Source organism: Drosophila nasuta, chromosome 2R, assembly GCF_023558535.2.
Source record: "Drosophila nasuta strain 15112-1781.00 chromosome 2R, ASM2355853v1, whole genome shotgun sequence".
Classification (NCBI taxonomy): domain Eukaryota; kingdom Metazoa; phylum Arthropoda; class Insecta; order Diptera; family Drosophilidae; genus Drosophila; species Drosophila nasuta.
In genome coordinates, this window is record NC_083456.1 from 143,834 (window position 1) to 215,356 (window position 71,523).

A 71,523-nucleotide genomic window follows, 5' to 3' on the forward strand; every position below is an offset into this window, starting at 1 on the left:
TTTTGTCAGAGTTAATAGGTCCTAGTGAGGATCTGGCTGCATTCGAGAAGAAGACTTCAGGGTTTGATCTGGAGACTTTCAATGTTTTATTTTGGGTGTGTGCGGTAATTCCTTTATGATGGATGCGGCTTTTCAGATCCTTATAAACTGGGTAACCTCTATAGTTAGCAGTGTGATTGCCACCGCAGTTGCCGCACTTTTTCGAGTTGCAGTCATCTTTGCTCGCTGGGCAGTGTGCGGAGTCATGAAGCTCTCCACAAACTACACACACCGGGCGCAGTTTACAGTATGACCATATTCTTGGCAGTTCGCACATTGTACCGGACCATTGCGTTTGTGCGGTTCCTCAACTGTAATTCGGCAGTGCAGCAGGAACTGAAGATTATATATAGGGTGCACTTCGTATTTCTTCAGGGGCCTATTTTCTGGCTCGAGCTCAACCTTAAATAGTGGCTGCGGCTTTCTATCCCTGTTAAGGATATTGAAGACTGTCTTTGCGCTAAATCCCTTCTCTTGTAGTGCCTTTGTTATCTCTGCAGGCGTTACTTCGGATTCTATACCCTTAAGTACGACTTGCAAGCCCTTGCTGCTTTTAAGCTGATACGTGTAAAAGTTATTTTTATTATCGGTAAGATATTTCGATAATACTCTGTAATTGTCTTCAGATTTCATTTGAACTTTTGTTTCGTGAATGTTGCCCTTTACAAGGGGTATAATGTGGAAGTTATCCTTGCCAGTAAGCTCAATAATTTTGTTGACGAGAACATTGGAACTTTTTTCTCGTATATAAATAGGCGGAGGCTTTGGCTTCCTCTTCTCGACTTGAGTAGATTCGGCCGCCTCAACCTCATAGGCGTCTGCCAAGATTTTGAATCGGATCGATTTCATGTCCGTTTCTATTGCAGCTAGGCTAGCATTGCCACGGGTTATTTTGCGTTGAGAATTTAGAGGGCTCATCTTCCTTTTAATTTGAATGTAGCGATCCATACCAGTCTGCACAGCCGGCTTGGTAAGTTCATTGTTTTTGTTCTGTTTTTCGGGCAGCGCAGCGACAGACGTAGTAATGTTTGCGCTAATAGCTGATGATGTCGTTAAACGCGCTCTCAATACAGTTGCGGTTGTTGTTGTTATTACGGTTGACGTTGTCAGCGAAATTGCGGTTCTGGTTACTGCGCTCTTAGGCTGCAGAGACGATGTTAGCGAGGGAGAGCATGAGCGCGCTCTATTGCTCTCTACGTTTAAGAGGTCGGTTGAGTTGGGGGTAATTGACCGCACTTGATCAGAGCTTGCATTATTTTCGGTTGCTTTAAAAGATTTTTCCATGTTGTATTATTTATTAAATTTTTATTTTTACCACAACTTTTTTGATCAATAACTTCAAATTTCATAAAAAACAAACGGATTTAACTCAATTTAATGTGTCTAATAACATTTAAAGCAAAAAAAATAAATGTTTATTAAATATGAAATGTGTACTGAAATTTATTAATAGCAAGAAAAATATGTAATAAGTAATAACTAACAAGTAATAAGTAACTGCAAACGACATAGTTTTTTCAAAAACAAAAACAAAAAAAAAATTTTTTTTTTTAAATCCATGCGACGCTGGTAAAAAACGACATATGCTTATAGGTAAGGTCGCGAACGTACGCTACTTTGGCAATTAATAAAAAAAAGATTGGTTAGAGTAACCCCAACGATTTTTTATATTTAAAATATATATACCAAAATCACTTAACACGCGAAGTTTCATTCACCTGCTTGCACTTATTGCGGAGCAATTACAATAAAATAATGTTTTTGGTCGCGAACGTACGATTTGAACATAGATAAGAAGCAAAATAAAAATAAACAGGTAATTGAACATTTTTTCGCTCACTTTGCATTTTTTATCTTATTATTGGATTGCTATTAAGAGATTTGGTAGAAAAAATGCAAACATATCTTATGTTTTCCTTGTGAAATAATTAAACAAAAAAATGCATATAAAAGTAGCTAAAAGTGAAAAAATTACATTTTTTCAGTTTGCAGACAATTTTTTTTTATAAAAACAACGGAGATATGCTAAGAAGCCATTGTATTATGAAAATTTGGATATTTCTTTATGACATTATACAAAAAAATACGATGAATGTGAAGATTTTTTTTTTGGTCGTGGTTTACCATTTTCAAGAATTGCCCATATGTATGTAGCTCTCTGGTTCGTGTTATTCTTTCTGAAATCCCTAGTATAAGATTTATCAAGGCAGTATTGAGTGACGAAACAATTTTTTACTTTTGTTCTTCGCATTTTAAATTTGAACTCTAATATTCGATTACCACTTTATTACTAAACCTTCCTTCTCTTACTGACCGTAGAACCAAGAACCATATTGTTATTATACAGATACTAATTAATGGTGAAATTGATTCCTCAGAGCTATTAAGCCAAATAAATTTTGAGTTTCCGGTCAGGTCCGCTAGAAATTTCCTTCCTCTTCAATTCTATTAGAATATTTAAGTATTGTGGAAAGTCTTACCAGTTACTTTAAAACTTTCCGTAACTTATGTACAACTTCTAAAATTACGTTTATGCGATTCAAAATGTTAACCTTAACAACTTTATGTCACTGACTACCACCACCAATACAGTTGTATTAGCCTTGACCTAAAGAATAAGTTTACAAATTGCTCCTCGTTATTGCGTAAAATTTGCCTTATGAAAATCTCGCCGCCAGCTGCTTGCCTTTTGTGTGTACACGTTCGCCTCAGCTTCCAAATTTATTTTCGTAGTTGCTCTTGTTGTGCTGACTTCCAGTCTTAGTGAATTCTGTGTTCTTCGTCAGTTCGTTATACTGCATGCTGAATCTGAATTTTTCCTTTGCTTCATTCAAACTTGTTGTCAAACCTATTTTTTTAATTCTCATTCGGAATTTTAATCAATCCACAAATAATGCGCAACTGCAAGGATAGCGGCAACATTTCCAGGAAACACAAGACTAAACCAAAGATGGCTAAGAGATAGGGGAAAACTTACAACGCGAACAATAGAAAATTTAACTCAAAAGAAAGATCTCCAAATTACGCACACAATATGTATTTTTGGAATGAAAACATCAACAAATTAACAATTAAAATGCTAAATAATGGATTACGATGTAAGTTTTAGTTTCAGGAGTCGTCACTGAATAATAATTGCTTCACATCAGCGTACCAAATCCTCAGGATTAAACATGCCCTAAAAATATATTTACATTACTTTTAAGAGATTATAACAAAAAAAAAAACAAGTTACCCGTGCACGTCGCAAAATAGAATCCTTGCTAGCATCATACGGATGGTCTTTTGAGGGTATTTCAAGAACCGCTGGCACTGGGGAAGTGTGCGCATCGATAACATGTCGAATTAATTCGGCATATGTTTGGTTTATCAAGATAATGTCGATATCGTCACGCTTTAGGAAGCGCTTAAAGCAGTCCTCAATTTCACTGACAGCAGTATCTGAATTATATAAATAAATATTAAAGACTCATTTATACCCCAAATAGAAGAAAACTTAAGTCTGTAGTGTGAGCCTTATATTATGTATTTCCAACTACGATCGAGTTTGTTTTAGAATTTATCATCTAATCTTAAACTGTAAAAAATTAGAGTTGGCGGGGCAGTGGCTACATCATTTATTTGTATGAATGTATATTTTTTTTTTTACTTTAGTATACATTTATTGCGAATTTCGCTTTAATATCCAAAATAGGTTGCAGAAACTTATTTAAATTATGTAAAGAATGCATATTATTTGTATTTGCTTTTTGAAAACTTACTTTTATCCACCACCATAAAATTTGGATGGCGATTTTTATTTATTTCACCAACACCTCCAAGAAGAAATCCAACACAGGTATCCTAAAATCAATATAATATTTACTAAATATATTTATATTCATATTTATATATTCAATTTGTTATATACATAGTAGTGCAAATATAGAAAAAACAATATAATCAATCAATTATTTGTAATAATGTAAATGGATAGATTCGCTTTTAAGAAAATTCTCCATGCGGTATTAATTTTAAAATCTACCAAATTAATACATATACCGGAAAAATCAATGTTAAGATCAATATTAATAGAAGCTGCGAGTGCAAGATATACCAGATAGCGACCCTAAGCAACTAAAAAACGCAACAAAAAAATTATAAAGACTATTGTTATTATTATATGGACCAAAATAGCTTATAGCTTCAAAAATACTCTTGTTATTCGATTTTATCGAATTGCGTGGTAAAATATTGGAGTTCATGGAATTGGTTTTTCCTTCTGCGCTCATGAACTTCTGAATTTTGCAGCAGCAAAAGTTTAAAAAATCGTAAAATATGCTCATGCAAATTATAGAGCAGAAGCACAAAGACAGTCTGCTTGTGATAGACACGAACTGCAGATCCACTCTATAGGCGTCAAATATCGAAATAGGCTTTTGTAAGATATACTAAACCCCATTGGATTCAATTATTCTAAGTAAAATTTGCGCTACTGTTTGAATTGGTAGGCTGCAACAACAGTAAAGCTTATCTAATACAAACGAGCTTTAACAATATTTCGATGGTGTAAAGAATTTTTAGAATTTGTATATCCGCACATTAAGGCTTTAAGGTAATTGCTAACAGTGTATTCATAAATTAGACGAGTATTTTGAAACAATATTCATGTGAACACCCCTAAACTACATATGTATATGGGTAATTCCATGGCGAAATTTGTCCCGTGCGAGACTTTTTACAGTGCACTGCAGTGAAAATAACATAAACTGAAACAATTTTAAAAATAAGTGAATGTTATTCTTAAAGCTCTAGATAAGCACTATATTTAGAGCTAAGATTGATTTTTGGAACTTGATCTTTTCCGATAAAATATATAATTAAGTTCATTTTTTGGTTTTGCGCACGAATTGGTTAATTTTTGCAATTATCACAACAGAAAACAAAACAGAAAAAAACCAACCAAAACCATTCTTAGCTCTAATTAAAGTACTTATCTAGAGCTATAAAAATAAACTCTTCTTATTTTGAAAATTGTTTCAGTTTATGTTATTTTCAATGTAAAGAGTCTCGCACGGGACAAATTCCGTTTTGGAATTACCCATATGCAAAAAAGTGCAATCGCATGTCCAAATAGAATTAGTTTCTCGATTGCTATATTGCATTCGTTTCTATATTATTTAATCCTTTTACGTGGAATATTTCCGTATGAGGATGGAGATTCGTTTTTTATCTTCATTTCCTTTTATGAAATATTGAACTGTAAACTTAATGATCTGTATTTATACATAAACTCCGAAAATTCTTAAAAATATTGAATAAATGTAGTGCACTGTTTATCATACATAGCCTGTTATTAATTAATGCCAAAAAAAAAGTCATACAAAATTAAACAAGCACATTTTTCGTCATTTTAATTATGTATACAAAAGTGTATTTGTATGATATTATTTGGAGTTGGTCGACGACTTACTGGGCTCTTTTGTTGGAGCTCTCCCAGTAAACCAGAATACCTGAAACAGTAAATATATCGGAAGACAGCTATTGTATATACATATAAGGTTGGCAAAAAAGTCTTGCGGTATTTCCGATAGGTGTCTTTGCAAGCGCGTAGTTCTAGTTCTATTCGTCGCATCGGTTCATGCTATACCTTTTTGGAAAGCTCTTTTCGTGCGTTAACACGTGTTTGTTTATTGTTGTTTGTTTTGAGTCGTTCGTGAGTTATAGCGTCACAAACATGGAGCAAAATAAAGAGAAAATACGGCATATTTTACAGTACTACTACGATAAAGGCAAAAAATGCAACTCATGCTGCCAATAAAATTTGTGCAGTTTATGGATTCGATACAGTTTCCATTTCCACCGCACAACGATGGTTTCAACGTTTTCGTTCTGGTGTGGAGGTGGTCGAAGATGCGCCACGGTCCGGAAGGCCTGTCGTCGAAAATTGCGATAAAATCGCTGAATTGATCGAAAAAGATAGGCATTGTAGCGCCGTAGCATCGGCCAAGAGCTGGACATGAGTCATCAAACCGTTTTAAACCATTTGAAGAAGTTTGGATTAAAAAAAAAGCTCGATGTATGGGTGCCACACGACTTGACGCAAAAAAAAAACATTTTTGACCGTATGGATGCATGCGAATCGCTTCTGAATCGCAACAAAATCGACCCGTTTTTGAAGCGGATGGTGTCTGGCGATGAAAAGTGGATCACTTACGACAACGTGAAGCGCAAACGCTTGTGGTCGAAAAGCGGTGAAGCTTCCCAGACGGTGGCCAAGCCTGGATTGACGGCCAGGAAGGTTCTTCTGTGTGTTTGGTGGGATTAGCAGGGAATCATCAACTATGAGCTGCTCCCCTATGGCCAAACGCTCAATTCGGACCTGTACTGGACCGCTTGAATGCAGCACACATGCAGAAGAGTCCATATTTGATCAACAGAGGCCGAATTGTCTTCCATCAGGACATCGTCAGGCCACACACATCTTTGGTGACGCGCCAGAAGCTGCGGAAGCTCGGATGGGAGGTTCTTTTCCATCCACCGTATAGTCTGGATCTCGCACCAAGTGATTACCACCTATTTCTGTCCATGGCGAACGAGCTTGGTAGTCGGAAGTTGGACACACGAGCGTCCTGTGAAAATTGGCTCTCCGAGTTTTTTGCCAATAGGGAAGCGAGCTTCTATAATAGGGGCATTGTGAAGTTGGCATCTCGTTGGGAACTCGTCATCGAATAAAACGGCGCATATTTGACTTAATTCGCATTATTATAACCAATTTTATGAACAATTGAAAATTCAATAAAAATACCGCAAGACTTTTTTGCTAACCTTATATTTGGCATGAAGAAGTTCTGATCAAAATGCCTGGCGTGTTTGACCATATTTGAAAAAATAATTTGTCGATGATTTTAAAATTACATTTGTTTTCGAATCTAAAGTATGTAATTATCTCAAAAAGGCCGTTGAAAATTTACCTCGAGAGAAGATGAAATGGAGGTAATTTTAAATACATTAAAATCGTTCGATAGTGTGCTATTGAAAAATTAAAGGGTTGTAATTTTATTGCTCTTTCAAAAGATTTTATTAATAAATTTAACAATTTTTTTGTAAATACATATATTACCATACCTAAATGCAAATATAGCATAAGGAAACGGAAGAGCCCCATAATTTTGATTACAACATAAAAATTGTTGTTTTACATATGTACATATGAAACAAATGAAACATTTTCAAAAAATTAAACTACAACGAAACGGACAGCTTGCAACTTTAACTTTGAGCCATGCTGTGCAAAATCAGTTTTCTATCATTGCCGTTTTAGGATGTCCGTTTTAATCTAAGCGCATGAATGAAAGCGCAGAGAATATACACATGTTTCCCCATATTTATCTTGACTGCAACATATACTTATTGTAGTTAAAAAAATGTGAGTAATTCTGGACATTTGTGAAATTTTTTCGTGATATCACAATTCGTTCACTTACAGATCTTATTCAACTTAAATGTTGAAGGTGTACATACACTAACCAGAAAACTTTAATGTTAAATAAAAATAGTTGTTAAATTAACGACATATCTATTATGAAAAAATATAACCAGTCTTCACTTATTTCCATCAACTTATTTAATTAAAATAAAAAAGTACATCAGTTTTTGGGCCAGAAAAAGTCGGCGTACTTAAATTAGTTAAAAAAAAACATTTATTGATAAACAAGTAAGAAAGCTATAGTCGAATTTGATCGACTGTGAGATACCCGCTACCCATTTTGAATAAAATCAAAATATTGCGGTGTTATTTTCAAAATATACCGAAAATACTACAAAATACTAAAAATATATTAAATAGCATATTTGGTATATCGATATAGTACCATATTCAAAATATACCATAGACGGCAAAATATACCAGATTGTCGGCCAAAGCAACCAAGACCCCTAGAAAGTAGGCGTTTTTGCCCATACAAAAGTATTTCTTTATAACTTCCACAATTTCTATCTGATCGCAACCAAATTTTCAGGAATCATAAATACTATTGTTATTATTGTATACACCATTCGCAGCTCTAGCTTATTCTCTCCTGTTATTAGATTTTTTTGATTTGTGATCTGTGTGCAAGCATAACCAATGATGTTGAACAAAAATTATTGCTCTATCTCTTAGTCTCTGAGATCCAGCTAGATCATCTAGGCTGTTGATGCTGATGAAGAATATATATACTTTATAGGGTCGGAGATGCCTCCTTCTACCTGTTACATTCATTTCTTGCCAGCACAAAGTTATAATACCCTTCTACCCTATGGGTAGCGGGTATAAAAACATTTCAGAAATTAGTATGAAGTAGGATATATATATCTCAATCAAGTATTTTGGCATTGAACAAACCAATTTTTTTGGTGAATTCAGGTGGTATTTGGCTCCACTCATCCAAAATCCAACTCCTTTAACGTATCCTTCGACGTTATCGTTCGAAGACTATTCCTGCGCTCCCATAGATGTTCTATGGGCTTTTAATTCGGCGACTGAGGTGGTGAATGCAGCTGATGTTTGGTATTACAAAGTAACCATTTTACTTCATACTAATTTCAGTAATGTTTTTTATCAATAAATCAATTTTTTAACTAATTTAAGTTTGTACACAGATTTTCTTGCCAAATAATTGGTGAACCTTTTGTTTTTTTAATGTTAATTAAATAAGTTGTTGATGGAAATAAATGAAGACTGGTTATAATTTTTGATAATAGATGTGTCGTAAATTTAGAAAACAAATGAAGGCAATATCTTAAAATACAAATATTTTTTTTACCATCAAAGTTGCGCATTAAGTGTGTACGCAGACTTTTTCTGGTTGGTGTACGTACATACATATAATTTATCAGGTCAGATATACATATGTACATACCTCTTTACAACTGTTGCATACAAAAAAAACTACATACTAAAACCTATATTACCGTCTTTGTCAATTTTCAATGGTCAAGTAAATAGAAATGCAACATCTAAAGGTAATTTTAGTTTACAATTTCGATATAATTGAATCTATTTACGAACATTTATTCACTTATATAAATCATCGTATTCTACTTACCTCATCGCCTATAACAGATATTAATTTTCCTTTAATCGCCGAATGTAAAGCCATTTTATGATGCTTAGCTTTAAAATTACGAATAAGTATTATTAACAAGCGAAAGATGTCAGCTGACCAGAGTCACGAGTCAGTTTAATAAATACACATAAAAAACCTCCAACAATTGAGTATTTATGGTCACCCAAAACTATTAATTTTTTATTAAATTTATCGATAAACTGTCCGTATATTCCTATTTCTGCAGTAGCACTATATCTACAACGTATTCTTACCAAGGGCATAAAATTGAATGCCGAGATTCTATAATGGCAGCGTGCTTCCACCAAAATTAAAATAAACTAACAAGTTGTCGGCTTCAAAATGTAGAATAATAATTATGCTAATGTATGTTATGTATTGTATATATTTTATGAAACTAATATCCTATTTAGAATAAGCTGATGTGATTCTATGATGCAAGTCGTAACACGAAAATCGCATCATTCAAGCAGTTGTTTAGGCGTGCAAACGTTAAGAAACTCAAGCAGAAAGAAGTTTATTAAAGGCAAAAAATAATCAACCTGACATGAACAATTTATGAAATTATGAGACACTGATTGCATTCAAAAATTATAAATAAGTCTACATTTCATATTATTTATTATTTGACTTTATGTATTTCCGATTCGCTTGATATATATACAACTTATTCTGAACAGATGCACTTGATCTATATAAAGTATTAAACAGCAACCACTTTACTTGTAAGAGCTGTTCCCAGATTAGCGAAAAACCGTTTTTTTCCGCGCAATTCCATGTAAATAATACGCGGATATTGGAACGCAGGTGGATGTCAAATCGGGTGCTACACAGATGGAAAAGAGTCACTATGGAAAACTATGATAAATTTAAAAACAATAAAAAGAAAACTCGTGAAAAGAAAAAGCATTAAGTAAAGCTGTGGATTCGCTGGACTGTATATGACATTTGAAATACAAAAAATTGCGAAGTTACAATAAAATTTGTGTGGGACATTGTCGCTCTAAAAATAGGCAAAGAATATGAGTTCATCTGTTTCTTTTCACACATAGTATCGGAGTATTAATATGCATAAAAAATTGTTATGTGCGTCAAGATAGCTCCGCAACTTTAGCGTCAGATATTGAGAAAAAAAAATATCGTATAAAAATCGTTTTATTTTCGTCTTTTTACGTGATATTTAATCTTAAATTAAAAAAGTTTAATTGCAAAGCAATAGAAAACTAAATTATCTTTCTATTAAATCCATGTTTGTCGAATTGCATTCAGTATTTATGCACTATTATCGTGAATGAAAAATTTGGGGTGGCAACATTTTTGCCAATATCTCGGTTTTGACGAGTTGTCGGACAAAACGGCTTTCAACAAGTTATAGAGTATTATATCTTAGGCCGTTTTCGAAATATATCGGGAAAAGTACAAAACTCTCAGCTCCAGCCCCATACAAAATGAGCACAAAAAATCAATGTTGCCGATTAATAACCATAACTTTTTTTGTCTTTCTTGTCGGTCATAGCACACATTATACTTTCGTAGATACAAGGTAAGGAAGATATGTAGCAATTTTGGTTGAAATCCTTTTGACCGTTTTTGAAAAAAATTGACCTTTTGTTAACCCGCAAAAACAAGTTCATTTCGCATGTGCATCAAGTAACTGGAACCAGCGTGGAACCAGTCAGGCCGGAGCCGACTCAAATCGGAAGACTTTAGTGTTAAATAACACCCTTTGGAATTTCGCGGGACTTTAAATACTTGCTGAAAATAACTAAATGAAACAACTATAACTATAATTTATATATTTATTTATTATAATTAATAAATATACGCAATTTTATATTCTTATTTAAGTCGTAATTTTGTAGATTACTTGAAAACTATTAGTTAGCGTAGAATTTTTGCTTTGCCGATTTTTCATCATTTTGATTATGTACATAATTGCTCAATACCTTAACAAATAGATAAAAAACATATGTATAATTTCCCAATATAAACTACATAGCAAATTATCATAGTTTCCGAGAAAAATCAAAATACCCCTACATTTTTCGATTATACGCTCGCTTAGACTTTGTCAGAGAAGGCGCGCAATGCTATAATATAAACATAAAAAATTCGAATGCGTTGCAATTTGTGTTATTCAAATTGTTTAAGCCGTTTTTGAGAGAATCGCATTTTAGTAGAATAGTACAATTTTTTGAATTTTTGCGCGTTAACTAAAGTAGTTAAAACGTTGCCAATTTTCCAAAATGGCGATCACGCACAAGCCTATAGTATTTATCATATTTATTTCCCATATATCCCCAACTTATCGGCCATGTCGCGCTATTTCATTCTATTCGAATCAAATAGACAAATATTTTGCTTTTTGTTTGATTCAAATCGGTAATGCCGTTTTCGAGAAAATTCAATTTTATTTACAATTATAAATCAATTGAATTTGGCATGGCAACGCTTAACATCCGCGAAGCTAGTACAAAGTTAGCGTCGAATTTTTGTTTTGCAGATTTTTCAACATTTTGACTATGTACATAATTGCTATGTATCATTTTCCAACACGTAATGGCCACGCTTTATGAAGATTGGTGGCAACTCTGTAACATAATGGAAAAATGTTGTATCACAATACAATGGATGCGTCATCCCATACAAAATATTGTATCATTAAAAACTGAATTATGGTGACCCCAGTCGGGCCCATGATACAATAACACAAGGCAGTCTCGTCGTGTGCCTTTTCGTTCGGTTTCAGTCCGGTAACGTTCAGTGCGCTCGTGCACTCGGAAAAAAGTTTTCGTCAGTGCGTTTTTGTTTTTCGATGCAAGAGGTTGTCTGCGGACGATTTTTTTTCGCGTTTATACAAAACGACTTATACAAAACGACTTTTTGCAATGTATGCCGTAGACACGGATAGAATTAAAACATTTAGAGAATTAGAGAAATCTCATATATATTATTAATATTGTTCATAAACAACTCACATTTAAAAAATATGTCAATTAGACATTAATATTAGCTTCTAAATATGTAAATATTAATTGCATCGTCTAAGGGTTAATGCACATTTCATTGTCGTCTCGGTAACACTACTGTGCTGAGATTCTTTCACTCGCACTCATTGTTATGATTATAGAGGGAGTTGTTTTGCCGACGAGACTACCTTGTATCATGATAAAATTATAGAAGGTAGTCTCGTCGGCAAAAACTTTCGTCAGTGCGTTTTCGTTTTTCGACGCAAGAGGTTGTCTGCGGACGAATTTTTTTCTGCAATTAACCCTTGTGCAAAATGACATTTTGCAATGTATGCCGTAGACACGGATAGAATTAAAACATTTAGAGAATTAGAGAATTCTCATATATATTATTAATATTGTTCATAAACAATTTCCATTTTAAAGATATGTCAAGGAGACATTAATATCAGCTTCAAAATATCTAAACATTAATATCATCGTCTAAGGGTTAATGCGCATTTCATTGTCGTCTCGCTCACACTGCTGTGCTGAGATTCTTTCACTCGCACTCATTGTTATGATTATAGAGGGAGTGCTTTTTCCGCCGAGACTACCTTGTATAATTGTATCATGCCAGAGCCTCTTCGGCTCATTCGAAAATTCGAAGTTCTAATGCAGCGCGCAGCGTTCAGTTGAGTCGCAGATCAAATGCGGAGCGATGACCGTATTTCGTTACGCTCGGCTTCCGTTTCTATGTATGCGTGTATGTATCTACATGCTCGCCTATATCAGTATGTGTATACATGTGAAGTTTTGCAACGCGCAGTTGCCACGCAAACAAGCAGCTAGCGCACGCCAATTTTGTTTTGCCGCGACGAAAGTCTTGAAGATGAAGACAACAACAATTGCTCGCGTTCTATATGTTTGCAGTTAACTGGCGCCTGCACAAGGACCGCGTTGGCTCTGCTGGTATTTTGCAAGCCCAACATGTTGTTGTAGACTCTGACCAATATATGGAAGCTGCAGCAAAATCCCTAAAGTGGGATGGTAAGGATATTCAGGGGAGGATATTGGAAAGGTTCTCGATAGAGTACAAAAATCTGCGTCTAAAACAAAAATGAGGTCTAGAGACCTGTTTAAACAATGTGGAATATCATTAATCTGAGACAATGATGCTCCAAAAAGACTATCAATAAAAACATGGGATGTAGAGGGGCACAGTGCATTAAAATTTTTAATCGGAATATCATGAGATACTAGATGTATTAAAATTTAGGAATTTAGGAGTGAATTGTTTGATAAACTTCTGCGGTATAAATTCTCTAGATGATTTTTGTTTACACTGCTGTGCTAACCAGAAACCACCTTCCGCCACCACAGAGTATTTTTTATGATCGACCTACATATGTATATGGAATAGAACATATTGTTTGTCCGCTAAGTCAATATATATGTAAATAGAATATTAAAATGTACTATTAAATTATGTTTATAGCTTAGTTGTTTAATTTAGTTATTTTCAGCAACTATTTAAAGTCCCGCCAAAGTCCAAAGGGTGTTATTTAACACTAAAGTCTTCCACTTTGAGTTGGCTCTGACCTGACAGGCTCCGCGCTGGTTCCAGTTACTTAATGCACCTGCGAAATGAACTTGTTTTGGCGGTTTAACAAAAGGTCAACGGTTCTAGAAAATTTATGATTTTTAAATGCATGTTCATAAAACTATGCTCTATAACTTGTCATAAGACTATTTGGCGACAACTCGTCAAAACCGAGATATTGGTAAAAAATAATGCTATCCAAATTTTTGGTTCACGTTCATTTTAGTGCATATACATATACTGCATGCAATTTGGCAAATACAGATTTTAAAGAAAGGTAATTTAGTTTTCTATTGTTGTTGCATTTAAACTTTTTTAATTTTATCATGTAAAAGAGCAAAAATATAAAGGTTTTTATCTGATATTTTATTTATCGATATATGACGCTAAAGTTGTGGAGCTATCTTGCCGTACATACATATTATTGATATAAAATTGAGGAAAATAGACATTGCTTTTAACTATCGATAATAAAAATCGTTTTAGCACATGTTTTGAAAACAACAATTTTGGTGCAGGATGTTTAATAATACAAATATGATTCAAGCACTATCGAAGTCAAATAGAGTAAATATTAATGTGTATCTCAATACTGACGATGTCCATCACACTGTAAGTCATGACTGATGTTAATAAATAAAATTGTTGACAAGTATTTGTATATATTTGCACATACATATATATGTATGTGTGTTGTATGTATTTACAGATCGACATGGTGTCTCATACCCAGTATTTAAATGCGCTACTTTCCGAAGCGAAAACAAGGGCAATTGGATTGCGTTTCCTTATTGAATGCTTGAATAAATATCCACAAAATGTTCCGCAAAATAAAGCGAATTTTTGGATAAATATTATTTTAAGAGCATGCAATAAAAAAGAAATTAATTTATATGGAGAGCTTATTTATGAAGCTTTGGGTAAGTAACAATATTCAAATGTAACGGCAAGACAGGAGTTCCATCATCTAATTGATAACTTTTTACAAAATAAAAATTTATTTAATTTATTTTTTTCTTTGAGAAAATTTTTTTTCGCTCATCTAAGAATCCGACAGCAGAAAACAAAGATGGAAAATTTGTTATAATTTACATTATATATATAATTAGTTGAAAACATGCCTATTACTAATATTCCACCAAATGTAACCCATTTTAAGATCAAACCAGGACTGGAAAAAAACAATCAATGCAAGAAAAAGATCCCAAAATTAGAATACTCGTAGGGTTGAACGGTATTATAATATTGTGCCGCCTGGAAATGTGTGTAACTGGTGGCATCTCCAAGCCCATAAAGCCGAGACGATATTGCCATGTCTGCGTATTCTTCCATCCTTATGACCACTGTGATCTCAAAGACTATAAGAAATAGAGCGATTATTGTTGTATGCATATGTACATATGCTTCTATATGTTTGCTTCGCCCACTTCTGCCCCAGAAAATCAATTAGCAAGCCCAATAACTACTGTTTTTATGATTCCTAATATAAATGACAAGCACATGTTGATATGTATGTATGTATGTACATGTTTATCACTTCTGACTTCAATTTGTTATACAATTCGAAAAAATAATCGTTGTGGGCTTTTTCATGTTTTTTAATCTTTTCTTTTTAAACTTTTAAATATTGTTTAGTGTTGTGTTGCATTGTGTTAAACCTACCTACTGAAAGTGAAAACGAGCAATGTGAGCTGCAAGTCAGCAGGAAGATCACTAAATCTTTGAGTATTTGTAACCGAACAGTTTTCTATGTCAGAAAAAAAGCCGTAAAGTGACCTCAGCTGAAACGATTAAATTTTGATCACGCCGCCTAACAGGTAGGGATGGATGAGTCACAGACAAAAGTAAATAGCTTTCAGTCCGATGGTAAGGAATACTACTGACACCGGTCATACGGAAACCATTAAGTTGATGGTGTGGGCTGCTTTTCGTGGTGGAACTTGCGGCTCATTGGTGAAAAGCTATGGAATTACGAAGAAGGAACATTATCTTGAAATGTTGGCGACCAATCGCCAAGATTTTGTTGAATAATGTTCTTACCTAATTTTGTGCTAAGATTTTTTATTTGATCGCACGAACTAAAAATCGAGACTATAGTTTGGGAACTACTATAATATTAATGTGGATTTCTACATGCGCAAGAAATATTGTTAAGTTTACAATATTTTTCAACCTTCAGAGGTGTTTTCGCCTAAACATCTTATGGTAAAGAATAATTTCCATTCCGAGCGAATACCATTACCACTTAAGATTTTTTTTTTTGGTATTTAATATTTTTTATTTCATCTTAACTTTTGCAAATCTAGCCAATGTGTAATTCATAAATTTTTTTTTTTTTCTACAGCATTGCTCGTCAGGAATTTCCAAAATGAGGCCGACACGTCGAAATGGTTTGGATCTACGCATCTATTAAAATTGTATGGGACTTTGAGTCTTATTACTGAAAACTCAAGAATATGCTGTACTATCTCCGCATTAAAAGCAATAAAAGAATGTGTAAAACATTATCCTGTACATAGTAAAGCTGCGAGAAACTTAGTAATGCAATATTTAATTGGCATATTAGACATCAGCAACCAAGATGTGGTTTATCTTAGCGGTTGTTGTTGGTTAATGTTACAACAAGAACGGACAAATGCCAACACCGCTGGAAATTTGCATGAAAGAATGCAATGGCAAAACTACCAAATGGGAATACTGAACAATTTAAACATTCTTTTAAATCAAGTATTCCCCACGTATACAAATGCTTATTCAACTTTTTCGACTTCTGAAACGCACAAATTCGAGTACTTTATGGTTAAATTACACGCAGACCCCATTGAAAGAGCATCACAAGTGTGCAGGCGCTTTAGTAATTTGATTGATTTTCTTAAAATAGCGTTAAGGTGTGTAAACCGAAACTAAATTTATGATATAAATAATGATTGACTCATATTTTTTTCCAGTTATCCCTATCCTTCAAATAAACTAATAAATTCAACGAAAATATTGCATCTGGTTCAAAGAGGATTAGGATTGAGTTACATAAATTGTTTTGACAATTCATTCTTTGGATACCTTCTACCTCATATTCATACTAAGTTGATAGAACTTTTGGAAGTACTAGTTGCTATGTAAGTAATAAATATATTTATGTATATTTATAAAAAGTCAGTTGCGCCCATAGTTTAATATTATATATACGAACAAAACAAACAGAAAAATATTTAAAAATAATTATTTGTGCTGACTTAACTCAAGGCAATGTGTTGGCGCATTTGATAGTTATTAGTTAAGAGCATGAAATACCAAATGAAGTTATTAGAATTAGGGCGAAGCGAGAGCGCAATAAAGCTTTCGTTTGTTGCTCTCTGAGCGAATTCGCCTCGCTTCGCCGCTCTAGTTAAGTTAGGCTTAATGTCACTTAGCATAGATTTATAAACACAGTTGAAATTGAGAACTCTACAGCGCGTCATCATTTACTCCGTTTTCGTTTTCGTCGTTTGTAACAACAACAATTAGGTCCATACTTTGTTCGCGAATAAAGCGGAAAATTAATAATTGCAAAAACTCTTGTAATTTTTCATGGCGCCCCCCGGGTGGACACTAATTGTTGTTGAACGCGAGTGATTGAAAAAAACAGAAAACAAAAACAAAACAAATTCGCGCCGGTCGCTAAATAAAATAAAACATAAACAAACAATTGACTTTGTGCCAGTGCTGTGATCCACTTGTGTTTGTGTCATCGGTGGACTTTTCTGCATCATCGCTGGAGGATACCCTGCACCAAGCAGAACACACAGAGGAAAGTGGCTGGGATCATTAAAGATCGCCAATTCCAGGTACTGTGCGAAAAATTGGAAGCGAAAAACTGAATTGGTTGCCAAGTTGCAAAATTCTAGTGACGCTTTCAATTCTTGGCACATACGTAATAGTAGAGCATTTGTTTTAAATTTTATATTTTAATTTAAAAAGTGAACCGCTTAGGAAGAATATTGTTTTGTTTTCTAAGTGAAAGTGACTAGGGAAATTCTTATTTCCATTGCATCGAACTTCTTCTCTCAGTTCGTTGCAATTTTCGCTTTCGTCGCCCCTTTGTCACCAGATTCGTAGCCGCTGTAAGTTGTGTGCTGTTGCTAAGCGCACATACGTATATACATACATATATACCCGCAAGCCAACACTGCACCGGTGCATTTCGGCTCCGTGTTGTTGTTGCTTGCATTTTCGTTTTCGTTTCGCGCGCTTAGAAACAGCGCACATACACACATACGTACGTTAGCAAGCCAGCATCTGCACAGTGCATTGCGCTCTGTAGTCTGTGTTGTTGCTTGCACTTTTCGTTGTCGCGCGCTTTGCAGCGCTTAGAACTCGCTCCCCTACATTCGTTGGTTGAGCATATCAGTGCGATATCTTGTTTGCTCCCTCGAATTGTGTACTCCCCTATTATTGTCCGAGAAAGCTTAGTGGTTAGCTTAGGACAATTTAAAAATAATAATAATAAAAAAAAAAAATAAAAAAAAAATTTAAGTAAAAATAAAAGAATAGTTCAAAATAATAATTCAAAAAAAAAAAAAAATAATACATTTTTTTTTAAGTTTCTTTTTCGTTGTTGTTGTTGGAAGCAACAAGTTTTATTTTGTATTTTATTTTTATATATATTTTTTTTTTTTTTGTCGTCTCCTCTAATAAGTTAAACAAAAATGAATTCGAAAGAAACTCTTGAAGGCTCTAAAAAGAAACTTGCTATTTGCGTGAAGAGCATTTGCAGAGTTAATAATCAAATTCTCGATGACACGATCGGTCGAGATTTGACAGAGCTAGAGTGCAGGCTTGAGATGTTGTCGTCGCATATTGAGAATGCTCTCAAATATCAAAGCAGAATTGAGACATTTGACGAATATGACGATTACCGGTGCGAGTTAGAAGAGATTTGCATTACTGCAAAGGCAAGGCTGAAGGCGATGGTGAAATCGTTGACCGATACTTCATCCGCCAATATATCGATTCAGCCGATTGCCGCTCCTCGTACCCGTCTACCTAAACTCTCATTGCCAAAGTTCAGCGGAAAGTATTCCGAATTTAAAAATTTCATAAGCTTGTTTGAGACTCTTGTTGACAATGACCATTCAATTCCGCGCATTGAGAAATTCAATCATCTCATTTCTTGTCTCTCTGGTGAGGCTCTTGGAACGGTGAGAGCGTTTCAAGTCACCGAGGACAACTATGAGAAAGCAATGGCAAGTTTGAAAAGAGTATATGACAATGATTGTCTGATATTTAATGAAAATATCACTGCTCTTTTCAATTTGCCAAAGATTTCGCAGCCCTCCGCTTCAGCGTTGCGAAACTTGATTGACACTGTCTCTGCGATATACGGATCTTTGTTGTCGATAGGTGATGATAAGAAGATTGCAAATGCAATCCTTATTCACCTGGTCATGCACAAAGTTGATGCAATAACAAAGAAGAAGTGGGATGAGCAGCTAGATTACACGAAAATTCCATTATGGAGTGAGTGTGAAACTGTGCTTAATCGTCGATATCAGCACTTGTCAGCTGAGAATTCGACAAAGTCCGATAGTCAAGCCGTTTCCACTAAACAGCTTAATAAAAGCTCGTTTTCGTGTACGACGCTCAAAGATAAGATTGATCAAAAGACCCAAATATGCGAATATTGCAATTCCGAAGATCATTCCATCGTGAGTTGCTCGATGTTTGCTGCCTTGGCAGTTAAACAGAGATTCGACTACGCGAAAACAACTGCATTATGCATAAATTGTCTTCGGAAGGGTCACACTGTCGCCAAATGTAAGGCAAAAGTGTCGTGTGTGCAGCCGTTCACATCATACGTTGCTGCACATATATTCTGCGACTACAAATAGTAGAGCGTTACCACCCCGAGTCTCTCCGCTGTTGAGCCTGATCGTCCATCCACTTCACATGCGATGCATGCGACCGTGTCGGATAAAGTGATCCTGGCCACAGCAGTCATCAAAATAAAGACGAATTCAGGCGATTTCGTCTTAGCCCGAGCTTTGCTGGACTCTGGGTCACAAATTAATTTTGTGACTGAGGAACTAGCTCAGCGGCTGCATTTGCGTAGAGAAGACTCGTGCATCAGCTTGCTTGGCATTGGTGAATCCAATTCTCAAGTTAAGAAAAAGATACACACTGTGGTGAAGTCGCGAGTTGGCTGCAATGAATACGCGATCGATTTATGGATCCTCAAATCGATCTCAGGTTATCAGCCAGATCACACTGTAAATGTCAGTGGCTGGAAGATACCTGACAATATTCAGCTAGCGGATCCCTATTTCTTCAAACCGCAGAAAATTGATCTTCTTATCGGCGCTGAAACATTCTTTTGACCTATTGTCCGTTGGCCAAATCAAGCAAGGTCCAGAGTGTCCAATCCTCCAAAAGACAAGCCTTGGGTGGATTGTCTCGGGGCGGTACACTCCTGGTGAAAAATCTCACCAGAAGATGACTGTCAATCTGAGCTATCAGGAAGAAAGTTTGAGCTCGATTGACAAAACCTTGCTGAAGTTTTGGACTGTCGAAGATGTGCGCTCTCCCTCCAAAGTCCTTTCCGCTGAACAACAAAGTTGTGAAGATCATTTCACAAATAATGTGAGAAGATTGCCGTCTGGTCGTTTCGAAGTAAGACTGCCGTTCAAATCAGATTCGCACCAGCTTGGGTGCTCATTTGAAGTTGCTAAACGGCGGTTTTTGTCGCTTGAAAAACGCTTAACTCGAGATCCCGAGTTAAAGCGAATGTACTTGGAATTTATGGAAGAATATGTAGAGATGGGCCACATGTCCGAAGTGAGTCACATCCTTCCAAGTACACCACACTATGTTATTCCGCACCAATGTGTACTACGGCCCCAAAGCACTTCGACAAAGCTGAGGGTCGTATTTGATGCTTCGTGTCGCACTTCGACACATAAGGCGTTGAATGACATTCTTATGGTCGGGCCGACCATTCAAGAAGAGCTGTTTTCGACTCTGCTTCGTTTTCGATTGCATAAATACGCATTAACGGCCGACATCAAAAAGATGTACCGCCAAGTTATGGTGCACGAGGCAGATCGAAACTATCAGCTCATAGTGTGGAGAAAAGATCCATCAGACTCGTTGAGATTATTCAGATTAAATACTGTAACATATGGCACTGCGCCAGCGCCATTCTTGGCCATACGGTGTTTGATCCAGCTGAGCGAGATTGCGAAATCCTCGCACCCCATGGCAGCTGAGGTTATCAGGCAAGATTTCTACGTTGACGATATGTTGACTGGTGCCGCATGCGTCGAGGACCTGAAGACAATTAAGTCTGAAGTGTCGCAGATACTGCTAGGAGCAGGTTTTGAACTTGCGAAGTGGTTCTCGAATGCTCCTGGGTTCTCCGCATCAAACAGTACACCAAAGCCGATAACGATCTCCGAGACTGACGCAACCAAGACTCTAGGTGTGATTTGGTTGCCAAATGAAGACGTGTTCCAATTCCGGATCGACGATTCATTCATGGGTCTTAAAGCGACAAAACGGAACATTCTCTCGGTGACATCGCGGTTATTCGATCCGCTTGGCCTATTGAGTCCCTTAATTATAAAAGCAAAGATACTGCTTCAAGAGCTCTGGCTTCAAAAGTTGGAGTGGGACGAATCCATACCATTGAGTTTGGATACATCGTGGCAGCAATTGAAGTCAAATTTGACACAATTGCAAAATATAAAAGTGCCACGATATTTGTTCACAGAGCCTACGTCACCGATAGAGATACATGGCTTCGCCGACGCCTCAATAAGAGCGTATGGGGCGTGTATTTACGTTCGTACGCAAACTGCAGAAGGTTGTAAAGTATCATTACTAACCTCAAAATCAAAAGTAGCGCCCCTCAAGACTAAGACTCTTCCTAGACTTGAGTTGTGTGCAGCTCACCTTCTTGCAGAACTCTGCCACCGCATACGAAGATTGATCCGATCACCAATTGAACGGACGGTTCTTTGGTCAGATTCGGAAGTCACTCTTCATTGGATCCGGTCACATCCTTCCACTCTCGCGACATTCGTGTCGAATCGAGTGGCCGAGATTCAAGAGTGGTCAGAGAGCGTGGAATGGCGTCATGTTCCAACTAAGCAGAACCCCGCAGACATTGTATCGAGAGGTTGCGATGTGACTGAACTGTGCGCGTCAATGTGGTTTAGTGGTCCGTCATTCTTGATGGAACCACACGACGCATGGCCAGTTAACCACCATTTCGTCTCTGAAGAGACGCGCAATTTGAAGTGCGCAAAACAGCTGTTGGACTGACAGCTATAGTGGTAAAGTCAGATCTAGTGGACTCGATCGAAAGTTTTTCGTCGCACACAAGTCTGTTGAGAGTGTTCGCTTATGTGTTCCGCTTCATTCGAAGATGCAAAGACAAAACAGTTCAATTTGAACTGGTTCCAACGGCATCAGAACTGAAAGAAGCATTCAGTAAAATAGTAGAAGTAATGCAGGATTTCGAATTCAGAGACGATATAGAAAGGGTTCGTAAGAGTACACGTGTGAGCTCGAGTCTACAACGACTCAATCCTTTCATACATGAGTATGAAGGATCTTGGTGTTCGTTTTCGTTGTTGCGAGTCGGGGGGCGACTGGTAAATGCTCCTACTTCGTATGATGCTAAGTTTCCACTCCTCTTGTCGAAGCGCTCACAATTTGCTCGCAGCTATGTGAGATACCTTCACTTGACCAACTGTCACGCTGGCCCAAGAGCGCTCGTGAGCATTCTCAGAGAACGACTTTGGTTAGTTAATGCTCAAGAGCTTTGTCGTCAGACAGTACGATCATGCATCCGTTGCTTTAAATGCAAACCTCGGTTGCTTAAGCAAATAATGGGAAATTTGCCTGCTGATCGACTCCGAGCGCTCCGCCCATTTTCAATTTGTGGCGTAGATTTTTGTGGCCCGGTTGAGACAACCTATAGGATTCGCGGAAAGCCGCCGTACAAGTCGTACATAGCTTTGTTCGTCTGTTTTGCGTCAAAAGCGGTTCACTTAGAAATTGTATCCGATCTGTCAACTAATGCATTTCTAATGGCTTTCCAAAGGTTTGTTGGTCGAAGAGGATGTCCGAGCCGAGTCCATTGCGACAACGCGACGAACTTCGTCGGAGCAAGTCGCCATCTGGAGGAGCTAAGGAGGCGAGTCGAGGCCGAGGAGAACGCAGTTCGCGACTTCGCATCAAGAAGCGGGTGCGAATTTGCGTTCATACCGCCGAGGGCTCCTCACTTCGGAGGACTATGGGAGGCAGGTGTGAAGTCTGCAAAGCACCTACTCCTACGGACGGTGGGCAACGCCCTGCTCACGCTCGAGGAGCTGCAGACAGTGGTCGTGGCGGTCGAGGCGGTGCTCAACTCCCGCCCGCTAGGAGCCGTAAGCCAAGACCCCAACGACGGCGAGGCGCTAACCCCGGGCATCTACTGGTGGGCGGACCACTGGTGGCACCGGCAGCATCGCGGACCCCGGACCAGGAGGGTCTGAGTTGCTTAAGGCGATGGCGAGCTGTCTCGTCGCTCAAGCGAGCGTTCTGGCAGCGATGGTCCGGGAGTATGTGCTCGGCCTGCAGGCACGGGCCAAGTGGGACCAGTTGCAGCCGAATCTGCAAGTCGGAGAGCTCGTCGTCGTCGCAGAAGACAACCAGCCGCCGATGCAGTGGATGGTGGGTCGAGTCGTGGCGGTGTATCCAGGAGCGGACGGGGCGGTGCGCGTCGCAGACGTGCGAACCAGCACAGGAGGGCTGTTTAAACGGCCAATACACAAATTGGCGCCTCTGCCAATCGGATGAAGGCACAGCCGTTCATCGGGGCCGGTGTTGGCGCATTTGATAGTTATTAGTTAAGAGCATGAAATACCAAATGAAGTTATTAGAATTAGGGCGAAGCGAGAGCGCAATAAAGCTTTCGTTTGTTGCTCTCTGAGCGAATTCGCCTCGCTTCGCCGCTCTAGTTAAGTTAGGCTTAATGTCACTTAGCATAGATTTATAAACACATTTGAAATTGAGAACTCTACAGCGCGTCATCATTTACTCCGTTTTCGTTTTCGTCGTTTGTAACAACAACAATTAGGTCCATACTTTGTTCGCGAATAAAGCGGAAAATTAATAATTGCAAAAACTCTTGTAATTTTTCACAATGTTTATGTTTAGATTTCCCTTTTTCTGACTTTTTATACCCGCTACCCATAGGGTAGAAGAAGGGTTTTAGAACTTTGTGCCGGCAGGAAATGTATGTAACAGGTAGAAGGAGGCATCTCCGACCCTATAAAGTATATATATTCTTCATCAGCGTCAACAGCAGAGGCGATCTAGCCATGTCCGTCTGTCCGTCTGTGTGTCTGTCCGTATGAACACCTAGATCTCAGAGATTATAAGAGATAGAGCTATAATTTTTTTCGACAGCATTTGTTATGTTTGCACGCAAATCAAGTTTGTTTAAAATTTTTGCCACGCCCCCTTCCGCCACCGAAAATCAAAAAAATCGAATAGCAAGCGTTATTTTAAAGCTAGAGCTACGAATTTTGGTGTATATAATAACAACTATAGTATTTGTGATTCCTGAAAATTGATTGCGATCATATACAAATTGTGGAAGGTATTAAATAAATACTTTTGTATGGGCAAAAACGCCTTCTTACTGGGGGTCTGAGTTGCTTTATCCGACAATCTGGTATATTGTGCCGTCTATGGTATATCTTGAATATGGTACCATATTAATATACCACATATACCACTCGGTATATTTTTAGTATTTTTGTAGTATTTTCGGTATATTTTAAAAATAATACCGCAATATTTTGCTTTTATTCAAAATGGGCAGCTGGTATCTCACAGACGAGCACACTCGACTGTAACTTTCTTACTTGTTTAAATATTATTTTCGGATAGTTATTTTTTAAACTTTACTTTGGTATCTCAATAAAGTAATTCCATTTTGTTTTTAAGCTGCCACACTCAACTAAGGATGCATTTCCGATTGATAACAGAAGTTCTACAGGTGGCCTTGAAGAGCACAAGAGGGTCAACACATGATGGTTATCAACAAAAATTTTAGTAAGTTTATTTTTTAAAAAGTCAGGCGTTTAAGGGCCCAGCTCACATTTGTTATTTGGGTATATCAACCTTTTGCACATTATTATTTTTGTATATTGTATTCTAAAGTTACAGTCAAATCAAACCATAAAGACGTAGCTAGCATACGTCAAAAACATTAATCGTTTAATTAAATTGGGGTTTCCAAAATTTCCACTCTAATCGGACTATTTTGCATACTGCAACTTTCGAATAATAAAATAGCAAGCCAAATCTGCTCCGGAAGAGTTCAATATCAATAGCATTATTGCAACTCCAAAATAGTCGAACGTTAGATTAGATCCGTTCGGCTCATTTCTAAATTGTAAAGCAGCACGCAATATCCGGTACAGGCTCAATTCAGTTACAGATCGCATTCTAAAAAAAAAATATTTAAATCAATGGTTGAGATTTATCGCTTTCGTTTATCGTTTATTTATCGCTTTTGGCTATTTAAAATGCGAATTTTAGCGGAAGGAATGCGAATATGACCACTTGATCATTCAAGTCAAGTCCAGAAAGGTTACAGCAGGATTCAATATATTTTGTAAATAGATGAGAACTAATTACGATTATTTAATTTAAAAAGCTATTTATTTATTTATTTAAAAAAGCAAGATATTAAATTTGGTTTTTTCCTTATTATTTAATTGTAATCAAAACGATATATATTTATCAAAATCTAGTCAAATTTTCTACAAAAATATAATAATTTTTCTACAACAATATAAGTTTATAATAGTCAAAACTTTATAATATTGATTATTATTATTAATATTTATGTATTTATTTTAACGTATAATGTGAAGTATTAAAACAAATTTGTAAAAACGATATGTATATATATACATGTGTATATATATATCAACTTCAGCAAAAATAGTTATATCAAAACACAGCACAACAGAAGCTGTGGGAAAGCTTGATGCTAATAATATAGAATATAACTCATTTTAAAAATTGTTTTGCAATTTAAAAATTAAAGGTCAAATATATAAGCAAGAAATTTATGATCAATCAATTTCATAAAATATTGTATTCTTATTTGAGTTTTGCCTTCCTAATTCAAAACAACTGATTCCACGATGGATGTCTCTAAAAGTTAGTTGCCGCTAGTTGCTAGATTATTAATCGAATACTTGAATTCGATTAGCTATTAATTATGCATATACTTCCATTAAAAGTGCTATGAACGAGTACACAGTCTATAATTTTATTCGGATGTGTGCATGTACAACAAATGTGAACTGATTTCTTATAAACCTCATCTTATTTTTTTTTTTGTTACTTCTAGTTCTCTGAGAATAAAAGTTTATGGTGCCATTATCTTATGGCTTTCCATATTTGTTGAGGGAAGCGGATATGATTTAATGATAGATAACCTTATTGAAAATATACTTGAAGATATAACGATTAGTCAAACAAAAGTAAGTTTTGCCATATCTTTCCTATATGTATTACAATTTCTAATATTACAGTCCAAACTTATAATTAAAAACAACGGCACAGAGATCTATTCAACAAATTCTGCAAAAACTTTTCAAAAAGGGATGTACGTTAACACAAACAAAGCATTAGTTTGTCGACAAGCGTTACGTTGCTTACAAACGGTTCTTGTTTCATTTGGATATTTATTAAAACCTTCTTTATTAAAGGTGAGTTAAAAATTATACTGCCAAAGCACTATGTTAATGTTTTCACTTATAATAGGATTTATTCAACACACTATTGGAAATAGCTGTTGGTATTTTTGAGAATTCTACCATTCTACAACATCCTTATAATGACTGGCTCTGTCGTTTGGAAATATATAAATCTTTATTCACATTTACTAAATTGCGAAATCTTCCCTATCCTCCACCCATGGAAATATTTTTGCACATATTAAATGAATCGTACACAAAAGATCCATGCTTAAAATTACGCACCATTTCCAAACATATGATAAAGTCAATTGAAACAATTTTACATTCGCAAAAAAGAAAGCTTAATTTTTCAGCTCCATGTTGAAAACATGCCGAACTTAAAATTTCAATTGTTTGAACGACAAAGCAATGAAGATATAGAAAAAAATATTAGCGATAAAGAAACAATCGAAAGTTCTGAATCAAAAATCATTATTTCCAATAACGAAATCTGTACTGATTTTATACCGACACAGAAAATGCATAAATCAAGGGAAATAATTTTTGAAAATCAACATAATATTGATTGCCATAACAAGCTACATTTAATAGAACTTTTTTAATAGTAATCAACAAATCAAAACACCTTCGAATCAGAAAAGTAAGGACTCATACGACGGAGAGAGCTTTAAGATATGCGAAAGTAAATGTGATGATGATCAGTATATTGCTGAACTTGAAGCAGCATTTGTCGATGAACTTATATAGGTAATAATTTGTAATTTTTCAACTAAATAAATTTATTGCTAAAGACTTCTGAAATAAAAAATTCGAATTTTCTTTGCTTGGAATGAGTATATCCGATCTCAAGAGCCTGATGAGATCATCTGTGCCTGTTACTTAGTGCCAAAATTGCAAATAGTGGTAATCTAAAAATAAGCTGGACATTTTAAAATGTTGACAGAAATATTTTGTCTATATGACCACGACGAATTCGCCCGCTCTAACCGCTGACAGAGTTGTAACCCTCCATTATTTGGTTAACATCGCCATCGAAAGGTAGAACCTAAAAGTGTCCATTATCTCAAATTGGCCTTTTGGAATTATAAGAACGCGCATCGGACGTTGGAGATATTCAATCGTAGGATTTTGTGAGATGGCACACAAAAAATGTGTTTAAGCGCAATAGGGAATTGAAAAAATTAAAAACACCCGAGTATTTGATCAGAGACCCGAGTATTTTCGCAGACAATCCAGTCGTTGACACTCGCGGTTTGATTTTATGACTATCAGGCATGCTCCTCTATTCACTTTTCGCTTTCGTTTTGGGACCAAAACCGAGATTTTCGTTTTTAGGTGCTTCGGTTTTCACAAGTCATCGTTTCGCTATCGGAACGTTTCATATTTTACTGCTGAAACAGATGACTTGTGTTTTGGTCAGAAGTAAACAACGCGAACAAAATGCCATTCGTATGTCCAATTTCCTGCGTGGATAGAACTCACATAAGGATAATTTTATCTTGCATAGTTGATTTATGCTTTCCCTGAAAAAAATATATTTGCCTTTTGTCTTTTTTGGAAATAAAGATTTGAAACTTTTTTTTTTTTAAATCAGGTGAACGGAAATCAGCTGTTTCCCACAAAAAAAGAGCTGCCACCTTTTTAATGAATTTCATTCCGGTGATTTCAACAATTTTTTGGTTTTAAATTTTACCACTTAAGTAATTAAATTAAAGAAATTAATTTTTAAAAAACATATTTTACCCAACAAATTTATTGCCATCCGTTTCATTAACAAGTATTTTTCAGCCATGCTCCGGTTTTCACTTTTCGTTTTCGTTTTGGGACCAAAACCGAGATTTTCGTTTTTAGGTGCTCCGGTTTTCACAAGTTTTTAGTTATCGTTTTGCTATCGCAACGTTTCATTTTTTACTGCTAAAACAGCTGACTTGTGTTTTGGTTAAAAGTAAAAAAAAATTTGAGGTGGGGTCAGAAATTAGTCGTTTTAAAAATAATTACAAGCCTAATTTATCTGCTGACGGTCTTAAAAGAACGACAATAAACCAATGAGTCAACTATTTTTTTCCTTTTGCTAATAAGATCCGATTTAATGTCAAAAAAGGCATTTACTTTTCATTTCGGCATTTCATTTCGTTTTGCAATTCGAATTACAAATTACTTTAAAATATAATTTATATTAATTATATAAGTGGCTAACTGAATGTGTAAAAAACAAATTGCAAATTGCCGAGTGTGCCTATCCACTCCTTTTTTTGTATTAAACAAGTAAGAAAGTTACAGTCGAGTGTGCTCGACTTTGAGATACCCGCTACCCATTTTTAGTAAAGGCAAAATATTGCGGTATTTTTCTCAAAAATATACCGAAAATACTAAAAATATACCACACAGTATGTTTGGTATATCGATATCGATCGATAGTACACTATTCAAAATATACCATAGACGGCACAATGGACCAGATTGTCGGCCAAAGCAACTAAGAGCCCTGGTAAGTAGGCGTTATTGCCCATACAAAAGTATTTCTTTAATAACTTCCACAATTTTTATCTGATCGCAATCAAATTTTCAAAAATCATAAATACTATAGTTATTATTGTATACACCAGCTGTAGCTTGAAAATTACGCTTGTTATTCGATTTTATTGATTTGCGGGGGCGGAAATGGGCGTGCCAAAAATTTGAAACAAACTTGATCTGCGTGCAAACATAACAATTGCTGTCGAAAAATTATAGCTCTATCTCTTATAGTCTCTGAGATCCAGTGTTTCATACGGACGGTCATATGGGGGCGTGGGGAAGTACAAAATATACCAGATTATCCTTCTGGGACCGACACTGACATCATTGCAGTAGATTTACTATAGATCAAGTATGCGCTCCGTAGCTTTTCACTTCAAGAGAACTATGTTGTACGAGAATATTTTATATTGTGCTTGAGTCTTGCTTGTTGGTTAAATCAAAAAGTGAATACATAATTAAAATAAATAAATTTCAACTTTTACAATGGAAGAAAGAAAGAACAGAGCTCCTTTAAAACGAAAAGTCATTTCAATAGAAACAAAAATACAAATTCTAAACCGCTTAGATAATGGGCAAACTGCTACGGAAATAGCAAGAAGCCTTGATTTAAATGAGGCTACAGTTCGCACTATCAAAAAGAATGAAACTAAAATACGACATGCAGGAAGCATTGGGTCATCTATATCTACAAAATTTACCAGTAGAGCACGTGCACCAATTTTGGAGAAAATAGAAAGAGCACTTAGCATTTGGATCGAAAAAAGATCCCTTTAATCGAACGGATCTTTAAGGAAACGGCACTCAGGATTGGACTGCGCGAGCAAAATGAAGAGCCCTCTTCCAGCATAGATTCGTTGCTAGTAATGGATAATTCGCGAAATTTAAAAAAAGGTTCTCCATTCATAGCCTCAAATTTAAGGGTGAAGCGGCGTCGGCTGATGATGAAGCTGCTACCACATACCCAGAAGAAATTCAGGGGTTCATTAATGAAGAGGAATTCCTGCCCGATTAAGTTTTCAATGCTGATGAAACTGGACTTTGCTGGAAAAAAATGTCAAATCGAACTTTTATATCAAGGAATGTGAAAGTAGCCCCCGGCTTTAAGGCACAAAAAGATCGGTTTACACTTTTGCTGTGTAGTAATGCATCAGGCGACTTTCAAGTAAGGCCAATGCTTGTTTATAAATCGTTCAATCCCCGTGCGTTTAAAGGGATAGACAAGAGAAAATTACTCGTTTACTGGAAAGCAAGTTACAAAGCTTGGGTAACTGCAGAATTATTTAAGGACTGGTTCTTGAATGATTTTGTACCTGAGGCTGAAAAATATTTAAAAAACAGGTAAGAAAGTTACAGCCGAGTGTGCTCGACTGTGAGATACCCGCAACCCATTTTGAATAAAAGCAAAATATTGTGGTATTTTTTCAAAATATACCAAAAATAAAAATACTGAAAATATACCAAATTATATATTTGGTATATCGTTATAGTACTGCATTCAAAATATACCATAGACGGCACAATATACCAGATTGTCAGCCAAAGCAACTAAGACCCCTAGTAAGTAGCCGTTTTTGCCCATACAAAAGTATTTCTTTAATAACTTCGACAATTTTTATCGCAACTCTAGCTTTAAAATTACGCTTGTTATTAGATTTTTTTAATTTACGGGGGCGGAAGTGGGCGTGGCAAAAATTTGAAACAAACTTGATCTGCGTGCAATCATAACAAATGCTGTCGAAAAAAAATTATAGCTCTATCTCTTACAGTCTCTGAGATCCAGTGTTTCATACGGACGGTGCTGGTGCGCGCTGGCTTCTCCGGGCTTTGCTCTGTTAGAATGGGGTTCAAGAAAACGGCCAACTAATAAGACGCATCACTTATAATAATAATACATTAAGAATTCGCCTACATATGGGAAGACAGAGAAGAAGGAGTGTAATGGGAAGGTTGTATTAAACAATAGTGAAAGAGAAGGGGAAGGAGAGGAAGGTAAGTTAACAAAGAAAACGGAGCCACTCTTTAATGCAACACTGCTATTATTGTGTGCAGACGCCCACCCTACCGTGATCCTGCATTCTAATGCCAAAAATAACTGTTGGCAGGATCCCTAAAAGGAAGTGGTTCTGCTAACCTACTCCTGCTTGGTGATGCATGGTTCCAAATAAAATTATGCAATTAAGCGAACATACTTAATTTATTAACATACAACAAAAGGGATTTGAAGTTTAACAACATTACAAACGAAATGACAAACAAAAATAAATAAATAAATAATTTAACGGACCATAACATGTGTTTATGAGGCGGAAATTATTTAAATAAGGCAAAAAAAGAAAGAATAAAAAAATTAAAGACGAAAAATAATTAACCTATAAATATAAAATATATTCTAGCATAAATATAATATAAATAATAATTTTTGCATTTAAATATTGGAATAAATTAATAGAAAGAAAAAATTAGTTAAAATGAACTAGTTTGGTTCATTTAGAATGCAATGTTAGGCAATCACATAGAGTATAGTCAAATACTAGATTCAAGTAAAAATGAGGATCAGCTGATGGCTGTCACTCAATGAAATGTTTTGCTATTGCCAGTCTCGCAAGGTCATTGACCGCTGGGACTGCAGACAGCTGTAGCAGCGCTATGGTCAGATGGACCACAAGCAAAAGGAAAGCTTTAGCTCTAGCTCATATATTATTAATAAGTAAGAGTGAGACAGACTTACATACATTCGTGACTCCCACGCAGAAAGATCTTTCCTTGTGTTGGTGCCTGTCTGTGGGGAAAATAATAACTGGCGAGCTTTTGCGCATGCATGAAAGCTGGTTGCTATGACCGGATAGCGTCGATCAAAACAAACATGCATACATACAAATGTATGCAGGTATGGTTTTACCTGCTTTGCGGGTAATACAAAGTCATGAAATTTTATAACTAAATACAATTTTACAAAGCTATTTTGCCTATATGCGTTGCCTTATATGCATTCTTAAATGATTGCCGTTGTTATTTTATACAATAATACCGTAGTACTTGCATTATGAGTGCCCAAGAAAAGTTGTTGTTTCAACTTTCTCGCCACATCATACTACCCTTACAACACTGACTGACTCTCATTTATAAATGCATATTTGAACAAAACAACGTAAACTAACAATAATCAACAAACAAAAAAAAAAAGAAACATAAGCTGCTATTCAGCTGTTCGCCTTCCTCTTTTGTGTGTGGTGAATTTTCGATTGTAATGAATTTAAAATTCGACCACATACAAATTTGTTGTTTAAACACAGTTTTATTGCGGAGTTGATATAGATTATTACTGAGTTTTGTCACTGGGTTTATATAAATTATTACTGCACTAAATACCGAATCTAAAAAAATACACAAAACTAAACTTAGAACGACAAAGAAACTAAATATACTTATAAAAGATATTTACCCTAAAGAGGAAAACGGCACTTGATATTGGAGGATAAACTCCTGAAGTGGACAACCATCTATTGCAAGTGTTAAGTGGACGGCGAAGGTGCACTTTTGCGAAAAAAAAAACACAACGTATTAGTATAACAATTATACATTGCAGTACCATTGTATACTTACAAATACGATATATGCAGCAGCCACCAACCACTTCACTGAGGTATATTTTTTGTTTATATGCACTTTTTCACACTTTTTTTTCTCAGGTTTTTCACATTTTTGTTAGCAGGTTAACAATGGTCTTGCAAACAAAACCAACAAAAACCTCTTAACGGAATTTTGACAAATAATTCTACTCTAAAAGGTAACGCTAGGGTATTTTGGTGTAGACTTAACACGATCAGCTGATCTAGTAATTCATGCTTGCAATTATCGTAGTCCACCAATAGATGGCGCTATTTTGGAGCTTTCAGACTCATGGATAACTAAAGCTCCATTTCTCAAAACAAAACATGACAAGACATTTAGTACCATTTTCCCAGACTACAAATAATTTTCTACACTAAACAAATTAAATAATATAAATTAAATAGGACAATAAATATTTAATCACTAATATAATAAATAATATGTATAAATATGTGTGCAGAAAAAGAAGAAAAAAATATTGCATACTTTTAGGCTTAGTTCATTTCAACTACGACAAGCGGCCTATTACAGCTGTTGACGCTGATCAAGATATACTTTATAGGGTGGAGATGCCTCGTTCTACCTGTTACATACATTTCATGCCGGCACAAAGTTATAATACCCTTCTACCCTATGGCTAGCGCGTATAAAAATCAAATAGCCGAAATACAGCCAACGAGACTAAAAATATGAGGTACATCATAAGTTTCATATGACCATGATAGATGTAAAAGTTTTCTGTGTTCTGGCAGAATCATCATCTCCAGTGATGCCAATATTTTTTTCGAAAAAAAAAGACAGATTGAGAAAAAAAAACAGGAAAAATAGGATGAAAATATTATTAAAAGGATAGAAAAAGGGACAAAATGTTTGTTTACAATAATTTTGTTTTTTATTATTAAGATAATAGTTATGGCAGCTTTGATTATTTCTCCTTCGTCATTATTGCTGTCCTCATAAGTAGCCATGAAGCCAATTATTTGGAGATATTTTTCAGGCACAGGCAGTGTCTGTCAGACACTACATTTCTAATAAGGTTAGTGCACTTGGTTCAGTGCAATTTAACCTTCTTGGCGTCAAAATGTGTTTTTTACTAATTCACTTCTAATACTAATTCAGCTTCGTGGCGACAAGTTTCTGAAGATTTGACCGGCTCGAAACAAATTTTACTTTGTTTCACTAAACTTGATGTATTTTGCGTATGTTTTTTGTCGTCATGTGCACTCTTATTTGGTCAATTTTACAGTTAATACTGCATTTGCAGTATTTGAAATAAGCCTTGTTAATGTCTGAATTATGTCGGCTAATCCAATCTTTAAAATCGGGCTGCAGTAGTAAACAGTCCCGAAACTTTTGCTTATACATTTTTTTTGCATTTTTAACTTAATAATACAAATTTTGAAATTGTGTGTTCAGTACCGAAACAGAGAGTGCAAGTAAACCGTGAATAGAGTTTTTCGATTAATTTTTTACCAAACTGTCGATGGTATGGTAGCCGCGAAAAGTTGCCACCTGTTTCATATTTTACAGCTACTAATAAATTTAAATTGGAGCGCGAAAGCAACTATTTTAGAAAAATAAAGAATTTATATTAGATTTAAAAAAAAGGACAGATTTCCGGATGAAAAATCTAAAAAAAAAGACAGATTTCAGGTATGCGGATGATTTTCAATTTTTTTCGGATGAAACGTTAAAAACAGGACAGATCTGTCCGGAAAAAGGACAAATTGGAATCACTGATTAGTATGGCTTATCAAGTCTACACGCTTGGATTCGTTTTCTTGATTGCATTCTACATATTAACTATAGAATTATTCTTAAAAAATGGCATATTCGCAGTGCGGGAACAGCAGCTGTAGATGTTGAAAAAAGGGAAATACAAGATAATTTGGGAAAGAAAGTGGGCACGTTGCCCCAAGCCTGGTTCTGGTAATACCAATAACGACAACACAGCCAAAAGATTTTTCCAAGATCCAAAAAAGGGTGGCAAAATTACCGGAGTAAGCTATGTACTATATTAATTCATTGATTCAGCGTAATCTTCCGCACCTTTGCATGTGGATATGAAATTGATGCAGAAGCCTTTAAGCATTATGCATTGCAACCCACAATAATATTTGTGGACTTGTATCCATGGTTTTACGTGCCTATCCATAAAACATTTTGCCCTTCCGATAGGTATGATGTCAGAAGAAGCTCTTGAGGCCGGAAATAAAGATTTGCGAAAATATCGTTTACATCTCACTTGAAAAAACACTATGGATGACTTGGCCAATACACTTTTTATTTCATCGGATCCATTTATTACCATGCCATAAAAAAGCTCAGTTTCCCCTTCCAAAGGCAATGAAATAGTAGACAATGATTTATCTGCCTTATTTTAAATAAAGATGTAGAGGAAGACTTATCTAATGATTCATTAGCAGATACAGATTAGAGCAGTTAAATATTAAAAACGAAAAAAAAAAAAAAATTTAGCCAAAGTTTTTTGTATATTAATTTTGATTTGTAGTTTGAATCTCTACAAAAAAAATTATCCGTACAAAAATTTCATCATTATTGCAGAAGATATAAATCGCCACCAAATCAGCTGTTTCTCCCACTGTGCAGTGCCGACTTACACTTTTTCTAAAGCGGTCATCTTCAACAAGCCTCCTCTGTGCGATTTTGATTCAAATAGAAACTCTGCGCCACCACGACATTTTGGTCCTTCGAGCCGGATAATCACCATCATCATCACAGTCTACTATAAGGACCAAACCGTTTTTTTCTTTCCTCGCGCCTTACCCACGGTATTCCGCCCTTTACGTTCCGCCATTTTTTTTTTTGCATGGTGAAAATGTGTAATATTTGGAAATTCTCTTTTTTTTATATATATGTATGTACATATACATATAAGGTTGGCAAAAAAGTCTTGCGGTATTTCCGATAGGTGTCTTTGCAAGCGCGTAGTTCTAGTTCTATTCTTCGCATCGGTTCATGCTATACCTTTTTGGAAAGGTCTTTTCACGCGCTATCACGTGTTTGTTTTTGTTGTTTTTTTTGAGTCGTTCGTGAGTTATAGCTTCGAGAAGCTATAGATTATAGCATGGAGAAAAATAAAGAGAAAATACCACATATTTTACAGTACTACTACGATAAAGGCAAAAATGCAATTCATGCTGCCAATAAAATTTGTGCAGTTTATGGACCCGATACAGTTTCCATTTCCACCGCACGACGATGGTTTCAAAGTTTGCGTTCTGGTGCAGAGGTGGTCGAAGATGAGCCACCGTCCGGAAGGCCTGTCGTCAAAAATTGCGATAAATTAGCTGAATTGATCAAAAGAGATAGGCATAGTAGCATCGGCCAAGATCTGGGCATGAGTCATCAAACCGTTATAAACCATTTGAAGAAACTTGGATTCACAAAAAAGTTCGATGTATGGGTGCCACACGACTTGACTTATATGTATGTATGTATATGAACACATGTATGTCACATTAATCGCTGTGCTTGTAACATACACACACACACTTTCAATTTTTTCTTGCTCGCATGCGCACCGATTTTGCATCAGCTCATGCTCTCAAAAATACACATATACGTGCACTTCGCCTGCTCAAACGTTTGGCAGCGGTAGTCTCACTCGACATACCACCCTATCCTTTTTTCAAGTCATATACAATAGAATCCGGTTAAACGACTTCGCTAAGTGTCCGTCCGGTTATTGCGAAGAAAATTCGATGTCTTGGTTGGTCCCCATACAAATTTATATGAAAGAGCCTCCGCTTAGTATGTCCGCTTTTAGCGACTGTTGGCGCATTTGATAGTTATTAATTAAGAGCATGAAGTACCAATGGAATTGTTAGAATTAGGGCGAAGCGAGAGCGCTATAAAGCTTTCGTTTGTTGCTCTCTGAGCGAATTCGCCTCGCTTCGCCACTCTAGTTAAGTTAGGCTTAATGTAACTTAGCATAGAATTATAAACACAGTTGAAATTGAGAACTTATCAGCGCGTCATCATTTACTCCGTTTTCGTTTTCGTCGTCTACAACAACAATTAGGTCCAGTCTTTGTGTTCGCGAATAAAGCGGAATTATAATTGCAAAAACTCTTGTGATTTTTCATGGCGCCCCCGGGTGGACTCTAATTGTTGTTGAACGCGAGTGATTGAAAAAAGAGAAAACAAAAACAAAACAAATTCGCGCCGGTCGTTTTTAAAATATAATAAACATAAACAAACAATTGACTTTGTGCCAGTGCTGTGATCCACTTGTGTTTGTGTCATCGGTGGAATTTTCTGCATCATCGCTGGAGGATACCCTGCACCTGCAGAAAACACACAGAGGAAAGTGGCTGGGATCATTAAAGATCGCCAATTCCAGGTACTGTGCGAAAAATTGAAAGTAAATAACTGAATTGGTTGCCAAGTTGCAAGATTCTAGTGACGCTTTCAATTCTTGGCACATACGTAATAGTAGAGCATTTGGTTTTAAATTTTATATGTTTAATTTAAAAAGTGAACCGCTTAGGCAGAATATTGTTTTTGTTTTCTAAGTGAAAGTGACTAGGGGAAATTCTTATTTCCATTGCATCGAACTTCTTCTCTTAGTTCGTTGCAATTTTCGCTTTCGTCGCCCCCTTTGTCACCAGATTCGTAGCCGCTGTAAGCTGTGTGCTGTTGCTAAGCGCACATACGTATATACATACATATATACCCGCAAGCCAACACTGCACCGGTGCATATCGGCTCCGTGTTGTTGTTGCTTGCATTTTCGTTTTCATTTCGCGCGCTTAGAAACAGGGCACATACACACATACATACGCTAGCAAGCCAGCATCTGCACAGTGCATTGCGCTCTGTAGTCTGTGTTGTTGCTTGCACTTTTCGTTGTCGCGCGCTTTGCAGCGCTTAGAACTCGCTCCCCTACATTCGTTGGTTGAGCATATCAGTGCGATATCTCGTTTGCTCCCTCGAATTGTGTACTCCCCTATTATTGTCCGAGAAAGCTTAGTGGTTAGCTGAGGACAATTTAAAAATAATAATAATAAAAAAAAAAAATTAAATAAAAAAAAAAAAAAATAGTTCAAAATAATAATTAAAAAAAAATAAATTTTTTTTTTTGTTTTTAATTTTCTTTTTCGTTGTTGTTGGAAGCAACAAGATTTATTTTGTATTTTATTTTTATATTTTTTTGTCGTCTCCTCTAATAACCTAAATAAAAAATGAATTCGAAAGAAACTCTTGAAGGCTCTAAAAAGAAACTTGCTATTTGCGTGAAGAGCATTTGCAGAGTTAATAATCAAATTCTCGATGACACGATCGGTCGAGATTTGACAGAGCTAGAGTGCAGGCTTGAGATGTTGTCGTCGCATATTGAGAATGCTCTCAAATATCAAAGCAGAATTGAGACATTTGACGAATATGACGATTACCGGTGCGAGTTAGAAGAGATTTGCATTACTGCAAAGGCAAGGCTGAAGGCGATGGTGAAATCGTTGACCGATACTTCATCCGCCAATATATCGATTCAGCCGATTGCCGCTCCTCGTACCCGTCTGCCTAAACTCTCATTGCCAAAGTTCAGCGGAAAGTATTCCGAATTTAAAAATTTCATAAGCTTGTTTGAGACTCTTGTTGACAATGACCATTCAATTCCGCGCATTGAGAAATTCAATCATCTCATTTCTTGTCTCTCTGGTGAGGCTCTTGGAACGGTGAGAGCGTTTCAAGTCACCGAGGACAACTATGAGAAAGCAATGGCGAGTTTGAAAAGAGTATATGACAATGATTGTCTGATATTTAATGAAAATATCACTGCTCTTTTCAATTTGCCAAAGATTTCGCAGCCCTCCGCTTCAGCGTTGCGAAACTTGATTGACACTGTCTCTGCGATATACGGATCTTTGTTGTCGATAGGTGATGATAAGAAGATTGCAAATGCAATCCTTATTCACCTGGTCATGCACAAAGTTGATGCAATGACAAAGAAGAAGTGGGATGAGCAGCTAGATTACACGAAAATTCCATTATGGAGTGAGTGTGAAACTGTGCTTAATCGTCGATATCAGCACTTGTCAGCTGAGAATTCGACAAAGTCCGATAGTCAAGCCGTTTCCACTAAACAGCTTAATAAAAGCTCGTTTTCGTATACGACGCTCAAAGATAAGATTGATCAAAAGACCCAAATATGCGAATATTGCAATTCCGAAGAGCATTCCATCGTGAGTTGCTCGATGTTTGCTGCCTTGGCAGTTAAACAGAGATTCGACTACGCGAAAACAACTGCATTATGCATAAATTGTCTTCGGAAGGGTCACACTGTCGCCAAATTTAAGGGAAAAAAGTGTCGTGTGTGCAGCCGTTCACATCATACGTTGCTGCACATATATTCTGCGACTACAAATAGTAGAGCGTTACCACCCCCGAGTCTCTCCGCTGTTGAGCCTGATCGTCCATTCACTTCACATGCGATCCATGCGACCGTGTCGGATAAAGTGATCCTGGCCACAGCAGTCATCAAAATAAAGACGAATTCAGGCGATTTCGTCTTAGCCCGAGCTTTGCTGGACTCTGGGTCACAAATTAATTTTGTGACTGAGGAACTAGCTCAGCGGCTGCATTTGCGTAGAGAAGACTCGTGCATCAGCTTGCTTGGCATTGGTGAATCCAATTCTCAAGTTAAGAAAAAGATACACACTGTGGTGAAGTCGCGAGTTGGCTGCAATGAATACGCGATCGATTTATGGATCCTCAAATCGATCTCAGGTTATCAGCCAGATCACACTGTAAATGTCATACATCAGACTCGTTGAGATTATTCAGATTAAATACTGTAACATATGGCACTGCGCCAGCGCCATTTTTGGCCATACGGTGTTTGATCCAGCTGAGCGAGATTGCGAAATCCTCGCACCCCATGGCAGCTGAGGTTATCAGGCAAGACTTCTACGTTGACGATATGTTGACTGGTGCCGCATGCGTCGAGGACCTGAAGACAATTAAGTCTGAAGTGTCGCAGATACTGCTAGGAGCAGGTTTTCAACTTGCGAAGTGGTTCTCGAATGCTCCTGGGTTCTCCGCATCAGACAGTACACCAAAGCCGATAACGATCTCCGAGACTGACGCAACCAAGACTCTAGGTGTGATTTGGTTGCCAAATGAAGACGTGTTCCAATTCCGAATCGACGATTCATTCATGGGTCTTAAAGCGAAAAAACGGAACATTCTCTCGGTGACATCGCGGTTATTCGATCCGCTTGGGCTATTGAGTCCCTTAATTATAAAAGCAAAGATACTGCTTCAAGAGCTCTGGCTTCAAAAGTTGGAGTGGGACGAATCCATACCATTGAGTTTGGATACATCGTGGCAGTAATTGAAGTTAAATTTGACACAATTGCAAAACATAAAAGTGCCACGATATTTGTTCACAGAGCCTACGTCACCGATAGAGATACATGGCTTCGCCGACGCCTCAATAAGAGCGTATGGGGCGTGTATTTACGTTCGTACGCAAACTGCGGAAGGTTGTAAAGTATCATTACTAACCTCAAAATCAAAAGTAGCTCCCCTCAAGACTAAGACTCTTCCTAGACTTGAGTTGTGTGCAGCTCACCTTCTTGCAGAACTCTGCCACCGCATCCGAAGGCTGATCCGATCTCCAATTGAACGGACGCTTCTTTGGTCAGATTCGGAAGTCACTCTTCATTGGATCCGGTCACATCCTTCCACTCTCGCGACATTCGTGTCGAATCGAGTGGCCGAGATTCAAGAGTGGTCAGAGAGCGTGGAATGGCGTCATGTTCCAACTAAGCAGAACCCCGCAGACATTATATCGAGAGGTTGCGATGTGACTGAACTGTGCGCGTCAATGTGGTTTAGTGGTCCGTCATTCTTGATGGAACCACACGACGCATGGCCAGTTAACCACCTCGTCTCTGAAGAGACGCGCAATTTGGAAGTGCGCAAAACAGCTGTTGGACTGACAGCTATAGTGGTAAAGTCAGATCTAGTGGACTCGATCGAAAGTTTTTCGTCGCACACAAGTCTGTTGAGAGTGTTCGCTTATGTGTTCCGCTTCATTCGAAGATGCAAAGACAAAACAGTTCAATTTGAACTGGTTCCAACGGCATCTGAAAGAAGCATTCAGTAAAATAATACAAGTAATGCAGGATTTCGAATTCAGAGACGATATAGAAAGGGTTCGTAAGAGTACACGTGTGAGCTCGAGTCTACAACGACTCAATCCTTTCATACATGAGTTTGAAGGATCTTGGTGTTCGTTTTCGTTGTTGCGAGTCGGGGGGCGACTGGTAAATGCTCCTATTTCGTATGATGCTAATTTTCCACTCCTCTTGTCGAAGCGCTCACAATTTGCTCGCAGCTATGTGAGGTACCTTCACTTGACCAACTGTCACGCTGGTCCAAGAGCGCTCGTGAGCATTCTCAGAGAACGACTTTGGTTAGTCAATGCTCAAGAGCTTTGTCGTCAGACAGTACGATCATGCATCCGTTGCTTTAAATGCAAACCTCGGCTGCTTACGCAAATAATGGGAAATTTGCCTGCTGATCGACTCCGAGCGCTCCGCCCATTTTCAATTTGTGGCGTAGATTTTTGTGGCCCGGTTGAGAAAACCTATAGGATTTGCGGAAAGCCGCCGTACAAGTCGTACATAGCTTTGTTCGTCTGTTTTGCGTCAAAAGCGGTTCACTTAGAAATTGTATCCGATTTGTCATCTAATGCATTTCTAATGGCTTTCGAAAGGTTTGTTGGTCGAAGAGGATGCCCGAGCCGAGTCCATTGCGACAACGCGACGAATTTCGTCGGAGCAAGTCGCCATCTGGAGGAGCTAAGGAGACGAGTCGAGGCCGAGGAGAACGCAGTTCGCGACTTCGCATTAAGAAGCGGATGCGAATTTGCGTTCATACCGCCGAGGGCTCCTCACTTCGGAGGGCTATGGGAGGCAGGTGTGAAGTCTGCAAAGCACCTACTCCTACGGACGGTGGGCAACGCCCTGCTCACGGCCGAGGAGCTGCAGACAGTGGTCGTGGCGGTCGAGGCGGTGCTCAACTCCCGCCCGCTAGGAGCCGTAAGCAACGACCCCAACGACGGCGAGGCACTAACCCCAGGGCATCTACTGGTGGCACCGGCAGCATCGCGGACCCCGGACCAGGAGGGTCTGAGTTGCTTAAGGCGATGGCAAGCTGTCTCGTCGCTCAAGCGAGCGTTTTGGCAGCGATGGTCCCGGGAGTATGTGCTGGGCCTGCAGGCACGGGCCAAGTGGGACCGGTTGCAGCCAAATCTGCGAATCGGAGAGCTCGTCGTCGTCGCAGAGGACAATCAGCCGCCGATGCAGTGGATGGTGGGGCGAGTCGTGGCGGTATACCCAGGAGCGGACGGGGCGGTGCGCGTCGCAGACGTGCGAACCAGCACAGGAGGGCTGTTTAAACGGCCAATACACAAATTGGCGCCTCTGCCAATCGTATGAAGGCTCAGCCGTTCATCGGGGCCGGTGTTGGCGCATTTGATAGTTATTAATTAAGAGCATGAAGTACCAATGGAATTGTTAGAATTAGGGCGAAGTGAGAGCGCAATAAAGCTTTCGTTTGTTGCTCTCTGAGCGAATTCGCCTCGCTTCGCCACTCTAGTTAAGTTAGGCTTAATGTAACTTAGCATAGAATTATAAACACAGTTGAAATTGAGAACTTATCAGCGCGTCATCATTTACTCCGTTTTCGTTTTCATCGTCTACAACAACAATTAGGTCCAGTCTTTGTGTTCGCGAATAAAGCGGAATTATAATTGCAAAAACTCTTGTGATTTTTCAGCGACAAACCGCTTATACCAACGAAATTTTTCAGAATTCAACTGGATATTGTGACGTAAAAAAAATACAGCGAAATAATGCCAACCAATTTAACAATCAAACGACGCAATTAGAAATGTATGTATTAGACATCTGCATGAGTGGCAAAAAAAATCACATTCAAATGCACAATGCTCAAAATGAGTTGAGTGAATTTGAAAGCAAAGCCAAACTGAAGTGAGTGAGTTGACTCGCTTACGTACGACTCAGTCGCACAAAGAATAGAGAAAGAGAAACGAATTGAATGAAGTGAGAACTCAGAATACTGAGACACTGAATTCGAACGATTCAAGTTGCAACTGTAATAAATGGAAACCTAAGCAATTGAAATGCGTTTTTACATTCATGGTTTCTTATTTAACTTATTTCTAAAACATCAAGGCTATTAACTAATTTATACTTAAATTCATGGTTTTCTCTTAAAGTAATTTCTAAATTAACAATTACACATTAATTCAAATATAAATTCATAGTTTTTTCTTGAACTTATGTCTAAATTAACCATATATGCAAAAACATTATTTTGTTAATATTTTCTGAGTTAGTGGCTATTTGAGTACGCTTCTCGGTAATTAAATTTCTTGCGTTTGAGAATGTTCGTTCCGAAGCCGCGCTGCTCGCTGCAGGCCTCGGAAAATGAATGGACCGAATTTGCATGCAACAACTCGAATTCCTCGAATAGTAGTGCCAAATTTGTCATTTCCCTTTTCGCTTCATTCGTTCTCTTTCATTTCGTTCAACGTCCCAAGCTATGAAGCAAAATGCGAACTCATACTGATACAATGTCGTTTCATTTCTTGCATTCCACTCATTCAATTCCATTCCATTCGAATGTATTCAATGAGACGTATGTTGTGAGTGGTCTCATGCAGATGTCTAGTATGTATTTATCAGTGATCGGCACCCTTGCTTGTGTGCATAGCGGCGACACGAAGGCCCTTACACTCTCACTACCATGATACAATTATACAAGGTAGTGCCGTCGTACGCTTTTTCGTTCGGCTACAGAGTGTTATCGCTCAGTGCGCTCGTGCTTGTTGAAGCGAAAGGTTGTATGCGGACGATTTTTTCACTAAATATTAACCCTTGTGCAAGACAAAAATGTCAGATTGCAATTATATTATATATAAATATGAACTTTATGATAGAATTAAGAACCTGAACTAAATAATTGGTAATCAAAAACCAAAACAACGATTACTATCCCATTCCAAACTATTAAAAATTAAATTATAAAAAACATTTCAACTGTTTTTAATATAGTGGAACAATTAAACCCTATGCGCCATTGAAGGGTTAATCACAAAGCTCTACTGTCGATTCTTTCGCACTCACTAGGCGCAGTCGTTTCACTCGCACTTATGTACGGTGTCGATTACGGACAGCTTTTTGACGACGGGACTACCTTGTATAATTGTATCATGCTCACTACCATGATACAACTATACAAGGTAGTGCCGTCGGAAAAAGCTTCCGTCAGTACGCATTCGTATTTCGACGCAAGAGGTTGTCTGCGGACGAATTTTTTCTGCAATTAACCCTTGCGCTAAATGACATTTTGCAATGTATGCCGTAGATACGGATAGAATTCAAACATTTCGAGAATTAGAGAATTCTCATATATATTGTTAATATTATTCATAAACAACTTACATTTTAGAAATATGTCAAAAAGACATTAATATTAGCTTCAAATTATGTAAATATTAATATCATCGTCTAAGGGTTAATGCGCATTTCATTCTCGTCTCGCTCACACTGCTGTGCTGAGACTCTTTCACACGCACTCATTGTTATGTTTAAAGTCGGACAGCTTTTTCCGACGGGACTACCTTGTATAATTGTATCATGCTCACTACTCTTTGTCAGTTTTAGCCGTCGCTGCTGCTGGAGAAAAACAGTCGAAGTGCAATGCGATGTTAGCGAGTAGCTTACAAAAATTGGCCTATACTATTTTTAGTATTTTTGTGGTAAATTATTTTAGTATATTTTTTAAAATTAATACCTCAATAATTAGATTTGTTTTCAAAATTTAGTTTGAATCTTTCTTACTTGATTATGACTTCTATAATCGCGACGATGACTCTGGTGTTTACCCTCCCCTTTCTCTCTTCTTTTGATAGATCATGGAATTAAATATGAAGCCCTGCTAACTCTTCTTTCTTATATAAAATGATTTTGCACTGTTAACTAACTTGGTTCTGCTAACACTGCATATGCGCCGTTAACTCATTTGACTCAGCTGCTAGCTCCCTGTTTTCTGCTAGCACTGATCATGTGCTGTTAGCTCTTTTGGCTTTGTTCCTCTACCAGACATCGGACTGGCTACCGTTGGGATGTTTTAATTTATAGCTGCACTGGAGGGAAGGTGTCCAAGAAGGGGATAACTGTGCTTGTTTTAGCCAATATGAGTGGTAATCTTAAAAAACATTTATTGGTTATTGGAAAATCAAAGCGACCTAGATGCTTTAAAAATGTTCAGTCTTTGTCTGTTGACGACTATAGTAATCTCTGGGCATGGATGACATCTACAATTTTTATTAATTGGGTATGGGATTGGGATGCTGAAAAGAAGATATTGCTATTAGTTCATAATTGTCCAGCCCATCCCCAAATTAGTGACCTAACGAATATCACTATAGTATTAATTCTACCAAATACGACATCTGTATTACAACCAATCAAGGCATATTTCGAGTGATTGAATCTACTTTTCGGAAAAAATATCGTACTTAAAATAATCAGCAATATGGATGAAAACAAAGATAAAAAATCAGCTAAATTAGCGATTTCAAAGGAAGAACTGGAGGTTCTCATTGACAATGGTGTGGCGATTTGTGAGGAACAGAGAATTTTTATACCCGCTACCCATAGGGTAGAAGGGTATTATAGCTATGTGCCGGCAGGAAATGTATGTATACTTTGAAAATAATACCGCAATATTTTGCCTTTTTTAAAAATGTGTAGCGGGTATTTTACAGTCGAGCACACTTGACTGTAACTTTTTAACTTGTTATTTTTTAACTTTTTTATTTATTGAATCCTCTAATAATTTTGAGACTAACAATAAGTTTACGAATCTTAACATTTAACTTTAACTAACAGTGTGCTAAGACTGCATTCTGGTTGCGCGTCCCTAAAGGCGGTCACTGGATGGGTAAGTCATTGCGTCGAAAACGTGATTGGTGCAACAATAGCTTGGTAAAATACTTTTCCTTCTGTTCTGCGATAACTTCTTTGACTGGTAGAAGGTTTAAGTCGCGATGTATGTTTTCGTTGCGAACGTACCACGGTGATAGTTCTCAAGATCTTCGACTGAACTATGTCAATATTGCTATTGCTGGCATTCAAAGAATGAAGGTTGCTGGCTTTTAGCTTTAGGTGTGTTCTTTGGCTTCAATGTGAAGGCGCCATGTGAATTTTCTGTCGAGGTGTTCTTCTAGATATGTCGCTTCATTTGCTTGCAGGAGTAGAGTGTTGTTTAACGTTAGCGGGGGCCGTTTTGCCTGTTCACGGTGAATGTAACCTGCTTGCATTTTTGTTCGTTCACTTTAATTCTCCAATCTGACAGCCATTTTTTAACATCGACCATATGAAGAGCTATCTGCGCAGTTGCTTGCCTCGGGCATTTTGAGCGGCTGAGAATAACTGTATCAGCAAACGTAGATGTTGTTGCTTGTGTGCTTGTCAGGATGTCTGCAATCTAGAGGACCTATAGTGTTGGCCCTAGCACGCTACCTTGGGGAACTCTAGCTCCAACAGTGAAATCTTCAGATATAGCAGTGTTGCATCTCACAACAAATTTTCTGTCGTAAAGGTAAGACTCTAAAAGCTTGTGGGTGTTGTTGGGAAGCATTGTCTTGATCTTGTACATTAGACCTTCTAGTCAGACTCTATTAAATGCTTGAGAGACATCTAAACATATGGCAGTATAGTACTGTCGTTCTTCGAACGCGTTCCGAATTTCTGATGTTATCCGGTTGACCTGGTCAATTGTTCCGTGCTTTTCACGAAACCCAAATTGGTGTGACGGGATTCCTTCCTGGAGTCTTAGGTATGTGTTTATCCGAGTCAAAACGCATTTTTCAAAGAGTTTACATAGAGTTTATTATAATTTACTTTTTCCATCTCACTTAATAGTGGCCAAGTTTTGCGATGGCATTGAAAAGCTGGGTGATAGGGCAAACGGCGCAATATGGGAGCTCGATGATCATTTTGGGAGTTATGTGATTTGGTTGGAAGACATTTTTAAAGTGGTTGGCAAACGTGCTGGCTCTGTCTGCATCGCTGCGCGCCCAGCCACCTGTGCGATTTCTAATAGGCATCATGGTTTCTTTCGGTGAGCTCAGAGTTGGGTAAGCTCTCAATAGTGAGCGTTTTGTACTAGAAGTACACAATTGCTTTATGTAATGGCGGTGGTCATATGCTTCTTCTTGATGTAGAGCCTTAGTAAGTTCACGTGAGGCGTGACTTTGACATAAACTTTGCTTAGCAGATGGCGATATGTGGAATTGCCGCTCTCGACGTAAGCGTCGCTTTTCGAGGACGAGCTGCTCGATTTGTAGACTTGTCTTCTTTCGATTGCGTTGTGTATTTATGGTTTGAGGTGTTGAAACTCGAGCTGCAGAGACAAGTAGAGACTCCAGTGAATTAACAAAGCTGTCTACGTCGGCTTCGTTGTGGAGATTTGCTCAATGTGTCAGCTAATATACTTTCTATATGTTACTTAACCCAATTGGTGTTCTGTGAGGTCAATTTTAGTGATTGTTGCAATGTTCTATTAAATCGGTTAGTTTCTTTGGGTCTGCTGGCCAGTATGTTGGTGTGCCCGAAGAAACATAGTCAAGCTTGTTCTTGGCGTTGATAATTGCATTATAGAGCTGCTTTCCTTTTGGAGTCACGAGATGAGATCCCCAGTGTGTGTGCTTGGCATTGTAGTCACCTGCTGCTATAAAGTGGTCTCCTAGTGAGTTAAAGAACTGCATAAACTCATCTTCAGCTATAGTGAAGGAAGGGAGGGGCAGTATACGGCGGCTAGTGTAAGTTGGTTGTCAGTACTTAATTGTATATTTATAGATGTGGCCTGTAGGTAGTTTTTACCAAATTTGTTTTGACAGTGGTGGTTCCAGTCCCACCATGTGCTTTACCATCTGGATGATTTGTTCCGTAGAACGAATATCCTCGTAGTTGTATTTGTTTGTAAGGTGTGTTTCTGAAAGCAGCATTACGTCGATTTGATTGTCGAGTAGGAATTGAGCTAACTCAAGTTTATGTTGCGAAACGCCATTAGTGTTCCACGTAGATATCCGTAGGGAAGCCATTATTTGGATCGTTGTGAAACCAGCATTTGAATCCATAGATTTTGGTTTCGCATTAAATCTTGCATAGTTGTGTGCATAAATGACATACTATAAATTCCGTAAGGCTTTGTTGTAAGCTGCATATCATAGCTTCGAAGTTGCTTTTTGGCTGTTCCGGCGATTGATGCTGCTGAGCCGTGTTCGGTAATTGGTGTGCTGATTGCAGAAATTAACTTTTTGAGGCAGGTGTAGCCGATCCTGATTTTAAAGCGCTTGCGTATGTCACACTTTTGTCAGAGTTTATGGGTCCTAGTGACGATCTGCCTGCAGTCGAGAAGAAGACTTCAGGGTTTGATCTGGAGACTTTCAACGTTTTATTTTGGGTGCGGGAGTTAACATGCCCCTGTCTCCGGCCACATGGAATAACGCAGATCCGGCAACTCCAAGCCTAGTGCAACAAAAACAACATCACCAACATGCAACTCTGACGATAATACACTCATACATAGATTCTGATATACACTGATACATGCACACACGTACATACATAATAAATTGTCAGTCTTATTCTGTTCTCCACACAACACAGTTTTATTTGTAAGCTTCCTTCTAACATCTTCTAGAATTCCTCTACTCCCTCGGTCACTGGACTGTAACTGGCGCAGCCGAGCTTCGAACAAGGGATTGACCATGCCCACTACGCTTACCATTCTAATTTCCTTGAAGGCTGAGGTGAGTGAACAGGTAACGACGGTGTTTGTGGAAATTTTATTAGTGAATGGTGAAATAATAATAATACATACTCAAAAGAGAGAACAACTGTATAAAAAACATAATGACGTGCAAGTGTAAAAGGAGGTGACACACAAAAATAAGCATATAACACAAAAAAAAAAACAAACAAAATCAAATTCCAATTGCCACACAAGCGACCGTATACGTATGTCTAAATTAATTAAATCAATTAGATTGTTTTACTTGAATGAAGAAATGAACTAACATAACATTTGCAACAAAGCAATCCCGCAACTTATGGTTACGAGATCGTGTCATAGCGGCCACGCAAATCTGCTGTGGTTGCCGGTTGCCGGTGGTTGTCCTTGCTATGCAATGACATCCGGTCAAATGCTTATTCAGCTATTTGGCCAGTGTCGTATTCGGTCAGCGAACTCAGACCGTTTGTTTGTCATAACTACTCCCCCCTCGAGTTTAAGGCCGCCCTCGGCCGACCCTATCTCCGCAACGACGTCCCTCAGCCGCTTTGCAGACCTCCTCGCAGTGATGATGCGCCGACAGGTGAGGTCGACACAGATGAGCGAGCAACATACAGCCGACACGAAGAACGCCACATTGTAGATGCGATGCGTTCCGGCTGCTTCCTTGAATTTCTCGATCTCCTCCAGGTTTCGTTCATTTAATCGATGAAGGAACGGGAGTCTCAGAATATCTTGGCTGGCGGTGATATTCAAGATAGGGAAGTTGGCGATGCCAGGGACTCTACTCTGGGCGTTGTTGTGGTTGACGAATAGAGTCTCGTTGATTCTGGCTCTGTCGTTGAAGGTGATGAGGTGCGTGCCCAGCACTCTGATCTCGGTACCGTTGTCGACTTGAATCATTGCTGGATTATCGTTGACTATGATAATCCCCCTCGTCTGCCTCGGTGATCGCCTCCAGGTTGCTAGGCTGAATCTCGCAATGTGCCGTGCCCCCTGCGTGTATTTCCCTTGCGCATGAGGTCTCTGTCGCCAAGCGACAAAATGTGGCCCCCGGCGAGACGGTGGAGCTCTGGAGATTATGAGTTTCTCCATCACAATCGGCTATGACGTTGTCCGGCATTCTCAGAATGAAGTTTTTATGGGCGACAGGGTAAATAGTTATTTTTTTTACAGGAAAATTTGACTTTGGGAAATTTAATAATAAAGTGCAATGAGTTAGGGGACTGAAGAACTTTTACGGACGAGACAGACATAAGGTCACCTATCGGAGTGTTGGTGGGTTCCTCTAACCAAATAGATTTCAAGTCTGCGTGATCTAAAATGTTAGGACTTACTATGTTAGCTTTCGCAAGTGAAATAGCCAACATTAAATTTTGCAACTCCATCGACAACATTCTATTTCTAGCCAACAAAGTTTCATACAGGTGGCTTGTGTCGATTTGTGAATTTTGAGATACTTTTAAAATTTGGTTGACTGTGGAGGTTAGTTTATTAATTTGGTCCTGAACTCTAGTATTTATTTCTATTTGTCTATTGTTGGAATTTATCAGTTGCATCTCTGTGAACCTAGTCCTTTCTAAATCACCTGCATCAGGTATACCTGCCACAACCTTTAGTATGGACCCTAGGAAGTCTATGCTTCTCGCGACCCTGTGGTGCGTACCCAAGGCCTCTAGCAAGTCCTGCAGATGCACTGTATCTACGACCAGGAGCTTCTTCATGTGAGACTGTGGAAAAACGTCAATGAGCCTGTCTCTTCTACAACTCGTTCGTACTCCGACAGGTTCGCGGAATGTTTTACAAAAGCATACTCTTCCCAAACCAGGACTTGTCCATCTATGATGGGGATGTATTTGACGTGCGAGTAGTTGGTGATGTGCGCCGAAGCCAGCGACAAAGACAAGTATGATTTCAAACCTGTAGGGTGAAATGAGTTTATTTTTATTTTTACTTTGGCTATTTCTTTTCTGCAGAGAGGTTACCCAGCACCAAATGGAAGATTGAAGGAACTTATGCCAAGGTGGCTAAACACAAATGTGCCTAGTGGCTGATGAAACTATTACTGACTAATACTAACGTGCCTAGTGCTAAAAAAATATAAATGCCTAGTGGCTAAAAAATATAAATGCCTAGTGGCTAAAATTCCACCGCTCTTTCTTCGCACAACGGCGTCAGCTTGTTTCCCAGCCTTCTGTTGGACTTAATCAAAACTTTCTCGCCAACTTCAAAAGAATTGAAGAAGCGCCGGCTTCAGATCTTCAATAGTTCTTGACGGAATGGGCTGTACTACAGAGAACTTTGAGAATTTGTCAATGCAGGTGAGGAAATACTTTTTGTCAGTGGAAAAGATGTCTATGTGTAACATTTCTCCCGTGTGTGAAGGGACTGGCGTCTCACCTAGTTCTTGCTTCCTAGGGTGCCTGTCGTATTTGGCCCTGCGGCATACCTTACAATTCAACGTTATCTCGTTCGCGAGCTTTGTCATTTTTGGGAAGTAGTAGTCTGTTAAGACAGCTTGACATTCTCTTGTGCTGCCCTGTTGGCGCGATTATGTTCATCCGTCAAGATTTCCCTTCTCTCATTGACGTCGAAGATGTCAGCGACTATCTTCTTGCAATGCTGGAATTTCGTCGCTGGGAATGTTCTAACCAGTTCATCTTGAATCTGGGCGAGGGTGTGGAGGTCGCAATGGATCGCGTTAACCACCTTGGGGTTGACCGCAATTTTCATTTCCCTAATTAAGGATTCCCTGTCTACGAAATGAAGCGTATGCCGTGTTTTCTCTTTGAACTATATGGCTTTCCTTGTTAAAGGGTATCTTGCCTCCTCAATCACGATCTGATTTCTAAAGCAATTTATTGGCTTATCGGAGGTCTCAATGGTGTAAGTGGCAGAGGCTTCGCTGTGTATCGTAGCGACGTCAGAGCTGGGGGTGTTGTCTACAAGGGAATTCACGTTTTGCCGTGACAGTGCATCAGCTACGTGGTTTTCTTTCCCGGGCTTGTAGAACAACCGGGCGCCGGTCTCGTCGATCCGGGCTTTCCAACGCTTTATCTTTGCATTGGGGTTACCCTCAGAAACTGCAAAGGTCAAAGGTTGGTGGTCTGTATAGACGTTGATTTCTCTCGCTCCATAGACATACTGACGAAGCTTTGCTAAGGCCCATACAATTGCTAGGACTTCACGCTCGTTAGTAGCGTAGTTCGCCTCTCTGTCTTTGAGAGTTCTAAAAATCATTGTGATGGGCCGGCCATTCTGTGAGAGGACTGCCCCAATGCCGTACGCCGAGGCATCGGTGGTCAGATCGAATGGCTGCATGTAATCCGGATACATTAGCATGACCTCTTCCGATGCCAGAATATTCCTCAGTTTTTCGAAAACGTTGCGCTGCTTTTCGTTGAAAGACACAGGAATATTCTTTGATTTATATTTGCTGATTGTGCCGTTTTCACCTTTTAAGATGTCGGACACTGGTTTTGCGATGGCAGCAAAGTCTTTCACAAAGCACCTATAGTAGACCTAGGAAGGATCTAACCTCGTATAGGTTTTTTGGTTCAGGGTAATGCTGAATGGCCTTTACTTTTTCGGGGTCAGTTCTAGCTCCCTGATCAGTGACTATAAACCCAAGGTACTCTACGCTTGTTTTGAAAAACTTAGATTTTTCTTTAGCGACCCTCATGTTTGCTTCACTTAATTTTTTCAAAATCTCGTCAACGTGTTTGACGTGATCGTTTTCATTTTTTGGAAAAATTATGACATCATCTACGTAGACGTAGCATGTCTTACCGATTTCTGTGCGGAGCACATCGTCGATGGCTCTCTGGAAGATGCTTCCCGCGTTCTTCAGACCGAACGGAAGCCTACAAAATTCGTACTTGCCCCCCATTTACGGAAAATGAGGTTTTTTCGCGATCACGTTCCGCCAGAGTTATCTGGTGGTAGCCTGACTTCAGGTCCAGTGTCGTGAAGTACTTTGCTTGTCCGAGGTTTGCCAATATCATTGATATGTTTGGCATTGGGTATTTGTCGGCAATGGTCTTTGAGTTCAGCTTCCTGAAATCTATTACCATACGTTTTTTCTTGTTACCCATTTCGTCCACACCATTTTTGTCAACAACCCAAATTGGGTTGTTATATGGAGGTCTTTTTACCTCCGAATCGACGAAGTCGGCCACGCCCATAGGGTAAGGGTATAGCTTAGAGTATACAGGCTCCTCGTCCTCCGTTCGTATGGTCGCTACAACCGAAGTGTTGAACGGTAATGCCTCGTCTGGGTTAGCGAATGCCTTGACCCTGAGCTTTAGCATCTGTGCGAATTTCGCTTTAACACATGATGGAGCTTCTATATCTGCTGCTGTTGTGAGATTAACGCTTACACATTTATGATACCGGATAGCCTCGGTTTTGGATCCTACCCTTAATTGCTTGCTTTTTAAGCATAACTCGACTCCTGCCTGAGCTAGGAGGTCATGGCCTATAATGCCATCAAATGCTGATAGGTTACGCCGAAGATTTGTAACAAGCATTTTTCGGTAATTTTGTTTGAGCCATGGATTGAATAAATCGAGAATGGCTTATCGACAGGGGTAATAGATTTTAGTTGCTGAAATGGCTTTATGTAGCTCTTTGCAGCGCCCGTGTCGATTAAAAATTTTCTGCTGACCCCTGCTACTCTTCGCTGAATGAACGGTAGCAGGGACTCTCCCCTAAAAAATTGACTGTGTCATGGTCAGAGTCTGCGTCGCTGTCTATATTGCTGACGGCTGCAGTGGCTGTTTCATTGTAGGAGGGGAACGTCTGTGCCTGTGATGTGTCTGGTGTAATGTGATCGACTCTCTGTCGCTGAGCTTGTCCAGACGTGCGCTGAGAAGCGGATCGTTTCTGGTTTTGGGTGTAGTTATTACCCGAGTGACTTGGCTTTGAAAACGCCGTTTGTTGTCGAAATTTGGACGAGGATGGGTCTACGTCCATTGGCTCAGGCGCAGTGTTGCCAACTCTTAGTGGTTGTTTATAGCAGTGAAAGCATAAAAAAGTAGCCAAAAATAGCAAGATTTCTTAAAAAATAGTAAATTAAAATAGCCGTTAGTTTTCAATAACAAAATCTTATATTTTTGTACATTCAGTGTACAAATCTAATGATTCTTCCTCGATAAGCAAATTGTTTAAAACTTGCGCGATTTCCACCTCCTCGGAACCAATATATTAGAAAAATGCGGTAAACTCATCAAGTAAAGCTTATATCTGTCGATTCATCAATCAATAAACTAAATTTTGAATTTGCATGTCGTTTTGCAGACATTCCTGGAAATGTGGCGACAGCACATTTTTTATAACTGCCATGCACATTGATCGATGAATTTTTGTCTGGCGTTCCTTAAAGATTTGCGCGCACAAATTATTAAGGTGGTCAACCGAACTGATTGAACAGTGTTGAGCCACAAACAAGCAGAGATTCCTTTGAGAATGTCTCTGTAGATGTTTTGGGAAACTCTATTGTTTGGTTACCTCGCCGTACTTCAAGGTTTGCCTTGTGTTTTTTAGTTTCAACGGGCGATTTCAAGTCCCACAACTTTGCATTTAATGTGCATTTGCAATATTTGCAAAATGCTTTTGATTTGTTAGTTAAATCTTTTGCAATACAGTCCTTAAGTTGGGGATCCTCCAACTAAGCATCGCGAACTTTTTGTCTATACAATTTAAGAAACAACCGCACAAACACAATAATCAGTGAATTTGAATTAGAGATGGTAGCATTCCGAGCGCGAAACGATGTTGAGAAAATACCAAGTACCCAAAAGCTACAAAGGGGTAAATAATATTTTAGTATTTAAAATACACAATTCGGTCACGCTGGGCGGTAAGCGTGGTGTGTATATATCGATAGCCACAAACAAAGTCTCTATTGCCAATATACGATTTCCGAAAATTAAATTTGAAGGTCCACTTTTTTTTAGTCGACTTTAAATAAATAAATATAGTCAAATATTACAAATAATTTAAAATAGCTAAAAAATAGCAAATTTTTTTTGTGAAATAGCCAACATAACAGGCTCTAGCAAAATTGAGTGGTTTCTAGTTTTAGGTCATGCAAAATAGCCAAATCTGGCTAGAAAATAGCCAAGAACTTGGTACGCTGAGGCAGGGTAACATGACACTTCAATATTATGATGAGGTCGAGAAAAAACTCACTTTGTTGATAAACAAAGTCAACGTGAGTTACGAGCCAGCCCTGGCGGAGGGCTTACGTGACAAATTCCGCGACGACGCGTTGCGAGTTTTTGTTTCCGGGCTTAGACGTAATCTCACAGATGTTCTTTTTGCTGCAAAACCTAAAGACCTGCCTACGGCTTTAGCCCTTGCACAGGAAATTGAATCGAATCACGAAAGGTACGCTTTTGTCGCCAACTTCGCTAAAAGTTTAGAAGAAAAAGCCAACAGAGCGGAACAGAAGATTCAAAGTAAAGTCCAAAAATCGAACTCAAAACAGTCCAAGTCCCCACATTTTAAGCAGCAGCAGAGTAGCAAGCAAGGTGACCAGGCTCAAAACAAGCCAAGCAGCTCAGACACGCCTGACTCAGGCTCACTGTATGTGAAATCAAGGCGACTTATGATTGCCTCAAAGTTCAAAACTGTACCAAAAGAGGCAAGAACTGCATCGGCAGGGCCTCGAATTTTACTCCTAATTATGATTACCGCCTGATAATGGCGCGAACTACCATTATATGGTTTATGGCCAACGCCGCTTGTCTCCAAGAGACATATGCATTTGACGGCATCCAATGGTTCGTCGCAACGTATGTCGTTTCTTATCTCTATTGCAGCATTCGTTGATTCTATTTAACAGCTCTTGTTTCTCCCGCTGGCTTGTGATTGCTTGCTTAGCTAAAGCGTTGGCGATAGCTGCCTCGACTACAACTCTAAGTTGTTCTGGGTCTATGGCTGCCTGAGGGTTTCTGTGACTGTGCTTACTTCTAATAACTCTACCTCTAAGAATTCTAATGTGGTCTTCAGAGTCTGACCCTGAACTGCTAGATTCCTGTTCACGATTTCTGTAATTACGGAACGCTGAGCTCATGAGTTGATGCACTGAAAGTATAATCTGCTGACGTTAAAAATAAACATAAAAATAAACACAATCAACCAAAAGAAGGTGTTTATTGTTCAACAATGAATATTAAACTGTGAGTCACAAAATTTAGGGCTTATGGTTTAATGTTAGTTTTGCAGACTAAAAAACATTTTGTTACAAGGAACTCTACTTACTTGACTTGTTACGAGAATTTTATAGGGTAGGATAGGGTATAGTTCCCGCGCAGCAGTCTCCGGTTTGTGGTTATTATTATGGGGTATGGTTCCCGCGCAGCAGTCACTGGTTTGTGGTTGTCGTTGTTTTTTTTTTTTTATTTTTAGCGGTTGTTGTTGTTTTTTTTGTTTTTATTGTTGTCACTTTGGTTTTTGATTTCAGTGGTTGTTGTTTTTTTTATTTTTTTTTATTTATTTTTAGTGTTTGTCACTGTGTTATTGCCGTTGCTGGTTGAGCAACGTTGTTGATTTCTTGTTTTTATAACGCGATATTTGCACACGCGTGGGTAATCAAAATTACCACTGGTTGGGCGCCAATTAATTAAATCAATTAGATTGTTTTACTTTAACCAAGAGTTTGATTAAATTTATTAACACCTGAAATCCAAGAACTTGAAAATACAAGGCGGAGTATTTCTTATTACTGTTTATTACAGGGCCGATGTGCCTCTGTTCGAATGAACTAACATATGTAACATTTGCAACAAAGCAATCCCGCAACTTATGGTTACGAGATCGTTTCATAGCGGCCACGCAAATATGCTGTGGTTGCCGGCTATGCAACGACATCCGGTCAAATGCTTATTCAGCTATGTATTTGGCCAGTGTCGTATTCGGTCAGCGAACTCAGACCTTTTGTTTGTCTTAACTTCTACATCAACAGCTGACAAGACTCCGGGATCGCTTGTGCGAGACAATTTACAACCATTATACCAATAAGTTTATGTGTGATATGACTGTATATGTGTACATCATTCGCTGATAAGGCACCGGGATCATCAATACACAGAAAATCATAAAAAGAAACCAACGAAAATGGCAAAAAAAAAAACAAAATTCACCATCTCAAACTACTGTGTGTGGTGACCGTGTGTGTGTCGAAAAGTACGTGGTTACCTTGAATGAGTGTGGTTGTATTGCGAGCAGTGTTGCCAACTTGGCTATTTTCTAGCCAGATTTGGCTATTTTGCATGACCAACCACTCAATTTTGCTAGAGCCTGTTATGTTGGCTATTTCACAAAAAAAATTTGCTATTTTTTAGCTATTTTAAATTATTTGTAATATTTGACTATATTTATTTATTTAAAGTCGACTAAAAAAAAGTGGACCTTCAAATTTAATTTTCGGAAATCGTATATTGGCAATAGAGACGTTATTTGTGGCTATCGATATATACACACCACGTTTACCGCCCAGCGTGACCGAATTGTGTATTTTAAATACTTAAATATTATTTACCCCTTTGTAGCTTTTGGGTACTTGGTATTTTCTCAACATCGTTTCGCGCTCGCAATGCTACCATCTCTAATTCAAATTCACTGATTATTGTGTTTGTGCGGTTGTTTCTTAAATTGTATAGACAAAAAAGTTCGCGATGCTTAGTTGGAGGTTCCCCAACTTAAGGACTGTATTCCAAAAGATTTAACTAACAAATCAAAAGCATTTTGCAAATATTGCAAATGCACATTAAATGCAAAGTTGTGGGACTTGAAATCGCCCGTTGAAACTAAAAAACACAAGGCAAACCTTGAAGTACGGCGAGGTAACCAAACAATAGAGTTTCCCAAAACATCTACAGAGACATTCTCAAAGGAATCTCTGCTTGTTTGTGGCTCAACACTGTTCAATCAGTTCGGTTGACCACCTTAATAATTTGTGCGCGCAAATCTTTAAGGAACGCCAGATAAAAATTCATCGAACAATGTGCATGGCAGTTATAAAAAATGTGCTGTCGCCACATTTCCAGGAATGTCTGCAAAACGACATGCAAATTCAAAATTTAGCTTATTGATTGATGAATCGACAGATACAAGCTTTACAAAAATACTTGATGAGTTTACCGCATTTTTCTAATATATTGGTTCCGAGGAGGTGGAAATTGCGCAAGTTTTAAACATTTTGCTTATCGAGGAAGAACCATTAGATTTTTTACACTGAATGTACAAAAATATAAGATTTTGTTATTGAAAACTAACGGCTATTTTAATTTACTATTTTTTAAGAAATCTTGCTATTTTTGGCTATTTTTTTATGCTTTCACTGCTATAAACGACCACTAAGAGTTGGCAACACTGATTGCGAGTGGTCGTTGTGGTTTTGTAGTTGTGTGAACAATCGTAATGAAACGACCTCTGGCGTCGAGTCAGTGTTGCCAGATTTTGGGCGACAGCAAAAGCTAGATGGAAGGAAAAAATAACACTGCTTCTTTTGTGGTTTTGGCAAGAACCGTTTTGTTACACACAAGAGAATGACAGTTTTCACTTTTGGTTTTCGTTTTGAGACCAAGACCGAGATTTTCGTTTTTAGGTGCTCCGGTTTTCACAAGCTTTTAGTTATCGTTTTGCTATCAGAAAGCTTCATTTCTCATCATTTCTTGCTGCCGAAACAGCTGATTTGAGTTTTGGTCAGAAGCAAACAACGCGTAAAAATGCCTTTTTTATTTTCAATTGCATGTTTCGAAGCCAAAAGAAAGCAAAAGTTATTTGACTTAAGAAAATCTAAGCAATTAAGATGTAATACATGTGTTTTTAATATGTCTGACGACCGGTAAGTCACATTTGCAACATTCAAAATTTTGCCTCTAATTAATGTTTATTGCAGATTTGTCCAATCATTTAGGATTGATAAATTAAAAACATATTGGAGACAGTTAAGCCACATTTAAAAGTTACCACACTGTCTCACTTAATGCAATTAGTTTCTGTATTGCGATATCTTGCTACTGGGTGTTATCAGTTTTCAATCGCCAAGGACCATCACATAAACATAGGACGAAGCACATTTGGAAAAATTCTCCACATATTTATTCCGTTGCTGAACAGGCTTCTTTGTCAGGATACAATTTTGCCTTCAGATGTCTAGCCAGCAAATGCGGAAATCTAGCGAATACTTCTTTAGCAAATATCAACTGCCAAGAATAGTCGCCTGCGTGGATGGAACTCATATAAAAAAAAGTGAAACCTGTAAATAATGCCTCTGTTTTTTTTTAACAGAAAGGGCTATTACAGCATGAACGCCATGGTTGTAAGTAGAATGTCTAAATTGGATATAGTTACGTTAAGATTTTACTTTTACCTACAGGTTTGCAACTACAATATAGAGATTATCGCTATTGATGCGACACACCCCGGATCCTGTCATGATTCTTTTATTTGGAATCATTCAAGCGCCAGGGAATATTTATCCAGAACAATAAATTAATATTTTGTTTTGGCAGATTCTGGCTACGCACAGGAGAGTTTCGTGTTAACTCCCCTACAGGAGCGAAGAGATGGGGACGCATCAGCATCGATTTAACTTAAGATATGATGGAGCCAGAAACACAATAGAACGAACAATTGGTGTGCTTAAAAGCCGTTTCCGTTGTTTACAACGATGCTTAAATTATCAGCCCATTTTTTGTTGCCAAATTGTTAACGTATGCTGTGCTTTGCACAACATTGTATGTAGAAGACGGAATTTGTCAATAAGTGACGACTTTCAATTGGAGGATATTGAACATGCTATGAATGATAATGACATTGAAGGAAATGATGACGGACCATCTGTACGCGACGAAATTGCTCTATCTCTGTCAATATAACAAAATAAATAAACAAATTATTCATTGCAGTTATTAAAATGTATTTATTCATTTTTTTTTTAAATTTGTTCAAATTTTGAAAGTAGCTCCTTTTTTAAATTTAAGTCTTCTTGTTGAAGACTTTCCATTTTTTTGGAAATGCTCAGACATTGTTAAATTCATTTATTTCATTTCATCTAATTGAGCTACGTACAGACTTCGCGACGCTTTCTCCTCGGTTCCTCCACCTCCTCTGTGGCTATCTCCTCAACTTTTTCCTTAGCCACCTCTTCTTCTACCATGGTGGTTGGTGTTCCATATGCCAGAGCGCCAACTCCCTAGATGATCTCAAAAAGCCCGCAGAGCTTCGCCACGTCCTCCTCCATGGCTGTCAGTAAGGACCCCCGCCCGTAGCCCTGACCTCTGCCTTATTTTGAGCAATTTTCTTGCGAATATTGGCCTTCCAATCGCACCAAACCTGGAATGTATTATTATAATATATTAGTTTGTCATAATTTTGGGGATACTCATACCTTTTTCCATCCCGCAACATCTTTAATTGGAGGCCCAATTGCGTTCAAGACACCTGCAAGCTCGCTCCATTTAGCTTCTGCAGCCACACGATCGTCTTTGGCAAATGCACGCGCCAGATTTTCGTTAGCCTGCATAAAATTGAGAATAATTTCATCCTGAAATGTTGATTTGTGTTTCCCCTGCAAACAATATATTAGTATTTTTGTTTTTTATAAAAATAAACTTTTTTTTACTCACATTTTTCAAAATCAGTTGAACGGCAATCAGCTGTTTCCCACAAATAAAAGGGATCCCACCTTTTTAATGGATTTCATTCCGATGTTTTAAACAATTTCTTTTATACAGTTTTAGCACATAAGTAATTAAATTAAATTAATTAATTTTAAAAAAACATATTTTACCCAACTTCAACAAATTTAATGCCATCCGTTTGATTATACAAGTATCCACCAAAAGTATGGCAGCCTAGGCGATAATTCATGGTGTCGGATTTATCGGTCGCTCACCAAAACGAAAATTGTTGTTGCCGACTTCAAAATTTTATTTCCAAATTTGGATGGGGTCAGAAATTAGTCGTTTTAAAAATACTTACAAGCCTAATTGATCTTCTAGCGGTCTTAAAATACAATAAACCAATGAGTCAACTACTTTTTTTTGTTTTGCAAATAAGATCCGATTTAATATAGAAAAAGGCCTTTACTTTTTATTTCGGCAAGACAAATTTTCTCGTTTTGCAATTCGAAAAAATCTTGTGAAAGTGAAAATGGGAGCACCAATTTTTTCGTTTTCAAAACGAAAACCGAAAGTGAAAACCGGAGCATGCCCGATATTAAAAAAAACGAATGAATAAACTTAAAGCTGCACAAATATTACACAAAACAAAAAAAAAAAAACACACACACAGTGATACCACTAACCATACAATACATACATATGTAGATGCTTCATTCCATACAAATTTTTGTATCATTAAAAACTGAATTATGGCGACCCCAGTCGGGTCGAGCGCTGCGATTCAAACACCAGAGCCTCTTCGGCTCATTCGAAAATTCGATGTTCTAAGTTAGAAAGGGAATGAAAAAATGTAAATCGCATTAAAAAAAAACAAAATATGCATATATTCTCGATCAGGAGTTGTACCCGGACCCACAACATGTCGGGTTTGCAAACCACCAACAGAGCCAACGCGGTCCTTGTGCAGGCGCCATTTAACTTCAAACATATAGAACGCAAGCAATTGTTGCTGTCCTCTTCTTCGAGACATTCGTCGCGGCAAAACAAAATCGGCGTGCGCTAACTGCTTGTCAGGGAGGCAACTGCACGTTGCAAAACTTCATATGCATACACATACTAATATAGGCGAGCATGTAGATACATACACGCATACATAGAAACGAAAGCAGAGCGCAACGAAATACGCTCGTGCTCATGTATGGTTAGTGGTGATACTGTTCCCTACGGCAAATGTCAAGTAAACATGTATGTATGTGTATGTTACCTTCGCTTGTGAATTTCTTGCTGTGATTCTGTGCAATACCGCCAACAGCTAATATACTTTGATTTAATTTGAGAAGATATAATAAATAACTTTAACTTTAAAACCTGTGGGAATCTGCACAGAGCAGCGAGATCGCCAAGGAGAGCGACGATGCTAGCATTGGACACGAGCGATGAGTGTCAAGAGAGACGAGAGTTAGTTCAACATAAGTGAGCGAGCACGACAGACGTGCGTGAAGTAAAGAAATAAAATAAACGAAATTTAAGTACCACAAAGTGCGTGTTTATTACTTGATATCACGGGTCTTTACATTGGCGACGAGGTAAATTTACTATCTTGTGCAAAATAAATAGGAATTGAATTTATAAGTGCATTTTGAAATTTACTATTTCTAAGTGAAACTCAATTCCAGTGAATTGGAATATAATTCCAATGTAGGTACATGAAAACGAACGAAAAAGGAGGGCGAAAGTAGAACACAAAACGAAAAATAACGGCTTTTGTGTCTATGTTGGCGTGAGAGGCTTCGCTCTTAGAGACGATGTTCTCCACGCAAGACGAAATCTCTAAGCATAGAGTAAAAGCCCTGCAGTTCTGAGCGCTAGTTCGTTGCTGGTGAAATAAGCGCTTACCAGGAGCCACTCACTACTTACAAAGTGGCGTCTAGCCATGCGTTTCTTAATTTCCGTTTTTGTATGAAATGTCCGCAAATAGGGTCAATCGCCACCGCCTCGATTACCACGAACTAGTGAAATAGTGCAACATATTAGGGTCAGTAAAATAAGTGCTTACATTAGACCCCATGGAACGGCCGGTAAAATAAGTGCTTACATGGGACCCCATGGAACGGCCGGTAAAATAAGTGCTTACATGGGACCCCATTGAAGGGTCAGTAAGATAAGTGCTTACATCGGACCCCATTGAAGGGTCAGTAAGATAAGTGCTTACATCGGACCCCATGGAAGGGTCAGTAAAATAAGTGCTTACATCGGACCCCATTGAAGGGTCGGTGAAGTAAGTACTCACATTGGACCCCATGGAGGGGCCTGCCATTATAATTTAAAAAACATGTACAATTGCAATTGCAGTTTTTATTTAATATACATTTTTCTTTATTCTATTGGGGTTTGTTCTTTAATTGCTTTTAGGCAGCACGAGTTTTTAAAATATCTCTTTTTTTGGAGCTGCAGGGCCTTTCTCAATTGTTCCTCAGCTGGGCCAATACCGCCGACTGCAGTTATTGCATCTAGAAATAAAAAGGATTAAAAAAGTTTTAATAAATTGAAATGGATAATGATTATTAAATAATTATCTTTTAAAATACTCACCGATCATAACGCCAAAGAAATTGTCTTCTTTTCTTAAGGACGCTTTGCGCTGAACGCCATCCACATTATACGCCAAGACCACTTCATTGGCTAAAATATTTTTTAAGTTTTTTAGTATCCCGCCATTTAATATTAAATTTTTTATTGCATGGATCTGTGAACGAATTAGATCTTTAACTAAAAGACAATTTTTTATATGATTATACATACATAGAGCTCTCGGTTAGCGATGTTTATATTCGAATTAACCTCAATCAGATCATCTACGGTCTGAATAGGAAATTGACATGCCAACTTCTGCATCTGTCCATGGTCCTTGGTCATCCCTTTAATGGAGGCTGTTTGCTCCGAAGAAGCTTCTACAAGGATCTCTATTTTTTTTCCATGACTTTTTGTTCAGCTGAATATAAATATATAAATATAATATAATATAATAATGAATATAAAAATATAAAAATCAGTAATCATTCAAGATACTCATACCTTTTAAGGTCCTTACTTCATCCACAACTTTTTCGAGAGCCTCTTTTGTTTCGACTGCAAATAAAAAACAAATTCAAATTGGACGAATTTAAAAAATAACTTAGACACTCACCTCGAGAGGAACTAACTTGTTCGGTGAGATCCGAAATAATCTTCTCAAGGCGCTCAATAGTCTCTCCACATTTGCATGATTTCGTATCTAAAAAACAACAGTTTTAATACATAATTTGCTACAGCTGTCTTAAATATTTTTTTAATCTTACCAGTGTTAAGAAACTCCAATCGCTGAATTTTTCTGGCTGGGCTGTCCGACATCGTCTCGTTTGTTGATTTTGGGGGCTTTTATATAATATATATGACAAATTTTTGGGGTTAAACAGATAAAAGTACGACAATATCCTCAATCATCAATATGGTGAAGTAACGGCATTATAATAATATCCTTTAAATATGGTATTGCGACTGCTTTACAAATCAACTGGTTTAATACCCAAGTCAGAGGATCTTATAGGCTCCGTATAAAAGTTCCGCACATTCTTGAATCGTCTTCCTTTAAATGTATCTTCCATAATTGATTCTATTCTAATCGGAATATCCCCTTCGATGTAACAATAATTGTTTGGTTCCTTCTGGTTTAATATTATTAAATTTTTTCTATTTTCGGTCTCTAATCTCTCTTGGATAGGTAAATTTTGTTCTTCGTCAATTCTCCGATGAATTTGCTCTAAAATGTTTGTTGGCTTTCTGACAAAATTTTTCAAATGTTGCAAATAATTTTCAAATGCATAAGCAGAGCCTTTAACTGGATCGCCAACCTGTTCCACCGTTTCTTTTACATGTAGTAGGCTATGTATGTTATATGAAACACTATTTTCTCCAAATATAATTGGAAAATTTGAAACAAATAGGTTCAACATTCGCTGACAGGTTTCCAAATTAATTGATCGCTGATATGGACAGCAAAGCATTCTATACGCACAATGCAACAACAAAAACACATAATATTGGTCGTCAGATAATTCATTTTTGAGTACAAATATTCCCGTATAGAGTAAAAATTGTCTAAATTCCGTTGCTTTCCAGTTGTATAGTTCACTTAAGGGTCTTGGCTTTCTTGCGAATTCTTTAGGCATCTTTTTGCGTATGTCAATTAATTTTTGAGATATTTTAGATTTCTTGTCGTTCGTCAATTTATTATAAGTCTTATTTGTCATCAATCGAACAAGAAATTTACGCATGACTCCTAAGTCAAATAAATGCATGCAGTCTAGTGGAATTTGGGAAACCATTTTTACATTCACTGTTTCAAAGGGTGTCATTTTTGTCAAATATTGTTTTAAGTGATGATCGGAATATTTCCTACTTTTGAAGTCCTCGTCGGTTATTAAGTCTTCACTCTTTGTTGTGTATGTTAAAACATTATTTATTTTTTTTCCGACTTGTAAGCATTTTGAACATCCATGCGAAGATGTATGTCCGGGAGTCCCACTGATGTAAGCCCTAGCTGGGGCATCACAAACAATAGCCCTTAATCTTAATTGTATATTTCTTTCGTCTGTGTCAATTCCATTTTTAAGAAGATCTTTTAGCTCACAAGTAAATTGGCTTAGAAATTCGTCCAGACTATTGGGCTTAGATTTTCCCAAAAATATTCCAACAGGGACAACAGGAGAATTTTTAATATTTGTTACTTTTATCAAAATTGGCCACAGTTGCGAATTTGAACTTTTGAATAGCGGAATTCCATCAATGTTTATGTCAATAGTTATGTCGTCGGTAAAATTAATTAACCTCAAAAGCTGAGCAATCTGAGTTTTAATGCCAATGTGCAAATAACGGCCACCACTCATTTGCATTATTTCAGCTTTTTTAGGCGCACTGTATTTGTAAAATGATCCGACATCTAAACTATTTTTTTTTAGTATTCGAACTAAATCAATTGCACAGTCACGTGTTGGCCTGTGTTTTAGAAACCATTTTTTAAGATCGTCATTTAAGTTATTGTTACCGTCGTTTCTTTTCGTCTTTAGTTCATTGTCAATATTGTCTTCATAAATTATTTCCTCCAAAAAATTCGCTTCACTGTCATTACTTCCATAATGTAAATTTTTTCTAATAATTTTCACTTCCTCTTTTGGCACATTTTTGTTCTCCACTGTGGAACTTAACTTTTCTTTATATTTTTCTTTTTGCTGCTGCTTTAGCCTTCTTATATGTCGTTCACTATACATTATTGTAACTGCTTGTCGTACTTTTATTGTTTATTTAATATTTACACATTAATATACATATAATACAAACATATATTATTTATTAAGTCACTCACCTAATAATCGATTGATCCGCTTTGCACTTCTCAACTCAAATGCTTGTAAAAATTTCGTCAGCCAGCAAACACAGCTGCGTTTAAGCGAAAGAGTAGCACAAAATAAAACAAACTGTTCTTTCTGTACAATTGTTTTTGTAAGCAGTGCACCGAAGACGCGTAAACAAACAGCGATGTAAAGCATAATCGAAGTTTTGTCTTTAAACTTGTGTATACTTTTTCCACAAAATAACAAAAACAAAAGCAATGCTTGCCGTTATTTTGTACTTATGCTTTAATGCGCATATATTTATTAACTAGGTGGTTCGACGTTCGATTACTATAGGGTTAATCTAGTAAGTACCCATGTAGTGATCGACGAGGTAAGCGCTTATCCAGCGCCAATCGCAAACTCGAGTCGACTCGGTGGTTCGACGTTCGATTACTATAGGGTTAATCTAGTAAGTACCCATGTAGTGATCGACGAGGTAAGCGCTTATCCAGCGCCAATCGCAAACTCGAGTCGACTCGGTGGTTCGACGTTCGATTACTATAGGGTTAATCTAGTAAGTACCCATGTAGTGATCGACGAGGTAAGCGCTTATCCAGCGCCAATCGCAAACTCGAGTCGACTCGGTGGTTCGACGTTCGATTACTATAGGGTCACTTTAGTAAGTACCCATGTAGTGATCGGCGAGGTAAGCACTTACCCAGGGCAATCGACACCTCCAGAACTGCAGGGAGGAAAGAGAAGGAGAAAATGATGAAGTGTTAAATTTAACAAGTCCATCGCGGCAACGTACACACGTTTGTATGTGAGCCAAAGAGAGTGAAATTATTCTAACAAAGAGAGGCTGGGTGTCATACAAGCCAAAATATTAAGAGAGACATTGTATATGGAAAAGGCTGAGTGTGGGAGATAAACCTATGCAAGCTACATATACAGATGCAAATAAGTACGAATATACATATGTACGTACAAAGAGAAGGCTGTGCGAAAGAGTTTCGTCTTGCGTAAGCCAAATATTAAATCGATCGTGTATAAAATACAAGTCGACAAAAAGAAAACATGTAAAAGGCTGAGTAATAACTAGCCAATATTTACTTATAATAAAATCTTGTGTTTCAGATAAGAGTACTGATAATATTCTTAAACCATTTCTATGTGACACGATTGAAAAATCGGTGCTCAGAAATGAATGGGAAAAATGGTTAAGAGCGTTCACCATAGCTATGGAGGTTGACCAAATTGAGTCACCAAAAACCAAGAGAACAAAACTACTTCATTTGGGTGGAGTACAGTTGCAGACTGTTGCATACTCACTACCAGGCGCAATAATTGAATATGATGAAAAGCTGGACAATGATGTTTGCGGTATTTTAATTGAGAAGTTAAATGCCTATTTTTCACCTAAGCAAAATTCCACGTTCGAACGACACCTTTTTCGCAATTTGGCTCCACAGGAAGGGCAAAATTTCTCGAAATTTATTCTTCGGCTACGACAACAAATGTATAAATGCTTCTTTGGCGAATCGAAAAAGGAAATCGAGGAAATCTGTCTTAAGGACAAAATACTGGACTCGTGGGCATCTCCTGAATTAAAGAAGAAACTTCTGAGTAAAGAGCACTCCCTAGACGAGATTATTGAGGCGTGTCAAGTCGAGGAGCAAATTAACAAACAAGCCGAAGCCATGCAGAAGCCAACCGTTGAGACAATAAACAAAATTGTGGCTCGTAAAACAAAACCGGGAGTGGAATGTTTTAGGTGTGGTCGGATGGGTCATGGCAATAGTGATCCCGTTTGCCCGGCGCGACTCGCCAAATGCAATAAATGCTCGAAAATAGGGCATTTTGCACGCAAATGCAAGTCGAAACAATATCCTCAGCCTAAAAATGGAAACCTCAAGCGTCGACTAGATGACGATTGTGCTGGAGAGGGTCGACCTGATTTCAAAAGGAAGAAGGAAAGCTCGAATTGCTTTAGAATATGCAGCGACGAGGAAGAAGAGCTTATCAGCTGCAAAATTGGAGGCCAAGAAGTTTCTCTTATTATCGATTCTGGTTCGCGATTCAACCTCATCAGCCATATAGACTGGGAAACACTGAAAAGGAAAACCCCGGCGGTGTTTAATGTGAGATCACATTCACAAAAACAATTCCGAGGATATGCTTCTGATCAATTACTAGAAGTAATTTGTGTTTTTGAAGCACCGATATCAGCGGTACCAGATGTCGAGGTGATTGCTACATTTTTTTTTATTAAAAATGGACGACAGTCATTACTGGGGCGTGAGACAGCCATAAAGCTAAATGTTCTTCGTCTTGGCCTAAGTGTCAATCGGGTTGAAACGACCGCACCATTTCCCAAATGGAAGGTGTCGAAATAAAGCTGTGCATTGATCCACAAATCAAGCCTGTTCAGCAGCCGGTGCGGAGGATCCCAGTGGCACTTGAAGATAAAGTTGCAGCGAAGCTGGATGAAGCTTTGAGGCGAGACATTATTGAATCTGTTACGAGTCCGAGTCGATGGATCTCCCCAATTGTCCTGGCGTTTAAGGAGAATGGCGATATTCGACTCTGCGTGGATATGCGTCTGGCGAACAAGGCAATTCGTCGAGAAATGTATCCATTACCAACATTTGAATCTTTTATGACCAAACTTAAAGGTGCACGATTCTTTTCGCGCTTAGACTTGAAAGACGCTTATCATCAGCTGGAACTGGATGAAGACAGCAGGGAAATCACAACCTTTATAACACCAATGGGACTTTTTCGATATAAAAGACTGATGTTCGGAGTAAATTCTGCTCCAGAAATTTTTCAACGTCATCTCGAGCAGCTGTTAGTAGATTTTCGAAATGTTATGAACTACATCGACGACGTTATTATCTTCGGAGAAAGTCAAGAGGAACATGACAAAACCGTAAGAGATGTCTGCAAGGTATTCAGGGAAAACAACGTACTGCTTAATGACCAAAAATGCGTTTGGAAAAGCAAAAAACTTAAATTTCTTGGCCACATTCTATCCGATAGAGGCATTGAAGTCGATCCCGATAAAGTTGATGCTATTAAAGCATTTCGAGAGCCAATCAATAAAGAGGAGATACGAAGTTTTCTCGGTCTGGTGACGTATGTAGGGAAATTTATTCCTGATCTAGCAGACTGTACGGAACCTCTATGTCAACTTTTAAAGAAGGACACGAAATTCAGCTGGGGCGAAACAGAGAAAAACGCTTTTCTCAACTTAAAGAATCGACTGGCATATGTGCCAAATCTTCAATATTTCAACCCTGGAAATCGCACCCGTCTCATAGCAGATGCCAGTCCTGTAGCACTCGGAGCAGTTTTATTGCAGTTCTCGGCTAACAATGATCCCTTAATTATTTCATTTGCAAGCCGAGCATTATCGGATGTTGAGAAACGTTATTCACAAACGGAGAAAGAAAGTCTGGCCCTAGTCTGGGCGGTAGAGCGATTTTATTACTACCTGGTTGGACTTCGATTTGAACTGGTGACCGACCACAAACCTTTGGAAGCAATTTTCAAACCAACATCGAAACCACCAGCTCGTATAGAGAGGTGGCTCCTACGTCTGCAGTCATACGATTTTAAAGTAGTGTACAAAGCAGGAAAAGAGAAGATTTCTGATGCGTTATCACGACTTTGTCCGCTAACACTACCCAACACTTGTGAAAGAGAAACCGAATACAGTATCCTGCATATCATCGAAAACAGTATTCCAAAATCGATGACCATCTCGGAAATTGCTAAGGACTCGGTGAAAGACGAAGAAATCATTGATGCGATGGCCTGTGTAGAGAACGACGAGTGGAAATCGGAGTCCCCAAAGCAATTTTATCCATTCCGGTATGAGTTGTCAACAATAGGACCTCTCCTTCTGCGTGGTAATCGTATCGTTATTCCAACATCACTTCGAAATCGGATTCTTGAGCTGGCTCATGAAGGGCACCCAGGAGAATCGGCCATGAAAAGGCGGTTAGATTATTAAGATCGAAAATTTGGTGGCCTCGGATCGACCGCGACGCTGAAAAATTCGTAAAACGCTGCAAAGATTGCCTCCTGGTTTCTCAACCAGCCAGACCAGCGCCCATGGATAGAAATCCATTTCCAACTGGCCCATGGATTTGGGTAGCGTCCGACTTGCTGGGTCCTTTACCCAATAACGAGTTCATCCTGATTTTTATAGACTACTACTCTCGATATATGGAATTTAAATTTTTACGCTCTATTTCGTCAGCTAGCCTCATTGAAGTAATGAAGGAAATATTTTGTAGATTAGGTTATCCAAAATACTTAAGAACTGACAACGGTCGACAATATATCAGCTCAGAATTCGCGGAATATTGCAAAATTTGCGGAATAGAGCAGGTGAAGACACCACCCTATTGGCCTCAGGCTAATGGGGAGGTAGAAAACATGAATAGATCTTTAGTGAAACGATTAAAAATCGCGTATTCAAATTCAAATAATTACAAAGAGGAGATTCAGAAGTTCGTACTCATGCACAACGTGACGCCACACGGGACTACAGGAGTAGCTCCAACTCAGCTTATGTTCAATAGGGTCGTTCGCGACAAAGTTCCATGTATAGATGACATTGATGAACAATTTACAGACTCGGCTGAAAGGGATAGAGATTGTATACTAAAACAAAAAGGGAAAGAACAGGCAGACAAAAAGAGAGGGGCTAAAGAAATCGAAATAAAGGTGGGGGATAAGGTGTTTTTGAAAAATGTCATTTTCACAAACAAATTAACTCCAACTTTTGGCGACACCGAATATGAAGTAGTAGAAAGAAACAATAATATTATTAAAATTACGGGTAAGACACTTATTAGGAACGTGTCCCATGTCAAGAAGATTCCAATAACGACAAGCGAGGCAACGGCATCTGTAATTTCTCCTTTAGGTAACGCTCGAGATAATAGGACATCGGTACAGGACTACCAGGAAGATGGGGAAAACAAGGAACATCGAACGGAGCGGTTGGCGGAAAGTTTACATCAACCGTTGAAGCTGAAACTTGTTAATAAAGGAGGGATGTGGGAATCTGCACAGAGCAGCGAGATCGCCAAGGAGAGCGACGATGCTAGCATTGGACACGAGCGATGAGTGTCAAGAGAGACGAGAGTTAGTTCAACATAAGTGAGCGAGCACGACAGACGTGCGTGAAGTAAATAAATAAAATAAACGAAATTTAAGTACCACAAAGTGCGTGTTTATTACTTGATATCACGGGTCTTTACAAAACCCATTGAAAATAATTAACATTTGTAAGCTGAAGCAACTTCTAGAACAATCCACAAGCAACTTAACATAACATTGCCGTCACATGTTCACTAACCTCTAAAATACACCTTATTGAATATTTATTAAATCAATGCATTACAGTTGAAACCGATAATATCCATTAAAACAACAAAGTGGAAAGAGACAACATACACTAACACCGACAATCAAAATGTAACGCTAGAAGAACATACTTTATATCTTTAACACAACACTCATGTTTAACAATAAGACACTCATTTATTTTGTATAAACAAAATTGTCAACCTCTGCAGTGTGATTGCCACCGCAGTTGCCACACTTTTTCGAGTTGCAGCCATATTTGCTCGCTAGGCAGTGTGCGGAGCCATGAAGCTCTCCACAAACTAGACACTCCGGGCGCAGTTTACAGTATGACCTTGTATATTCTTGGCAGTTCGCACATTGTACCAAACCATTGCGTTTGTGCGGTTCCTCAACTGTAATTCGGCGGTGCAGCAGGAAGTGAAGATTTTATATAGGGTGCACTTCGTATTTCGTCAGGGTAGAGCTGGGATAATATCGATGGCACTATCGATATATCGAATTTTTGCCTTTCTGAGCCACCATCGATAGTTTTTTGACACTATCGATGGTGCTTTTATCTTATCACTGACATTTCAATAAAACTCGAGGTTTGGTTGCGGAATTTGGGTAAGAGAAATTAAAAAATTGGATATTATATCTTTTCTAATAAAAGCGCATTTTAGCTTAACTTAAATTGAAAGGAGGTGGTGGCTCTAAACATGGACAAGTTTTG

The 71,523-nt window shown here is 38.1% G+C and overlaps 5 protein-coding genes, 1 long non-coding RNA gene and 1 pseudogene across 7 annotated transcripts; 5 read left to right on the plus strand and 2 right to left on the minus strand.

Annotated features, from left to right (window-relative positions):
• Positions 1-3,060: 3,060 nt before the first annotated feature.
• Positions 3,061-9,258, minus strand: LOC132785481 (V-type proton ATPase subunit F 1). Its single transcript, XM_060791601.1, has 4 exons — positions 9,108-9,258; positions 3,801-3,882; positions 3,275-3,480; positions 3,061-3,217 (listed from the first exon to the last, which is right to left on the minus strand). The coding sequence occupies exons 1-4, from the start codon at positions 9,159-9,161 to the stop codon at positions 3,185-3,187; spliced, it is 375 nt and encodes a 124-aa protein (XP_060647584.1). The 5' UTR covers positions 9,162-9,258; the 3' UTR covers positions 3,061-3,184.
• An 8,112-nt stretch (positions 9,259-17,370) lies between these two features.
• LOC132785391 (uncharacterized) lies at positions 17,371-24,620 on the plus strand. Its single transcript, XM_060791476.1, has 2 exons — positions 17,371-17,503; positions 22,762-24,620. The coding sequence occupies exon 2, from the start codon at positions 22,780-22,782 to the stop codon at positions 23,536-23,538; it is 759 nt and encodes a 252-aa protein (XP_060647459.1). The 5' UTR covers positions 17,371-17,503; positions 22,762-22,779; the 3' UTR covers positions 23,539-24,620.
• Positions 24,621-29,343: 4,723 nt separating this feature from the next.
• LOC132785415 (uncharacterized) lies at positions 29,344-31,577 on the plus strand. 2 transcript variants are annotated; one of them, XR_009632317.1, is made up of 3 exons: positions 29,344-30,283; positions 30,433-30,934; positions 30,995-31,577. It is a non-coding gene; the product is annotated as an uncharacterized LOC132785415 (long non-coding RNA). The 2 variants fall into 2 exon arrangements; XR_009632316.1 differs by having other exon boundaries at positions 30,712-30,934.
• A 3,873-nt stretch (positions 31,578-35,450) lies between these two features.
• On the plus strand, positions 35,451-50,427 carry LOC132787293 (histone-lysine N-methyltransferase SETMAR-like). The gene is made up of 5 exons (XM_060794236.1): positions 35,451-36,007; positions 48,329-48,437; positions 50,016-50,142; positions 50,205-50,324; positions 50,395-50,427. The coding sequence occupies exons 1-4, from the start codon at positions 35,646-35,648 to the stop codon at positions 50,261-50,263; spliced, it is 657 nt and encodes a 218-aa protein (XP_060650219.1). The 5' UTR covers positions 35,451-35,645; the 3' UTR covers positions 50,264-50,324; positions 50,395-50,427.
• Positions 50,428-58,152: 7,725 nt separating this feature from the next.
• LOC132787702 (putative nuclease HARBI1) lies at positions 58,153-59,307 on the plus strand (annotated as a pseudogene).
• Positions 59,308-62,430: 3,123 nt separating this feature from the next.
• LOC132787703 (uncharacterized) lies at positions 62,431-63,148 on the minus strand. The gene is made up of 4 exons (XM_060794967.1): positions 63,130-63,148; positions 62,857-63,046; positions 62,647-62,800; positions 62,431-62,564 (listed from the first exon to the last, which is right to left on the minus strand). The coding sequence occupies exons 2-4, from the start codon at positions 62,968-62,970 to the stop codon at positions 62,431-62,433; spliced, it is 402 nt and encodes a 133-aa protein (XP_060650950.1). The 5' UTR covers positions 62,971-63,046; positions 63,130-63,148.
• A 4,655-nt stretch (positions 63,149-67,803) lies between these two features.
• Positions 67,804-70,568, plus strand: LOC132787704 (uncharacterized protein K02A2.6-like). The gene is made up of 3 exons (XM_060794968.1): positions 67,804-68,564; positions 69,132-69,431; positions 70,295-70,568. Exons 1-3 carry the CDS (start codon positions 67,804-67,806, stop codon positions 70,566-70,568), a joined length of 1,335 nt encoding a protein of 444 aa, XP_060650951.1.
• Positions 70,569-71,523: the final 955 nt, after the last annotated feature.

Bases quoted from the DNA above. Each gene is read 5' to 3' on its own strand.
- LOC132785481 (XM_060791601.1), bottom strand. From the start codon at position 9,161: ATGGCTTTACATTCGGCGATTAAAGGAAAATTAATATCTGTTATAGGC. The intron at 3,481-3,800 runs GTAAGTTTTCAA...TATATAATTCAG, and splicing joins TTTTATGGTGGTGGATAAAA to ATACTGCTGTCAGTGAAATT. The intron at 3,218-3,274 runs GTAACTTGTTTT...ATATATTTTTAG, and splicing joins CTATTTTGCGACGTGCACGG to GGCATGTTTAATCCTGAGGA.
- LOC132787293 (XM_060794236.1), top strand. From the start codon at position 35,646: ATGGAGAAAAATAAAGAGAAAATACCACATATTTTACAGTACTACTAC. The intron at 48,438-50,015 runs GTGAGTGAACAG...CACCTGCATCAG, and splicing joins TAATTTCCTTGAAGGCTGAG to GTATACCTGCCACAACCTTT. The intron at 50,143-50,204 runs GTGAGACTGTGG...GTACTCCGACAG, and splicing joins ACGACCAGGAGCTTCTTCAT to GTTCGCGGAATGTTTTACAA.
- LOC132787703 (XM_060794967.1), bottom strand. From the start codon at position 62,970: ATGACCAAGGACCATGGACAGATGCAGAAGTTGGCATGTCAATTTCCT. The intron at 62,801-62,856 runs GTATGTATAATC...ATTCGTTCACAG, and splicing joins TCGCTAACCGAGAGCTCTAT to ATCCATGCAATAAAAAATTT. The intron at 62,565-62,646 runs GTGAGTATTTTA...TTTTATTTCTAG, and splicing joins TTTCTTTGGCGTTATGATCG to ATGCAATAACTGCAGTCGGC.
- LOC132787704 (XM_060794968.1), top strand. From the start codon at position 67,804: ATGGAAGGTGTCGAAATAAAGCTGTGCATTGATCCACAAATCAAGCCT. The intron at 68,565-69,131 runs GTATGTAGGGAA...CACTTGTGAAAG, and splicing joins AGTTTTCTCGGTCTGGTGAC to AGAAACCGAATACAGTATCC. The intron at 69,432-70,294 runs GTTAGATTATTA...GACACTTATTAG, and splicing joins GAATCGGCCATGAAAAGGCG to GAACGTGTCCCATGTCAAGA.
- LOC132785391 (XM_060791476.1), top strand. From the start codon at position 22,780: ATGTCCGAGCCGAGTCCATTGCGACAACGCGACGAACTTCGTCGGAGC.